This window comes from Haliotis rufescens, unplaced genomic scaffold (assembly GCF_023055435.1).
Source record: "Haliotis rufescens isolate VD_foot unplaced genomic scaffold, xgHalRufe1.0.p SCAF_21, whole genome shotgun sequence".
Classification (NCBI taxonomy): domain Eukaryota; kingdom Metazoa; phylum Mollusca; class Gastropoda; order Lepetellida; family Haliotidae; genus Haliotis; species Haliotis rufescens.
Window position 1 is genome coordinate 2,763,758 of NW_025963902.1, and position 72,089 is coordinate 2,835,846.

Consider the following 72,089-nt stretch of genomic DNA (forward strand, 5'->3'; position numbering starts at 1 on the left):
CGAATAATATCTTGATGATCTAACAGCGTTAATCTGTAAACAAACCATAAAAGAAATACATCTGCAGATATAAAATAACTGTTATCGCATTTTCTAAGATTACGTTATGGTTGATAGGTTTTGCACTTGACAATACATGGCGACTGAAGCGAATGACATAAATCCTGATGTTGAGATTCACAACCGAAAACCCAGTGTTGTTCCCCGTAACGCTGAAGAGCCTGCAAATCCTGGCATGAAAACCATCATTGCGGGGTCAATGTCAAAGGCATCTGACAGAATCACTACCTGGGGTGTAAAACGTTTCAGAGGTTAGTCTTCTGTGCCGATGTAACATTTTTTTGCAAACAGGAAGTTACAAGGGGGCTGGCCCGCTTTGAAATATACAAACAAAGGTTACTTATAGACGATAAAACGTTGAAAATTAATAGTTATGTCAATGAACTTGACACTTGAGAGCCCAATTCCTTTCGTGCGTGACATCAATATCATGGGTTAGAATAGGTGTTCAGCAACCATTGCCTGCTGTGATCGGGTGGACAGGCTCGCTTACTTGGTTGATGCATGTTATCGATCACAATTGCCAATTGCCAAGCATTTTCCTGAGATCATCAACATTCTCAATCTTTCTGTCTATCAAGGATTTAACAGCTTCCACATCAGCTGGGTCCATTCGATATCCTTCAGATGATACCATGTGTCCAAGCTATCTGACTTCTCAGCGGAAACGTTGACACTTCGATGCTTTAAGCTTGATTACCATTTTCTGTAGGCACCTTAACGCTTTTCTGAGATGGTCTAAATGGGCATCAAAATCATCACTGAAGACAAGGATATCATCTTAATATGGGATGCAGCAATCATCTCTGAGTTCCTCAAGTGTGCTTTGCATGAAAGCTTGGAATGCTCCTGGAGCATTCCTTGAACCAAAGAGAATTCAGGTCCATTCATTAAGTCCCCAAGGTGTTGTAAATGCTGTAAGTGGTTTACTTTCTTCCTTCATAAAACCATCGTGATAAACCTTATCCTGATCCAAACAAGAAAACTAATTTTTTCCTCCCAAATTATTCAATGCCTCTTGAATCCTTGGAATGGGCGTTCAGCTTGGAACTGTCCTCTTATTCAGCTCTCTATAGTCAATCAATAGGTGTAAACTTCCATCACGTTTCCGGACACATATCACGGAGTAAGATGAATTGCTTCTCTGAACCCACCATCTCTTGATCAGGTCTGCTAAGTAATCTTTGACTTCATCATACAAGGGCCGTGGAACTAATAGATAATTCTTCTGGACTGGTGTAGTGTCATGGAGGTTAATTTCCATCTGCAGGTCAGAACTGAACCAATCTCCTCATCTTTTGCAAAGACGTCGGATTCTAAGAAGATCAACAGGAGGCAGCCAATGTTCCCTGGTTTCAATACGTTCCTTTGTGCTCAAGCTATCAGTCATCCTCGAATGAGTTTCCTTGACTGTTACAGGAAATGAGATAACTGAATTCACTTGTTCTAGCATTCTGAGCTGAGAATGTTTTGGAAGAGTTAAGTCATGTCCACTCTGATTCTCAATGACTACATCCACCTTGCAAAATGAGCGTTTCTTCAGTAGTACTAAAGTGTCTTTTACTAATAAGTCGTCAGGCCACCCATGTTCCACATCAGGTATGTTGCTGTTTTCTAACTCCTGCCTTAGACTGACATCTCACTGTCAGTTGTTCTCCTTTGGGCACTTTGATTGCTCGTCCACCAGTCACTACTTGACTAATCTCACAGTCTCTGGTTTTCAAGAGATTCACTTCTGCCCTGACATTCTTGTTTGAGACACCCTTCATGCATGATTTAGTGCTATTGGGGCTGTTTAAGGACCAATTTCAGACTGATAATGTTCAATTACCTTGTAACCGACAAGAGAACATAGGAACTCATCATAATTACGAACTAGGAATGGTACTGTCAATTTCAATTCCTTTGTTTCCTGTCTGGAGCTGGAAGTCTATGTCAACCCACCCTTCATAAGGAATTTCACCGAGAGTTCATTGAACTGACAATCCATAATTCAGATGTTTACTCAGTGGTCTCACTGTACATGTCTTGCCTGGTAGATTTTTCTCTATCCACAGGGGTTGAATGATTGAAACTTTGGCTCCGGTTTCCCATAAGATCTCAGTTGCAATTCCTTCTAATTTGCTGGAAATTCTGCATTTCTTTTCCACCGGCTTGATCAGTTTTCTTCTCCAACTTGGAGGTCGTGCTGATGCTTCTCCAGTGATCAGATTTACTGATGCTGTAGAGACTTTACCATTGTCCTCTGTCTATGACTGATTTGGTAGAGACGATGGACGGTTATCCTGTCGCTTTCCAACCTTGCATTGTGCCTTGAAATGGTCATTACTTCTGCATCGCCAACAATGTGTACAGTTCTGTCCAGTTCGTGTTGCCCTGCAATTTGGGCAACCTGGTTCAAACTGAAGATTGTTATTCTTTCTCACACTGTAAGATAATTATTGAGGTGGTAACACATTCCTCAACTCAGCAACTTCCCTTTTCAGTTTTTATTAGATCCAGCTTCCATCATGCTTACTTTTGTTTTCTGTTTGTCCTTGTTAAGCTGCTCAATTTCTTCCATTGTTGTTTTATTCATGGCCTCAATAACAATAAGTTCTTCATCTGGAGTTTCGGTCTGTCCTAACAACACTTAAAGTTCTTGATGAATATAGTCACTCAGGAGACCTGTTGAAGTGCTTCGTCTAAACATGGAATGTATTTACACTGAATTAGAGCCAAGGTTGTTCTTATCTTCTTTGGATTCAAATATTAACCTCTGCTTCGAGTAAAAAGCTCTCATTAGAAATCCTGGTGCATCTTCTTTAGAGTTCTGTACTAGATTACATAACTCTGTATACAGTTCTTTAGGTGTCTTTGGTGATAATGAGATCGAAGGATTCCACGCAGTTTTGGAAGAGTTATCTCAGGCCGCCCCTCTAAATATCCTCTTAGATTTGACGTGGGCGTAATCACACGGATTCACCCTTCTGTGACGTCTTTCTACTGAAGGACAGACTTCCTCTTTCTACTCCAATCTGTCCTGAAATCTTGAAGTGTTTTCTCCATACGGAGCACCGATCACCTCTCCAACCAGTTGCAGCTTCCTGAGTAGGCACTGTGTCTTAAAAGCCATCTGATCCCTTTCATCCAACTTTTCACTATCTTTATCGGACTGTGTAGTTTCACATGACTTTTGACCCGTGAAGATCAGGGGTAGAATAGGTATTCGGCAAACCATGCTTGCCATAAAAGGCGACTTTGCTTGTCAAAAGAGGCGACTAACAGGATCAGATGGTCAGGCTCGCTGACTTGGTTGATGCATGTCATCGATCCCAATTGCGTGGATGGATGTTTATGATATTAATCACTGGATTGTCTGGTCCAGACTCGGTTATTTACAGACCGCCATCATATAGCTGGAATATTGCTTAGTGCGGCGTTAAACAACAAATCATCCCACCAATCACATAACTTTTGCATAGCGAACTTATTCAGGGTGTCATTTACATACAGTAGTGTTTTTTATTTCACAAGAGTTCACAAAACTGAAGTAACTGTTTATAACTTGACGCACATCATCAATGTACAGCACATTAAGATGACAACATCTAAATTTTCTGTGCATTCTTGCCACTTGTTGAACCAATGTCGTAGAAACTGTTATAATGTTAATGTTCAGTATACATTATAACGACGTGACAAACTTTAGCTGCATACATTAACACCTGAAATTAATGAATACTCAAAACTGTTCATTATCACTTATTGACATTTGTAACAGACTGCAAGAAATCCAACAACTTCAGCTTGGATCTCAAAGTCAGAAATTCATGATTCTATCATATTGTTCGTTATAGAACACACAAAATCTGTTACATGACTGTCAAACCTCTGTCAACTGACAGTCAAACACATTAAAGACAGAGTTCACTTTTCTCTGATGTAACACTGACAAGAATCACAGGTGACAGTTACTGTGCCATTGTCAGCATGAAAGTCAACACAACTACCACCTCACAGGTGCTTAAGTCTTCAGCAAACAACATTACAGTTAAGTAAGGATAAGAATTTATGGATGAACAACTTCTTTATTACAATTAAGAGCGACGTTTCGGTGTAGGCTCTAACACCGTTATCAAGCAAGTGAACCTACACCGAAACGTCGCTCTTAACAGTAATTAAAGAAGTTGTTCATCCATAAATTCTTATCCTTACTTAGTACTCCAACTTCCAAATGCCTATCAAAGAAGTAACAGTACAGTTACTCGTAATCACTTTTCAATCAGTCTAGACTTCATGACAGTCACAAATAAACAGTTTCCGTTAATGAGAATCGTTAGCAGTCTAAAAGTCATGACACACATTTCCACAGTCTTATCATGAATCAGAAGCAGTCCTTGCCATGGCAGAGAAGTAGAACCGATGATGACGTCCCGGGCGAGCCCCCATGATTTGTAACAGGTTTGATTCCATTAGGTGCTGAAATCCCATGAAACTGAAGCCAATGAAATGGAATAGATTAGATGAAATAATATGTTCACGTTCTTGATTTAGTACAAACAGTCTGCGCATGCGTTAAATAATCAAACGCCTTACATCAACAATTTCTACAAACAGTAGAACAGGACTGCCATCTGACATAATCAAAGATTGGTATGCTGGAATCATGTGAAGTGTTATGTGTAACTTTAGACCTTAACACATGAGATTTTTTAACACATAATACTTCTGAACACATTCACAATACTTCTCGTGAGCACATGATACAGTACTTAATACATCATAGTGTTGTTACTAGTACCTATCAGAACTGGCATCATAGTGTTGTGACTAGTACCTATCAGAACTGGCATCATAGTGTTGTGACTAGTACCTATCAGAACTGGCATCATAGTGTTGTGACTAGTACCTATCAGAACTGGCATCATAGTGTTGTGACTAGTACCTATCAGAACTGGCATCATAGTGTTGTTACTAGTACCTATCAGAACTGGCATCATAGTGTTGTGACTAGTACCTATCAGAACTGGCATCATAGTGTTGTGACTAGTACCTATCAGAACTGGCATCATAGTGTTGTTACTAGTACCTATCAGAACTGGCATCATAGTGTTGTGACTAGTACCTATCAGAACTGGCATCATAGTGTTGTTACTAGTACCTATCAGAACTGGCATCATAGTGTTGTGACTAGTACCTATCAGAACTGGCATCATAGTGTTGTGACTAGTACCTGTCAGAACTGGCATCATAGTGTTGTGACTAGTACCTGTCAGAACTGGCATCATAGTGTTGTGACTAGTACCTATCAGAACTGGCATCATAGTGTTGTGACTAGTACCTGTCAGAACTGGCATCATAGTGTTGTGACTAGTACCTGTCAGACCTGGCATCATAGTGTTGTGACTAGTACCTATCAGAACTGGCATCATAGTGTTGTGACTAGTACCTATCAGAACTGGCATCATAGTGTTGTGACTAGTACCTATCAGAACTGGCATCATAGTGTTGTGACTAGTACCTATCAGAACTGGCATCATAGTGTTGTGACTAGTACCTATCAGAACTGGCATCATAGTGTTGTTACTAGTACCTATCAGAACTGGCATCATAGTGTTGTGACTAGTACCTATCAGAACTGGCATCATAGTGTTGTGACTAGTACCTATCAGAACTGGCATCATAGTGTTGTGACTAGTACCTATCAGAACTGGCATCATAGTGTTGTGACTAGTACCTATCAGAACTGGCATCATAGTGTTGTGACTAGTACCTATCAGAACTGGCATCATAGTGTTGTGACTAGTACCTATCAGAACTGGCATCATAGTGTTGTGACTAGTACCTATCAGAACTGGCATCATAGTGTTGTGACTAGTACCTATCAGAACTGGCATCATAGTGTTGTGACTAGTACCTATCAGAACTGGCATCATAGTGTTGTGACTAGTACCTGTCAGAACTGGCATCATAGTGTTGTTACTAGTACCTGTCAGAACTGGCATCATAGTGTTGTGACTAGTACCTATCAGAACTGGCATCATAGTGTTGTGACTAGTACCTATCAGAACTGGCATCATAGTGTTGTTACTAGTACCTATCAGAACTGGCATCATAGTGTTGTGACTAGTACCTATCAGAACTGGCATCATAGTGTTGTTACTAGTACCTATCAGAACTGGCATCATAGTGTTGTTACTAGTACCTATCAGAACTGGCATCATAGTGTTGTGACTAGTACCTATCAGAACTGGCATCATAGTGTTGTGACTAGTACCTGTCAGAACTGGCATCATAGTGTTGTGACTAGTACCTATCAGAACTGGCATCATAGTGTTGTGACTAGTACCTATCAGAACTGGCATCATAGTGTTGTGACTAGTACCTGTCAGAACTGGCATCATAGTGTTGTGACTAGTACCTGTCAGAACTGGCATCATAGTGTTGTTACTAGTACCTATCAGAACTGGCATCATAGTGTTGTGACTAGTACCTGTCAGAACTGGCATCATAGTGTTGTGACTAGTACCTGTCAGAACTGGCATCATAGTGTTGTGACTAGTACCTGTCAGAACTGGCATCATAGTGTTGTTACTAGTACCTGTCAGAACTGGCATCATAGTGTTGTGACTAGTACCTGTCAGAACTGGCATCATAGTGTTGTGACTAGTACCTGTCAGAACTGGCATCATAGTGTTGTTACTAGTACCTATCAGAACTGGCATCATAGTGTTGTGACTAGTACCTATCGGAACTGGCATCATAGTGTTGTTACTAGTACGTATCAGAACTGGCATCATAGTGTTGTGACTAGTACCTATCAGAACTGGCATCATAGTGTTGTGACTAGTACCTATCAGAACTGGCATCATAGTGTTGTGACTAGTACCTATCAGAACTGGCATCATAGTGTTGTGACTAGTACCTATCAGAACTGGCATCATAGTGTTGTGACTAGTACCTATCAGAACTGGCATCATAGTGTTGTTACTAGTACCTATCAGAACTGGCATCATAGTGTTGTGACTAGTACCTATCAGAACTGGCATCATAGTGTTGTGACTAGTACCTATCAGAACTGGCATCATAGTGTTGTGACTAGTACCTATCAGAACTGGCATCATAGTGTTGTGACTAGTACCTATCAGAACTGGCATCATAGTGTTGTGACTAGTACCTATCAGAACTGGCATCATAGTGTTGTGACCAGTACCTATCAGAACTGGCATCATAGTGTTGTGACTAGTACCTATCAGAACTGGCATCATAGTGTTGTGACTAGTACCTGTCAGAACTGGCATCATAGTGTTTTGACTAGTACCTATCAGAACTGGCATCATAGTGTTGTGACTAGTACCTATCAGAACTGGCATCATAGTGTTGTGACTAGTACCTATCAGAACTGGCATCATAGTGTTGTGACTAGTACCTATCAGAACTGGCATCATAGTGTTGTGACTAGTACCTGTCAGAACTGGCATCATAGTGTTGTGACTAGTACCTGTCAGAACTGGCATCATAGTGTTGTTACTAGTACCTGTCAGAACTGGCATCATAGTGTTGTGACTAGTACCTATCAGAACTGGCATCATAGTGTTGTGACTAGTACCTATCAGAACTGGCATCATAGTGTTGTTACTAGTACCTATCAGAACTGGCATCATAGTGTTGTTACTAGTACCTATCAGAACTGGCATCATAGTGTTGTGACTAGTACCTATCAGAACTGGCATCATAGTGTTGTTACTAGTACCTATCAGAACTGGCATCATAGTGTTGTGACTAGGACCTATCAGAACTGGCATCATAGTGTTGTGACTAGTACCTATCAGAACTGGCATCATAGTGTTGTGACTAGTACCTATCAGAACTGGCATCATAGTGTTGTGACTAGTACCTATCAGAACTGGCATCATAGTGTTGTGACTAGTACCTATCAGAACTGGCATCATAGTGTTGTGACTAGTACCTATCAGAACTGGCATCATAGTGTTGTGACTAGTACCTATCAGAACTGGCATCATAGTGTTGTGACTAGTACCTATCAGAACTGGCATCATAGTGTTGTGACTAGTACCTGTCAGAACTGGCATCATAGTGTTGTGACTAGTACCTGTCAGAACTGGCATCATAGTGTTGTGACTAGTACCTGTCAGAACTGGCATCATATTGTTGTGACTAGTACCTGTCAGAACTGGCATCATAGTGTTGTGACTAGTACCTGTCAGAACTGGCATCATAGTGTTGTGACTAGTACCTATCAGAACTGGCAAGGTCATCTAAATAATAATTCACAACTGGAATGAAGAACTAATTTCCTGGAAATATCAACCAAGATGAACAATTTCAACATAGGAATAATAAAGAGAATTGTTATCAACATTAACTGTTTCCAATATGACCTTTCAGGTAACTGTCTGTAAACTATGCTGACTTAAGCATAATTAACAGGAAGATATTTCTTTAACATTTATACACATTGAAACAGACGTATTTTCCACATTAATGACATTATGAATAAACTCATCGATGATAATTTCTATGACACATAATACTCTGAAGTTTCAGAATCATCTCTCCTTAATTGGAATGCAACTGTTATTCCTGTGCAAAGATAATTATTTCTTAACCTCACAATTATTCTGTAACAATGCTGTAACCCTTATACATGTATCAACAAAGAGACTACTGCTCAAACATATTTATCAACATTAGACAAATGAATACTTTCATGTGCGAAAAGCGTGGGAAAACTTTCTAATTCACTTAACAATGCAAAACGCACTTATCTACGAGAATATCCTGATCAAACCCCTTTAGGACCACAGTTAGGAATAAACTGAAGTGATTCTACACTTAGTAGTAACTATTGATCAAGGCTCAAGCTTTAGTTAACTTACATTGGCGGTTGTTTACTTCCGCTGTGGCCAAGGGACGTTACTCCCTACATAGACTCACTCTGCGTTACCTTACCCGCTAAAATACCATTCTGACAAAATTACTTTGTACTAAGGCATCAACGACACCGTATTCAATGCGAAAACTATCAAACAACTAGTTCTCCTCCATCTCATGTCTAAACTAGCACGATATAACAATTACTATTTTCAGAAACATCGATCTGCGACTGAAAACTATGGCGGCAACGAACAGACGTTTTGCCGATGACGGGCTTGCTGACTTCTAAAACTTAATTTCCAGACTTACTGTGGTATGATACATACATAAAAAACATACAACATGATCCATGGGGGACAAGGGGAATGTGTTTCTGTGCATCGATTCCTCACCTGAAGGCAATGAAATCGAATAGATAAGATGAACAAATATCTTCACGTTCATGATTTAGAACAAACAGTCTGCGCATGCGTAATACGCACATGTCATTCAGGTACTGTTTACCGAAACAAATTATGCAATCATATTAAGCTTCTGGTGAATAAACATTTCCTTAAAACCTGATAATAATCAAATCTGTTCTGAGAAAAGCATAAATCAACTGTAGGGGTTTCAATCTCAGTATACGTAATAACTGATGATCTGCCATGATAGTTATCCTACTATCATAAGACAACTTAGTCTGTATTTACAATAGCCACATGATTATACCTGTAGAAAATATTCAAACTAATTCAAATCAGTAGAAATTATCCATATTCATCCATATAAGTAGGAAATATCTGCATAAGTATCCACATACGCCATGTAGACATGGAAAGTGCTTGAGGGCATGAAACTGGAAACCACTTATTTGATTGTTTCTAATGACGTTTCAGACCTACTTCTTGCCCTTTCATGAGTGACATAATATGTATATTACCAGTTTAATTTCATACTGAATCGAGGTCATCGTCCTATGTCGACATAATATTAATTCTAAATCCGGAAGCTGAGGGACGACCATTTGATATTCTTGAGGGGAGGACTGTGATTTTGTATCGAGATTAGATATGTTTCAGCTGCAGCCACAATATCAGACATTGTACATGTTTTAACTAAAACCACGAGCCTGATTTTTTACAAGAAAAACACCTTGCAAAGGTGTAATTTTTGTGGCAGGCAATCTTTTTTTAACAGAAGCATAATTACTTTGTTTAAGACTTTTCGGGGACAATGTATGTTACTTCACAGAACATCCAATAATCGGTCAATAATATACGTGCTAGTAGTGTTAGGTGTGGTGGTGTTAGTGATGGACGTGCTAGTAGTGTTTGATGTGGTGTGAGTGATATTACTATCGATTCAGCACAAGTCACTGCGTCCAAGGTTGGGAAAGACCTTGGTGTGTGGACTGAATCAGACCTCTCCATGGAGGCACAAGTAGACATAACACACATAACAACCAAGTCGCATTTCAAATTCTAAATATGGACGGAATGTTGAAATTTTCTCACTATCTACTTAAATATAACAGTACAGACATATGTGCTTTTATAACAATCCACGTATTTCTGCTTGATTTATGGCCCTGATTAGCTATTGGATCCCCCGCCCCCAGGCCATGTTATCGAAACAAATAGCAAATAACACCGCTCAATAGCGCTGAGTAGTACGTACTTCCTAAAAGGCAATAGTGTTTTCCTAAAAACAACGCTTATATCAATGCTTATTCTGTTTGCGGAGTAGATGTCATCAAAGTGGAAGTCCTCACCCAAGCAATGGTAATACTACCGGATGTCAATTATGTAATTTCTAGTTCTTGGATGACATATTGTTCTCAGTAACCGTAATGTGGAAATAGATAGTTGATTGGTTTTATATTCAAGTTGGCATTTCCGCTATTCAAAGTGTTCAGTGAGGCCGTCTTATCAACAGTCATTTCTAAGACATAAATGCAAAGTATAATTGCCGTATTCGACGTATGTAAGCGCCCCGCTCTAATAAACGCCCACGGCAATATTTGCTAATATATTGGCTAGTAAACAATCCGTATAAGCATCCCTTCCGATTGATTAATGTACACAAGACTTATTTATTCGTGTATAATAAGCACTCGCTATATGCACACTTAATTATGGGCAATTAAATTCGGGAAAAATATATCTGTCGTACATAAACATTTACGGCTGTCAGCATAAACCACGAAATTCATCTTTCAACTCAACTTTTTTTACACCAAAATAATATTCTAATTTTGACAGCGCCCTGGGCGCTTATTACGTCGAATGCGGTAATTAAGTCTACGCCTATTTGTTTGCATTTATTATTAACTCTAACGTTAACTTCAAGATTTACAGTACATACTATTCAAAAGAAGTTAAAGAACACTCGATTCCTTCATATGACTATGGTTAGTCATTAGAAGAAGCGATAGAGCAAGAAAGCGATAAAGCGAGAAAGCGATAGAGCGAGAAAGCGATAGAGCGAGAAAGCGATATTTCCCATAATGCCGTACATTAAAACGGTTTTTGCTGACATTTAGTTATCCATTCCTGTAATTCTCACCGCTATTTTGCCTCTTATGATTAGATTTTTTAAACATCTTGTAGTAGATAAATATGTTACAAAATGCACACGTAATTTTTTCTCGTTTAGCTTGTATATTTTCTTGTAGTGTAATAAATAAGCAAGATTCACATAATACAGATGGTCACTGTTCATATTTTCATTTTGTTCATAGTATCCTCCCCTCATTCCTCCATCAATCTTAAAACTGATAAAAAGAAGATCATATATTGACAAATAATTGTCAGTTTTATTAGCCAGTTTGTATTGTTTACAACGTCCAAAGAATTATTTTTTTCGGTCATTAGATTTGGAATTGAAGCCGAATATGTGCTCGTCCGATTTCGGGATCATAATTATGTTCATTAAGTTGCATGCACATTATGCAAACAAAAGATGTATATGTACACAGTTATGTTTCCCTTACAAAATACAGATGAATTAGATATATGTCTCTACCTTAAGTCACATATACGACTTTCGAGAGCGTCATTAACCCGTAACCCCATTTTCGAGAGCGTCATTAACCCGTAACCCAATTCCTTGGACAACAGAAAAGAAATGCGTCATAAATAAAAAAATTAAACAACTCGTTTCTTATAATGACTTTCGATCAAACTGTCTTCGGGAATTAAATTTAATGCTAAAGTGCTTGTAAAATATAGTTTAACTTTCCCGCCAGAAGAGACTAGATATCCAATTGTAGTATAGGCTCAGACAGGAATATACATATTTATGAAGCAATTCTCTATCCATTTAAACTGTATGGTTAACAATTGTGCGTTCTGATGTGAGTTCTGTAGTTATCTACTACCTTTTTACACAGACAATGAGTCGGACACACACACAAACACACACACACACACACACACACACACACACACACACACACACACACACACACACACACACACACACACACACACACACACACACACACACATACATAATTTTGACAAAACTATACTTAAGATATACATAACATATTATAATGATAGCTGATTCAATATATGTTATAGATAATAATAGTAATGCATTTCATATTGTTATCAACCTTAACTATGTGGCCACACTAATTATGTCTCTCCATATGTGTAGTTAACACAAGTACACATATCAACTGTGGTAACGCCATAGCGACTGGGGCAGTGGGGTAGCCTAGTGGTTAAAGCGTTCGATCGTCAAGCCGAAGACCCAGTTCGATTCCCCACATGGGTACAATGTGTGAAGGCCATTTCTGGAGTTCCCCGTGATATTACTGGATTATTGTTAAAAGCGACGTGAAACCATTCTCACTCACTCACTCACAGCGGTGTTGATCAAATTACTATATGCAAGTACATATATTTGCAGATTTGCACAAGACAAGAAACACAATTCAAGTTAAACATACATCAAATGTCAAAAAGAACATTTACGGACAACCTTATGACACACTGTAACATCATATACTACCGAAAACTAGTTATAGAACATCCAAAATTAAAAGATTGTATTTTTGCAAAACAATCAGCCATGACTAATTAACCATAGTCTTCTTAACTTATATATATTGTATATATTTAGATTTTAACCTGATTTATTTAGAGCGTATTGCCATGATCTGCCACGCGCTTTCGGCGAGATGGTCACATACAACTGGAAAGGGCCATAAATAAATCAATTACATTTTACGCAAAAATCGGTGGATTGTTTTAAAATCATCTACGTCTCTACAGTTAAATTATGTTTTAATTAAATAGTGAGAAAAGTTCAACATTACCTCCCAATTGCAGCAGATTTCACATGCGGCCCTTTAGTGGTCAAGAGGGGATATTGCTTAACCGCGAGAAAGCGATAGAGCGATAAAGCGATAAAGCGAGAAAGCGAGAAAGTGATAAAGCGAGAAAGCGATAGAGCGAGAAAGCAATAAAGCGAGAAAGCGATAGAGCGAGAAAGCGAGAAAGCGATGTCCCCTCTCGGCCAACATACTTTGCATAACCTTTAAGTGCTTTCAAAATCAAGCTACCGGATCTCTTACTGAAGTCGTTACAGCATACATCCCTGCAAGATCACTCCGTTCTCACAACCAGCTCTTACTACAAGTCCCAAAGTTCAAACTGTCTTCGTGTGGACAAATGTCTCACATCTTCAAATTACACTCTGCGAGACTTTCAAGTCACAACTAAAAACGTATCTCTTTCGAAGTGTCTACAACTTGCTATCATTTCTCTCTTATTTCAGTGCAGTGTATTGGAGTGTGTGGACAATTGCGCTTTACAAGTGGCATTAATATATGATTATTTTTCAATATGATACTGTATCCATGTCATATCCATTTATACAGTAGTACACATTATTACAAATATTGCAATAGTTACGACATGAAAATAAATAATGTCTGCGATCGTCATAATGATATACACAAGGCCACGTAGAAGACTCATGAATATGTCTGTGATGTGTGTGTGTGTGTCTCTGTGTGTCTGTGTGTGTGTGTGTCTGTGTGTGCGTGTCTGTGATGTGTGTGTGTGTCTGTGTGTATGTCTCTGTCTGTGTGTGTGTGTCTGTGTGTGCGTGTGTGTTTGTTTGTGTGTGTGTGCGTGTCTGTGATGTGTGTGTGTCTGTGTGTGCGTGTCTGTGATGTGTGTGTGTGTGTGTGTGTGTGTGTGTGTGTGTGTGTGTGTGTGTGTGTGTGTGTGTGTGTGTGTGTGTGTGTGTGTGTGTGTGTGTGTGTGTGTGTGTGTGTGTGTGTGTGTGTGTGTCTGTGTCTGTGTGTGTGCATTTACATCACTGCATCCTATACTGAGGCGGGGGTGGATAATTTGACAGAAACGGATACTATAGTCTATTGAGCCTATACTTCATAGTAAGATTACAGTTCAAAAATACGAAGGGGGCACGGGTGACCTAGTCGTCTTGGGCGCCTCGATTCGCTGTGCGGAGTTGCGTCCCTTGGGCATGCCAGAAACCTATGATTGTGGGTTCGAATCCCGTTTCGCCCCGATTATGTTTCTAGGTTTGTCAGCACCATACCCGTGCTCGTGGTTTTCACCGAAGTGGTAAACGTCTGGGACCTGCATCACTTCGGTCTCTTCCACACTAAGCTGACACGCCACGATATAACTGGAACAATGTTAAAAGCGGCGTAAAACCCAACTCACTCCAAAATCTGTGTACCTTTTCATTAAATGTTCCTGGTATAATCTAAGCTCTGTCAACGTGGTAAATAAATGTATTCGTTTTGGTGACAGAAACGTCTCCGACTGACCTACTTTGGGTTTTCCTCTGACAGTATGACATGCCATGATGTAATATTGTTACAAAAACAATAATCACTATTTTTTCGTATCTGGGAACAATGGAACACGTTAACCCCCACGTGACAAACATGCACGTGTCTCAAGCCCATAACTCAATTGATAACTAGATTATACAGTGTTCTTTCTGCCCAACACAACGTCTGGGTAACCCATCAATCACGTGAAGTAGAATTGTCCCGTTCATCAAACAGAGTTTTCTTTATGTGTTTAAGTTGCAATGACATAAACTATTAAATTGATATAATGAGGCCTAACAAATTGTGCATATTTAGTGAGTGAGTGAGTGAGTGAGTGAGTGAGTGAGTTGTGTTTAACGCCGCTTTTAACATTATTCCAGTTATATCGTGGCGTGTCAGCTTAATGTGGGAGGAAAGTGATGCAGGTCGCAGACGTTAACCACTTCGGTGAAACCCACGAGCACGGGTATGGTGCTGACAAACCTAGAAACATAATTGGGGCGAACCGGGATTCGAACCCACAATCATAGGTGTCTGGCGTGTCCAAGGGACGCAACTCTGCACAGCGAATCGCGGCGCCTTAGACGACTGGGCCACCCGTGCCCCCTGTGCATATTTAGACATTGAAAATGAAAGAATCATAACATTGACGGGAGGGATGATAAAATAATAACAAATGGTCTGAATATTTAAATGAAAATGTTTTCAATAAAGCGACAAAACCCTTTCCGTATTCATACGTAATCCATGCCAAAACAGAATCCATTGTACGATTCTGACTTTGTCATGAGCATGTGTTTATGAATCACTATCCAATAGTGATGATACCAGGTGTTCGCGAAAAGGTGAGCGTATCCTGTCCCACCTGAGGCATCCGTCACAAAACACATGCAAAGGCGAAGCTTGGAGTATAAATGGCGTGAAACAGATCCAGGTTCCCTTTCCTAAAAATAGGCCTTGGTATGTCACCGTTTTACCTGATAGTTCAACGCTCATAACTTGCGTCAAGTTGGGCTTTTTCATTCCACGACATGCTGACATACCGTCAGACAAGATACAGCCATCATGAATACAATAATAGAGTTGCTGAAATCTGTATAATTACCACCACAACTCTTTCCAACATTCGATATGAGTTTTCAGGCATTATACAATGGTTCATTTATACCAGGTGTTGACTAATTATTTTTGCGAACACCTGCTCATCACTGATTTTCAGCGATCAATTTTGCCTTTTACTCCAAATGGAGTGAGTGAGTGACTGAGTTTGGTTTTACGCCGCTTTTAGCAATATTCCAGCAATATCACGGCGGGGGACACCAGAAATGGGCTTCACACATTATACCCATGTCGGGATTCGAACCCGGGTCTTCGGCGTGACGAGCGAACGCTTTAACCACTAGGCCACCCGACCGCCCCTACTCCAAATGGAAACTGTTTCGGGAGATAATCGAGACTGATTTTTCTCTGGCGTTGTTGTTTTATATTAACTTGACAATAATTCTTAACCATCCACAAGCTTCTTGATAAGAGGTGACATTGATCTGTCGGCATAGAAGGGTAACACAAAGCAATTCAGCTTTAGTCTTTATTTGCATCTCACAATCTACAGTGTAAGTATCAACATGTAAAATGTACATGAAAATAGTTTTTATAAGAGTGATTTGACCTGCTTAGTTTAAGAAATGGATGTGAAATCTTTCATAGGTGTTCAGTCGAATGTGAATTACTACGTTTTTTGCAATATTTACATCGTTTGGAACAATTGCACAGATGAGGCAAATATACTCAACAACAAAAGTTCCTGTGACACCAATATTTTAGTGTATTTTTCAAACAAGTAAAGTTTGGTTTTCAATATTGTAGTACATGTATGGAATCAAGTCACAAAAACGCAACTGCTACAGAAAAGCATGCATTCCATGCATAAGTTGACTTTAATGCAAGTCCCTTGCATTTCACTACCCAAGAATGGGTATAAAAACATGTACGTTAACGGGATTCCATATGCGGTGTTTAGCATCGTGCTGACAACAACCACTCAGAAATATAACAAAATTACGCAATTATTCAACATTACGAAATGCCACGCCTGTCCGAAAATGAGCGTCTGCGAGCGTCTGAGGTATGCTTGAAGCAGGATCGAGTCAACGTGATGTTGCAAGACAATTTAACGTTTACAGAAACACCATTTGGTGTTTATGGCAACGTTGACAACAGACGAATGCAGTCACAGACCATCCTCGGAGTGGCAGGCCACGCGTAACCAATAATCGACAAGACAACTGGATTCGAACAACACGAAATCAATTCCAGCCAGCAACAGTGACTGCAAGAAGCATCCCTGGCCTTCGACGAATATCTTCCCAAACCGTACGTCGTCGCCTCAGATGTGCAGGGATTGTCGCCAGAAGACCCGCCAGACGTCCCATTTTGACAGGAACCACCGTCAAGCACGTCTACAGTGGTGCAGATAGCGTCTACGCTGGACGGCCATGCCGTGGGGACAAGTTCTATTCACTGACGAGTCACGTTTTCACCTCAGCCACAGAAATGGACGGATTCGAGTGTACCGACGTCGAGGTGAACGTTAAGTCAATCATTGTGTCATGGAAGAAGATCGGTTCGGGGGCGGCAGCGTTATGGTATGGGGTGGCATAACAGCAAGACAGAGGACCCGTTTGATAGTGGTAGAGGGAAATCTCAATGGACAGCGCTACCGCGACGAGATCATCGGCCCTGTTGTTCTACCGTTTTTGCGTCGTCATGGTCCAGGCATTACCTTTCAACGTGACAACGCCCGACCTCATATGGCTCGACTTGTTCAGGATTCTCTTTAACAAAACAACGTGAATGTCATCCCCTGGCCGGCTCGCTCCCCTGATCTCTCACCAATCGAGCACATGTGGGATGAGATGGATCGGCGCCTTCGACGTCAACCACGTATTCCACAGACACTCCAGGAAATTCGAAACATGCTGCAGCAGATATGGACAGATATCCCACTTTATGCGACGCCTGGTCCATTCCATGAGACGAAGATGTGTTTCTTGCGTTGCAACCAGAGGATGACACACACGCTATTGATTTGTAAATTGACATTTTGGCATGTTCATGTTTGTAATGAAATCACGCATTTTCTGAAGCCAGTATGGCAAATTAAACCATTTGAACACTTACGGGAGTCTTTTATCTATTGCAAACCCAATTTGTTACAGAAAAAAAACATAACTTTGCATCAAATCTTATTCAATGTCACAGGAACTATTGTTGTCCAGTAAATGTGTCGGCAAGTCTCTTGTTAGTCATTGAGTAAGTGTTTTGGCTTTTTTTCAACACGAACAAGTTTTTTACCCCTGGAGTGTGTGTGTGTGTGTGTGTGTGTGTGTGTGTGTGTGTGTGTGTGTGTGTGTGTGTGTGTGTGTGTGTGTGTGTGTGTGTGTGTGTGTGTGTGTGTGTGTGAGTATGTTTTTACGCCGCTTTTAGCAATATTCCAGCAATATCACGGCGGGGGACACCAGAAATGGGCTTCACACATTGTACCAATGTCTGGAATCGAACCCAGGTCTTCGGCGTGACGAGCGAACGCTTTAACCACTAGGCTACCCGACCGCCCTTAACCCGTGGAAATTTGGTCAGGAGATGACCGTATCGATATGTGGTGAATAGGTCTCCTTTGTTCAAGTACTTGTCCATAGCTATATTTAGCTTTAAGGTGCATTGCAATCGGCATATACTATTTTATGTCACACAACTGCTCATGGCCATGAGTTAAAACTCGGCGCGGAAATGGAAAGAAGGATTCCTGGTTCAGTCCTATTAGCATACCAAATTACTTTCAAACTTTTCAGTGTAATTATCATACCTGGTTCAGTCCTATTAGCACACCCGGTTACTTTTAAACTTTCGAATTGGACATTTCAGTGTTATTATCATACAGTGCCCTTTACATTTCAAAGAACACACTGTTTCAAACAAAGAAGAGACAAACAACCGTGATAGGGAGTAGGTCAATATTTAATTGACAATAAATTCTTCATATGTTAAAACAATGTAGAAAAACCTCCCTAACTAAAAATGTACAACATCACATCATAACTTAAAAAACTAACAAACCCTTTCTCGCCTGCAGGTAGAAGACTGAGCGTCATGGGCGAGGCGGTGAGGCCTTAAGCTTACGGTAGCAAAAGCACGTACGGATCGTGACCCGAGCAGCGGATCGGCTGCGCTGTAGTGCTTACCGAGGTAAACCTAAAGAAAGCTTTACTTATTATTTACCACAAAACACTATCGGCAACTGACGCTGTGTCTCGTGAAGGTAGATATTACACCTTCTCTGGGTTCTGTACATTTACATCTTAATGCATATATCTCGAAAACCCGATTGCCTCAATGCTTCACAAGACCTGTCGCTGTTATGTGTACCAAGAACATTCTATCGCATAAATATAAATTACCACCGAAAGACCACCAACTTCATCGACACCGCAAACGTGATCATAAACTGTATAACTTTGCACGACTTTTGGTTCTTTTTGCAAATATGGTCACGTTCGTCTCTATTATAACGTAAACACAATCTTTAAACGCTGCTCATCCTTTGTAACTGAAACATCGCTCATAAGGTCAAATTTTATAACTGGGCCTGTTTTAACAGTATTACCACACACCCACAACGCATCAGATATCATTCACACACAGTTCACAGGTGAATGTGACCCTCTGTCATCTTCATGACAAGGCATTTAACGTGGAACTGACGTAGATGGTGACGCGTCCTCCGACAGCTAGTAAAGTTAATGGAAACTTATCTAGGGTGTCTGTCATATCTGAAACGCAAAAACATGTCGTGTTGTACTCGGGCAGAGAAATGAACGATGTCACGATTATAGTGTTTATACATCCATTGTATGTTTTGAATAACAATATTTTGTCTTTCGATCTTAGAGTATTGAATGTTTGGAGTACATTTACTGTACAAAATATAGAAAATTAAGTAACGTTTTCCTTTGCAACATATGCTTAGTACGGTTGTGGCAGGTGTTAATTGTTTTTACAAATATCTGAATAAAGGAAAACGCTGTATAGAGATTGCGTTTTATAACATAAAACACTCACTTGTCGCAGGTGCTGTTGCATTGAGGATATCCATGTTGAGGCATTTCCTGGCAAGATAAGGGCTGGCAGTCTGAAAGGCTTCTCTCTCTACAGGGGTCATGGCAATGTCTGACGTCATCGCAAACTGGCCAATTTCAACTGTCTCATTCAACCTCTGTTTCTGAGCAAAAAAAGGTGAAATAAGTGCCTGTGAGATTAAGAAGACGTTCAAGACACCAATGGCGTAGGAATACGTAGAGTAAAACATGTCTGTAAGGAAATGCACCAATGTCTAAGCTAATTGTATCGGATTCAGTCGTCAAGTGTACACTTTCTCAACAGACAGACAGTGGCTGTGAGATTAAGAAGACGTTCAAGATACCAATGGGGCAGTAAAAAATGTCTGCAATGAAATGCACCAATGTCTAAGTTAATTGTATCGGATTCAGTCGTCAAGTGTTCACTTTCTGAAAAGACAGAGTGGCTGTGAGATTAAGAATACGTTCAAGATACCAATGGGGAAGTAAAAAATGTCTGCAATGAAATGCACCAATGTCTAAGCTAATTGTATCGGATTCAGTCGTCAAGTGTACACTTTCTCAACAGACAGACAGTGGCTGTGAGATTAAGAATACGTTCAAGATACCAATGGGGAAGTAAAAAATGTCTGCAATGAAATGCACCAATGTCTAAGCTAATTGTATCGGATTCAGTCGTCAAGTGTACACTTTCTCAAACGACAGACAGTGGCTGTGAGATTAATAATACGTTCAAGATACCAATGGGGAAGTAAAAAAATGTCTGCAATGAAATGCATCCATGTTTACAGTTAATTTTATAAGATTCAGTCATCAAGTGTACATCGTAACATCGTTGTGTTTCATCGTAACTCGAGGACATAATGTCTTCTAATTTTTTCAGACACAGGTTTGTCTTGCCAGGACTGAGGTATATACAGACTGACGCGACTATACTTTTAACGAATGCGTGGGTCTTTTTAACGACCCGCAAAGGTTCTTATAGTGATCTGTTTTCCAGGAGCGGCATTTATATAAACAATTGTTTGCTTACCGATCCGAATTTGAAATAATAATAATTAAAAACAATATATTTAAAGCATGTGATGGCAGACAACAGGAATAGCACGGACAAAGATGTCCCTACATCTGCAACCTCAGTCCTATCTCTACAACTGCCCGACTCCAAACATCAACCACCACCACCCACCTCCCAGACACCCCCCCACCCCCCACCCCCAGACACACAACCCCATCCCTCACCCCGCCCCTCAACACACAACTCACCTTCCTGGCCAGTATGTCAGTCATGGTGGTATTGAAGTCCTCGGTGATATTTCCTGGGAGGACGATGCACTTCCGGCTCCCTGACACGTAGGCTTTAGTCACCACCATGTCCTGTAGCAAACAGAATTGTCATTTCCATGTTACCAACGTTTTAGGTGAAACACAAGCAACATTTGGGTACAATCAGCGTTTCTGCCAAAAGGGGGACCACGCCATCCTGTAGCCGTGGACCCAAGGATGTGGGACTTAACAGGTAGATATTCCCTTGTTCTGTCCTTATGGGTATTGCCAGGACCTTTGTAGGAACGAGCAAATGAAACATAAATAAACAGTCGTGATAGAGGGAAGTAAATACATGTAGAGAATACTTAGCTGCAGTTAATATCATGTTACTGAAATGAATTCAGTGTTATGACTTGGAAATAGAAAGAGATGTTTGTTTTAGCTTTATATAATGTTACTGGTTAAAATTTGGCTAGGAGACACGGGTGGTTCACTCGTGGTTGATATTTTAGCCCCTTGAATTACCCAGATGATAATTATATCGAGTTATTCATCGTCCGGAACAAGCGTTGTGCTGACTTGGATACTGTCGGTACAATATCCATTTATGTATGTATCCAACTTTGTACAGACCAAATAGAGGTCGAGATTTCACAGTTAATGGACTTTCATCCAACATCAAGCTGACGAGCCGTGATATAAATGAAATGCTGTTCACATCACACGTCAAACTGACGCGCCGCGATGTAACTGATATACTGTTCACATCAAGCTGACGTGCCGTGATATAACTAGTGATAAATCAGAGTATGATCAGTTATTTCCAAATGAGGATGTGTATATACTCACGCTGCTGTAGTCGATGTAGGAGTAGGATCGTGTGATGTTCAAAGCTGTCAGCCGTCTGTCAGAGGATCGGAAAAATATTCTCTCTTTGGACTTCAAAATGGCTGCGACTTCCTTTACGGTTACGTTTGTATCGATGTCACGTGACCATCTACTTCTTAAAACCTTTTCTCGGCGACGCTGCAAATAAACAAGCAACTCAAGTGTGAATGTTGTATGTTAAAACTTAAATGTTTATCGACAACGTTTACATTAGCATCAATGCAACGGATGGATTTGCAGTGATACATAGAAATGTCGAGGCATCGTGTCAATAATTACATTAGACGAGATGATTGTACCTGTTTCTCCTATAGTTGTTTGTCGCCTCAGTCAGCAGCAGTGAAGCGATATCGCGGCAATGTACTGATGGTGTATTATTCCTCCCCGTAATCGCTGCATGTTTGTGTGCAGAGATTTACGATTACTATATTTAGCGCAAAATTATCTCCTGGAAACATCCCCATTCCAAGGTTTTAAAAAATGAGAAATCAGATGGTTATGTCCAAAGAGTTATTACCGAGATAAAGGATTGGAAAATCATAAGAAGAATTATTGAAAACATAAAGATCTTTACCTGTTGCCGAGTTTGACCTTGAACCATACAGCTGCATAACACAAGCCCCAACATGACTGCCAGTGTTGCCGTCACCCTCATGGTTGTGTGAGATGAAGTCACGACTGAACCTGCCTTGAACATTTATAGCGCCCCGACTTGACAATGGCGTTTGTTGCGATGACCAGAGGGCAGTTATGTCATTAAGTCTGGCCGGAACTGACACAGATATTTCAAAGGCACTCTTGACGTCACAATGTGTGTTTGTCAACTGCGTTTTCTCCATGAATGATTATTACGAGGCTATGCTGTGACGCAGGCGCAGTTAAATCTGTCATCATGTCTCACATAAGTTGTCCCATATCCTTTGAGCAATGGCAATGATTATTTCTTCTCACTTGTTAAATTAATTCATAATGCTACAAGTTTACAAGTGGGTTTTTTTCCAAAGCGATAAAATGGGGGATATTTGTTTAATAAATAAAAGACATTATCTTTTCAAACTGATGTTTCAACAATATACTTATTGTCTCTATATAGTTATATAAAGTAAGTGAGTGAAACATTCAACGTCGCAACGTCAGGAAGCGGAGAGAGCTAGTTATTAAACAATAGAAGTTTCTCAGCAAAGAACAACAGTTAGAAAGTAGGTGAAATATCACATATTTAAAATACAACAAACTAGATCAGGCGTAAAATGCATTTTAATAATTACACTAATAATCACATACAAATAGACGTGCTTGAATGATGTACCAGCAGGCTTGTGTTCCGGGAAGTTCTTTTGTTTCAAACATAACAGCCTCATGACTAATTCACCTCACACTTTAAGTTCAAATGTAAAATATTTTAATACACTTTTGAGATTTGGATAAGGTAAGTTAAAAAAGATACATTTTGTTGTAGTTTAAGGTACTTCTCTCACATAGACCAAATCATTTTGTCAGGCGTTGGCAGAAAAAAATCTTCAATATAAATATTGTATATTAAAAAAAAATCTCTTCTAAAAGCAAAGTCCATTGTATGATTTGACTATACCATAAGCATTTGTTAATAAATCATTATCAAATAGTGATGATACCAGGTGTTCGCGAAAACTGTTTATAATTCATTGGAGTAATAACACTGTACACTTATAGAAGTTAATATGCCAACATGTGTAATATGCATATACTTTTAATGGCGAGCTGCTGAAAGCAACTTCAGTTATTCTGACCACGGAATGCCTGGGAAATCCAACATTAGTTATTTTTGTCGCCCTAATACAGCACGTCGCTGCTTCCATTCAGTAGTATCAGTAGTACTTGTTTTCGCACCTGACTGACAAGTACAAACATTGTCATGCTCAACATCAATCACGAACAGAACATGTAGCTCGAGGCTCTACGAACTGTGCAGTGCGTCAAAGCACATGACCCACTCGCCTGTGACATGTCACGTACTGGCATAAGGGGCCGCACGTTTCAGAATAGGGATTAACACGTCAAACCTACTTTAGAGAACACTATAAGTGTATCATGACAGTGTGGGTACACGGAGGTCTAAAAGTATTAATATGTATAATTAAAAGTGATATCATAAGCAAATGGTCTAGTAGATGGAGCGTTTTCCTGGAGAGTGTAAGGTCCTGGTTCGATCCCGACTTCGTCATACCAAAACAACGTGAATGATGCTTGTTAGTACCCTGCCTGGCGCTCGGTATTAAGGGGATAAAACAAGGACTTGTCGGCTCGGAATGAGTACATGTGTCTGAATATTGGATCCATGTTAAATTGCGGCATGGTATTTCAGTGCGCTAGCACTATAAAACCTTCATCAATCCGTACAAGTACAAGAATACACATACACGTGCATGCTCGTCGCTTTATAAGTGCAATAATCATAAATGCAATATTAATCGTCATTTCACCTCACCTCACGTAACTGTGTGAACCAATGAGTGCATTTGCAAAATAAGAGACCTGTCACCCAATCATTGTTATAAATATAAATTTGCTGGTTGGTTGGTTAACGCCGCACTCAGTATCATTCCATTTATATGATGGCAGTCTGTAAATGTAGTGATTGACATCATGAGCATCGATCTATGCAAATGACATATGATAACACACACCAACCAAGTCCGCGAGCCTGTAGTCGCTTCTTACGACAAGTTGAACACCAATCCCAACCTGGATATTCACGCGGCACTAACTGTTTTGATATAGTGGGATATATACAAACACATTATCGGTTCAGAGCATGCATTGTGTATGCATGTACTGTAACTCTCCAGGCCGGAAGGCGTGTTTCTCGGTATATAGGTATCCACTGCATCTAGGAGCATCTGCCAGACATTGTCAAAACAAAACAACATGAAACAACGAAACACTGAAGAACTCATAAGCTACTAAAATATAATAAGGAAATAAAAACAAAATGTATGATGAAAAGAACATCCCGGTACTAACAAGGCCATTCAGCAACATGTTACAGTGACATTACACGGAGCTTAAAAAGGGGAGGATTTAAACAATTGGTATTTACAAATAAAAGCATTGTTTATATTCCGGTTCCATATTTGCAGTGACAGGGAAGTTACAGCAGTAATGAAAAAGTACTGATAACCTGTAAAAATACTACAATCATTACAATTCCGTGATAAACGTCTGATTGGTGTATTAAAGTAATCATATTCAAGCAACTGTATCACCGCTCAGGAATAACAGCACCCTTCAACCAGACAACCACAGTCAATCTTTGCGAAAAATGCATCAGATTCATAAATATGTATCCTGTATATATATTCTAACATATATTACTAATGCTTCATTCACTATTAAGCTGACAAAATATACACTTCTTGGTGTCTTATCGGCGTCCTATTGGTGTGTTATCGGTGTTTTAGTGGTGTAGTATCGGCGTCCTATTGGTGTGTTATCGGTGTTTTAGTGGTGTAGTATCGGCGTCCTATTTGTGTGTTATCGGTGTTTTAGTGGTTTAGTATCGGCGTCCTATTGGTGTGTTATCGGTGTTTTAGTGGTTTAGTATCGGCGTCCTATTGGTGTGTTATCGGTGTTTTAGTGGTGTAGTATCGGCGTCCTATTGGTGTGTTATCGGTGTTTTAGTGGTTTAGTATCGGCGTCCTATTGGTGTGTTATCGGTGTTTTAGTGGTGTAGTATCGGCGTCCTATTTGTGTGTTATCGGTGTTTTAGTGGTGTAGTATCGGCGTCCTATTGGTGTGTTATCGGTGTTTTAGTGGTGTAGTATCGGCGTCCTATTTGTGTGTTATCGGTGTTTTAGTGGTTTAGTATCGGCGTCCTATTGGTGTGTTATCGGTGTTTTAGTGGTTTAGTATCGGCGTCCTATTGGTGTGTTATCGGTGTTTTAGTGGTGTAGTATCGGCGTCCTATTTGTGTGTTATCGGTGTTTTAGTGGTTTAGTATCGGCGTCCTATTGGTGTGTTATCGGTGTTTTAGTGGTTTAGTATCGGCGTCCTATTGGTGTGTTATCGGTGTTTTAGTGGTTTAGTATCGGCGTCCTATTGGTGTGTTATCGGTGTTTTAGTGGTGTAGTATCGGCGTCCTATTGGTGTGTTATCGGTGTTTTAGTGGTGTAGTATCGGCGTCCTATTGGTGTGTTATCGGTGTTTTAGTGGTTTAGTATCGGCGTCCTATTGGTGTGTTATCGGTGTTTTAGTGGTGTAGTATCGGTGTCTTAATGGTGTCAAATTTGTGTCAGAAGACAGAACCTCGCTGTTCCGAACGTCACAATTCAGGTTCGAAACAAGTAGCTTGTCGATAATTGACATGAAATGAATGTTTCTAGTATGAAGCAATGTGATGCGATTGTGAAGTACAAAACAAGTATGGATTATAATGCATCTAATACTTAATGATGATGCAAGTCATTATATTGTAAATCATATTGTTGATTTAACAATACCCTGGTAAAATAACAGCATTGGTAACTGGCTTGACACATAGTACCTGTGTGGGGAATCGAACACAGGTTTTCGGCGTGACGCTTTAACCACTTGGCTATCCCTCCACCAATACTGTATTATAGATACGATCTTATAGTACACATTCTTGGAATGTCTCAAAACAAGAAATAGTTTCAAAGCAGACAGGGACGGTGTGAACAATGTATACAACAAAAGTTCCTGTGACATTGAATACGATTTAATGCAAAGCTATGATTTTTACCAAATCTGAAACTATTTCGGTTTGCAACAGATAAAAGACTCCTGTCAGTGTTCAAATGGTTTAATTTGCTATGCTGACTTCAGAAAATGCGTGATTTCATAAAAAAGCTGAACATGCCAAAATGTCAATTTACAAATCAATAGCGTGTGTGTCCACCTCTGGTTGCGACGCAAGCAACACATCTTTGTCTCATGGAATTGACCAGGCGTCGCACAAAGTCGACAAAGTTTCGAAGTTCCTGGAGTCTCTGAGGAACACGTGGTTGACGTCGAAGGCGCCGATCCATCTCATCCCACATGAGCTCGATTGGTGAGAGATCAGGGGAGCGAGCCGGCCAGAGGATGACATTCACGTTGTTTTGTTGAAGAGAATCCTGAACAAGTCGAGCAATATGAGGTCGGGCGTTGTCATGTTGAAAGGTAATGCATGGGCCATGACGACGCAAAAACGGTAGAACAAGAGGGCCGATGATCTCGTCTCGGTTTCGCTGTCCATTGAGATTTCTCTCTACCACTATCAAACGGGTCCTCTGTCTTGCTGTAATCACACCCCATACCATAACGCTGCCGCCCCCGAACCGATCTTCTTCCATGACACAATGATTGACGTAACGTTCACCTCAAAGTCGGTTCACTCGAATCCGTCCATCGCTGTGGCTGAGGTGAAAACGAGACTCGTCAGTGAACATAATTTGTCCACACTGCATGGCCGTCCAGCGTAGACGCTGTCTGCACAAGTGTAGACGTGATTGACGGTGGTTTCCTGTCAAAATGGGACGTCTTGCGGGTCTTCTGGCGACAATCACTGCACATCTGAGGCGACGACGTACGGTTTGTGAAGATATTCGTCTAAGGCCAGGGATGCTTCTTGCAGTCACTGTTGCTGGCTGGAATAGATTTTGTAGGTGTGTTGTTCGAATGCAGTTGTCTTGTCGATTATTGGTTACGCATGGCCTGCCACTCCGAGGATGGTCTTTGACTGCATTCGTCTGTTGCCAACGTCTCTCACGTTGACTCGATCCTGCTTCAAGCATACCAATGGCTCGCAGACGCTCATTTTTGGACAGGCGTGTCATTTCGTAATGTTGAATAATTGCGTAATTTTGTTGTTTTTCTGAGTGGCTGTTGTCAGCACGATGCTAAACAATGCATATGGAATCCCGTTAACGTACATGTTTCTATACCCATTCTTGTGTAGTGAAATGCAGGGGGCTTGCATAAAAGTCAACTTTTGCATGGAATGCATGCTTTTCCGTCGCAGTTGCGTTTCTGTGACTTGATTCCATACATGTACTACAATATTGAAAACCAAACTTTACTTGTTTGAAAAATACACTAAAATATTGGTGTCACAGGAACTTTTGTTGTTATGTCATAGTTTCATCTGCAACATTGATCTGTTATCGATCCCTTTTAGAGTATGCATAAGAAGTATATACCCTTCTTCTTCTTCTCTCTTCTCTTCTGCATATGCAGTATGTTGTTATAAAGTGATATGTGCACAGCAGTTTTGGAAAAGATAAATCTCTGTTCATTGCTAACGTTGTCAATCGCGCGGAGACATACAGAAATACTTCAGGGGAATTCCTCAATGTCTAAAAATAACATTAACAATAATTAGGGGAAACTGAGGGCGACATCGATTTATGCTATGAATGATGCAGGCTTTGAAGTCAGACAGATCAAGCATATGTCGGGTCACCGAAAGGAAGCGTCCATTTGAAGCTATAACAGAGAAAGCTCGACTTACCAAAAGAAATCACCGAGCTCCACACTATCGTGCCTCAGTAAATCCAACCGCGCCGCCTCAAGCGGTAATCCCCGTCATCAGCAGCCGTAGTATGACTCAAACACACACCACAAGTTCACAGAACGTTAATATATATGTATCCATTTTCAGCATGAGTCGGGTCTGGATTTCTTTCTAATTCTAACGCTACTTTACTGGGTGCAACTTGTATTTCAAGCGAATGACATTGCGGTAGCCGCCATTTTCTGCCGTTTGTAAAACCAAGGGATGTCACTCCAATTGGAATCTTTGAATGAATGACCCTCCGCTTTTGACTTTTGTTATGATTTATGTATCTGTCAATATATGGATTGAAGTTGTATTTGTTGACGTTCATCAGCTGATGAACGTCAACAAATACAACTTCAATCCTTAAATAAAATAGCATTCACAAACTCATTATGGTCGATAAAGAAAATGGCTGCGGTTTGTTTATTTGTGTTGCTATTCGCAATCGCAACATGTATTACTAATGAAACCTGCTTCAATAATGAAGCCTGCTTTGGTATTGGAACCATAATTGTCGTCAACTTTGATTTTTTCTCTGTCTATGATCGTCAGTCATTTTGCCGACTTACTCCATAGAATGCAGGAAAAGCAAGTGTAGAATTGAGAATGACCTGAAACACTGCTGGTTCTGACCTTTACAGTTCATAACCCTTACTCTGATTTGAGTTCAAATGAGATTAAGATCTATTTAGCGAAAACAAACTTCAACTAAGTCCTTCTTTTCATGTCCTTATACAAACAATGACATCACCGTTGGAAATCCTGAATAAAGCATCCAGCTGAAGTACCGCATGAGGATCGGCCGTGTGTGATTTGGCTTGTGTCACCCGACGGCAAAGGATCGGTGCTCATGCCATCATTATAGGTTTTCTTGGTCCAGACTCGACCATTTGCAGACAGTCGTGATATTCTAGAAACGTTATTACTGCGGCTTGAAAAAACATTCACTCATTCAATCCTTTGATAGACATTTGATAGAAGTTGTTACCTATATAATGTTGCACACGTTGTCCATGGGGGATTTAATAAACCGGGTATACAGTTGTTCAGTCTGAGCAGGTTTGCTATATCAATCGTATTAATAAATCAGCTACATCTTATCATTCATAGACCTAAGTCCAAAGGAAATTCATGCTAGTATATCCTTTCTATAAAAGGATTACAAAGAAACCAGGCAAAGCAAGAATCGTATGCAACATCCAATGCATAGATGTGGATACTGTTGAGTATAACGTCTTTCCGTGTTATTGCCCTTGGTGGTGGACTGTGTGCCACTGAAGGGATGTGAACATATACTAGTATTTTACCCGAATGACCCGAGTATCATTAGTCTCCTCTACGAGTTATTATTGTATATCACCTTTCAGTTATCCAATGTCCAGAGATAGATCTGGTGAAGGTGTACCTCGCCGTGGTGCTGCTCCTGGTGGTGGACTGTGTGTGTGAACCCGGGCTTCAGGCCTGTGAGTGGGAGTCCTGGGGTGTGTGGAGCTCCTGTTCCAGAACATGTGCTGGGCTGAGAACCAGAACACGGAAGATGTGTTGTGGAGTTCATGTTCCAGACTGTATTGGTAAATGTCACCGACCAAACACGTCCGTGGAGACGGAATATTGTGAGACACACTGCCCTAATGGTGGAAGCTTCATCGATGGCTACTGTCACTGTCCCCCTCACAGATTTGGAATTTGTTGTGAAGATGGTGGGTATACAGTTTTCGTCTCACTATTACACCGGGAAAATGTGGCGTTTAACAAAAGGTCAGGTTGTACGTCAGGAAGCTGTTGTTTATTTCACTAAGGTCATGGATATTTCTCCAATAATGGTTTGAGTAGGTATAACGCAACTTGAAGCCCATTTTGTGCCATATCAGTACCAGGAATGGCCCTAAAACACTGTAACAATGTGGCAATCCAACCCTGGGTCCTGTGCATTGTAAGCCATTGCTTTAGACATATTCGCAGTTCTGAAATCTGGAGCAAATAAAGAATATCTCTCTTTTGTCCACACTCATTGACAAACAAGATGTTGAAAGTAATGTTCAAATTGAACTTATGGAAGAGAAAGACCCCTTTGAACTATTTTCAGATTAAATGACATGCAATATGGAATTGTGCACCAGTGATCTCGGGAAAGCACCAAAATGATGTTCTGTGGGTATACAAATGTAAATACTAAATTCATGCATTTGCTCTTAGCAATATCAGAGATATTGTAAATTTTCGGAGGAAATATTGAAATCCATCCATTCTCATGGTAAACCGTAGATTGAAACAGAAACATTTATGGATTTGTAACTGTATCTTATCAAGAGACACATTACTTATTGTGATAATTTCCACGCTGTAAATGATAAAATTCAGGTCAGCAGCATTCATGTTGAGTAACAAAAACTGTAAATCAGTTGAACAGTATTACGCTAGGTACAATGTTGACAAAGATCTTGTGTTTAACAGACGAAAGCAAAGCTGCTGAATGTGCCCGACACTGCACGTGGATCAACTGGTTGTCATGGAGAGGCTGTAGCACAAACTGTTGCTGTGGAACACGAACCAGGAAAAGATGGTGCTGTTGTCGAAAAGGGTTGAGCAATTCTGAGTGTACAGAGGATTGCAACTTCCGGGGCAACAGTACTGAGTCGACAGCCTGTACTCGACAGTGCACGAGCCACGGTAAGTGGTTGGACGGGATGTGTGGGAAATAGTGTTGCATAGTGAAACCAACAATCCTCGACCTGATTGTGGCACCATACCCGTGCTCGTGGGTTCCACCAAAGTGGTAAACGTCTGAGACCTGCATCACTTCAGACTTTCCTCACACATTAAGCTGGCACGCCGTCATATAACCGAAATACTGTTAAAAGCGGCCTTAAACCCAAATCACTCACTCACTTCTCAATATTCACCTGATAAAGGGGCAAAAGGTAGCTCTGAACGTCATGACAAAGAAGAAAAGTAGTTGTTATCCACACAAAAAAGTGTCATGCATTCATGTTTTTCAACTTCAATGACTTCATTAAACGTTATCGAAATAATTCCTACAGCTGAGCTTCGAGTCGAAACGTGTGTCGCCCGCAGGATTGGAACACATGCCGAAAGCTAACGAATGTATTCATCTTATGAATGTTATTCTATAAATTAAACGTCCCTGTTATTTGAAAGCCTTTTCTTGATAAGAGCTTTGTTTTCTCATAATAGGCCCATCATATAATATGCATATATAATATTCAGGTGATTTATAAATTGTCCTATAGGAATGTTATACTTGCTCCAGGACATACATTTCATATCCCGAGTCATCAAAGAGCAAGTTGCATATGCAAAGGCTCAACACATTGGACGTGCATCACGCAGGGGTATATCGTTTTTTTAATATCTTGTTTTAATTACTGCCAGTAAAACAATATTTTGTTTTACCATTTTGATGCCAGTGTTTGTTTAATGTTACATCGTTGAAATGTTTAGATGAGTTCAACTGAACATTTGACAGACCATTTAAACGATTTAACATCGGATCCGAGTAGTCTAACCTCGTTACTCGGGAGAGCAATGTCCTATCGAAGCCAGCCGCTTTTCAATAAACTATTGCTGACTTCTTGAACAGAGCGTGTGCCACTGCATGGGATACCTAGACCATGATTAACTCCATGCAGACGCCATTCTATATGTGTTGAAATAGCAAATTCACCACACATATGTTCATATGCCCGCTGATTGTATTGATTATTTGATGGGTTCCATCCTGTGGTTGACTTATATCTGCAAGGATAAGTCTAATCTGATAGTATATATGAAAAAAGAAACAAACACACACACACACACACACACACACACACACACACACACACACACACACACACACACAGATACACACACACACACACACAGAATATAAAATTGTCGGTCCTATATGGTCTGAAAGGCCTTTATGGAGGCTCCCTGATCCACACATAATACATGTAGTTATTGTACGGATATTGCGATCAGATCATCTCTGTGTCAGAGATTTCGGTATAGTCTGTTAAGGTATTAAAAATCAAAGATGCATTCGCGCATTTACTCTAAAGATATTTCTGTCATGTTTCCCGTTCAAGTAATTAGTGTTTACAGGAGTTCAATACACAAACTCAGCTTTGTAACTATTTGGGTCTGACAGTACCAGTATCAGATAATAAGGATTTTTAAACCGATTCAACATATTGTTGATGTGAAATTCGTCATTATCAATAAACAGGACAAACTGAATAGGTTATTACAGACAGGTGTTCAAAAGTCCCAATGGCCATGGATACCCGTTATGTGTTTTATGTCATGTTCATGTCGTCATTTATGTCAATTAGGCAGGCACATTCTTGGTATTAATAATCGCGTTTATGCTCAAACAGTTTTTGTTTTCACATTGTCAATTCAAATTGAAGGAACATTATCACGGCCCCAAACGCAAACGTTCACTTCTATCTCCTAAGTCTGTAGACACATTCTGGTTCCACTAGACGGTTACTGTAAAATAACTTGGTTTATCAGGGTTGCGTTATGTACTCCAAGTTGTGGGGAAAACTGATGAAACATATGGCTGACATAATAAAAGCTTGCTGATCCTTTGTTTGTCGTTGTACTAATGACTATGTTTCACTGATTGTGGCCAAATGGTAACAGTAGCCTCTGTCCCGCTCAGAGACAAACATCAACATATGGAGGTCAGGAAGTTATGTAACCGTCAAGGCAATGAGAGTGAGTGAGTGAGTTGGGTTTAACGCCGCTTTTAACAGTATTCCAGTTATATCACGCGTGTCAGTTTAATGTGGGAGGAAAGCCCGAAGTGATGCAGGTCTCAGACGTTTACCACTTCGGTGAAACCCACGAGCACGGGTATGGTGCTGACAAACCTAGAAATATAATCGGGGCGAAACGGGATTCGAACCCACAATCATAGGTTTCTGGCGTGACCAAGGGACGCAACTCTGCACAGCGAATCGCGGCGCCTCAGACGACTGGGCCACCCGTGCCCCCCAAGGCAATGAGAGACATGTGGTGGAAGGAATAGCCTTGCTGTGGACCTACTGACCTCATGATCAGTCTGACCAGAATAATCGGAGTGCCATTTTATCTCATTTTGCTGTTAACATTCTGTTTAAATATGTTTGTCCTATGAAGTAGGACGACTACGTCACTATAATTAACAAGCTCCGGGTACTCGAGCCACGATAGATAGATCTCATGTGTTAACGATGAAGACCATACACAAGGAGACAGTCCTTGGTTAAAGAATAACACCCGCTGTCCCTGTAAAGACCTTGACGTGCAACTTGTGTGCAGATGTTTCTACCACTACATATTCGGGTAACACGCATTTAAGAAATAAAATCATATCTGGAAGATTATTTCGGTATGAACTGCATGTCACAATAATACATGTCAACTTATGCAAAAAACGTCAAATTATGTGTGTGCATAAAGTTAAACTGAAGCAATTTGAATAATACCACATGAATGTAGGACACTGAAATATATATGATCAGTCAGGCGTTGTGAAGGGTAAAGTAATTTGGAACAAGAGGTATTTTACTAGATTTTGTTTCCAAGATAATTAATATGATACATCACAGTTATTGTCATAAGGACAAACAAACATTTTAGCCAAATATAGGAAGAGTAATGCATGTCAGCATCTGTGCTGTCGGTGTTTATGTAAGTTGTTACAGTGGATTTGTATCACAGCATGGGTGAGTGAGTTTGATCTTACGCCGCTTTTAGCAATATTCCAGCAATATCACGGCGGGGGACACCAGAAATGGGCTTCACACGTTGTACCCATGTCGGTAATCGAACCCGGGTCTTCGGCGTGACGAGCGAACGCTTTAACCACTAGGCTACCCGACCGCCCCTATCACATCATGAACTCAACAGATCATTATTATATCCCAGTGGGTTTTTTTTACAGTTATTCAATCTCGTGTTCCTTTTTAAAACTTACAAGGTTCTTGTCAACTTACACACACAAACAAACAAACACACATACACGCGCGCACATACACACCAAAATTTGAACATAGCACAGCACCCTTGGTAGATCCCGATTGCAATTTTAACTATATCCATATATTAAGTGAGCACAGGTCGTTCACCTGAAATTCCCATGGACGACTACAATTACATTGTAGAGAAGTGTTAGGTTGCTAAAGTTTGATATAATTCCTTTTATAGTGATGCATATTCGTATCAGACAGACATGTATTTTATCCGTAGAAAGACGGTCAAGCCTACCGTACAATTCACAGTTACAATTAATTTATAAACTACCTCAGAACAAAATGAAATGTTTCATCCTTTATCCTTTCAAAATTGAGGAGCCCCCATGACGTAAATATTTTTAAAATAGTTCTCTTGTCTCTGTCCAATAACTAAATTGTCTTATTTATCATTACTTAAATTGAGACAATGTTATCACAAGGCCCATCTGCTTACTGGGATAGATTACAGCCTCGGATGAAACAAACCATGACCGTTATTTTCAAAATTGTAGTTCTTTGTTTGTATGGCCTCAAAGCAGTGGCGTGGGGGGGAATTCGAAGCCTGTAATAAAAGAACATGATATATCAATAATACGTGTCTTGGAGTCAGATATGGATCTATGACAACGTGTTATTGTATTATCGTATGGTAATATAAGGTATAATGCTTTTCATATCGAAACTAGAATGATTTTGTTGCTATATAAGTATCCAAATAATTTAGATATTAGTATCAAAAATAATTTCAATGTAATGAAGACTTATTTAATCACAAATCTCTTGGTGTTTATAAATATAAGATAACTAACATAGGAAATGCTAAATGTGTCATATATACATTAAAGAATGTCCCCAATTGTAAAATCATGATTAAAGTAAGCATCAGTTCTGAAAAATTGAAATAATATACATTCGAGCATAAAAAGTTTAGTATCTTCAAATGGGTCTCTACATGGACAAGAAGGATCGGGGAACATTTGCCATTAGTATCGCCGTACCTTATTTCACAATTGCAAGTTGTCTGTTAAGATACTTAAATTATATGAACTATATGATCGCTTATGATACTGTGTTGTAGACTACATGAAGACACAACAAATATTAAGTAATTATATGAAAGAGATATCATAAACATCATTTTATCCATAGCTTATTCTGTTCAGTTAGTTTAATTCCAACGGAAATGTTCATGCATCAATGTTTTATGAAGTTATGTACAAACGTAGATTTGTACCCTTGGTAAATGCATATAGCTGTACATCTTCCGTTTGTCAAACAGACAAAACGATTACTTGTTACACTGAAGAAGATGGCATCTTTACTACCTTTGCGTTACAAAAGAAACTGAGCATATTCTATTCCAGTAGATGGAGAAGAGGATAATCCCATTGTTGTTTGTTCAATTAAGAGGACTGTTACATGAGAATCATTTGCCAGACATTCTCATTCACAACAAACCAAACACGAATTTAAATAAACTGACGTCCAAAAGAAACTCTACTAGAGTTTGAAATCACTCTTGCTCAAAAACAACAAAACATACATGCATGAAGTAAAGTGTATTGAGAAGATCAATATATCAACATAATCAACACTGAAAATGACAATCACACCGCGACCGAGAATGACGTCAGAGCCCCCCAACGTTGGGTGTGGTACAAAACTCGAGCTTTCAGAATCATGGACAATAGGCAGAGTACATAAACAATCGCTCACGTTTAATAACAAGTCATTAGTAGCGTGAGTGACCACCAAATGCCTCAATACACGCACAAACTCTTCGACGCACAGAAAAAGTCAGTCGTCTGATGAGGTCACGTGGGATTTGACGCCATTCTTCTTGGAGGGCCAAGATCAGTTCTTGCCGGGTTTGCTGGAGAGTGTGGTCGTTGTCGAACACGACGATCCATCAAGTCCCAGAGGTGTTCTATGGGGGACATGTCGGGTGAGCGTGCAGGCCAAGTCAGGGCGTTGACGTTGTTGGCTGCGAGGAGGTTAGTGACAATTCTGGTTGTATGGGCTCTAGCGTTGCCATGCTGATAAATGACACCACGTGGCTGCTGTTGGAGAAATGGTAGGACAACTGGACGAAGAATGTTATTCATGTAACGCTGAGCTATCAAGTTTCCGTCAACGATGACCAGCGGTGTCCTCTCCTGCCCACAGATCCCTCCCCACACCATGACACTCCCTCCACCATATGGTACGACTTCCTGCACGCAACACACCGCCGTTCGTACACCCCTTCGGCGGTAAACACGTCGTCTTCAATCAGCCCTAAACATACAGAATCGACTTTCGTCAGTGAAGACAACCTTCTGCCAGTCACGTCGTTGCCAACGTCGTACAGTCCGGGCCCATCTCAATCGCAGACGACGATGTTGCGCTGTCAATAGCTGTCCTCTGTATGGTCTAAAAGCCCTGATTCCATGAGCCCTGAGTCTCCTGGCCACTGTCTGTCGACTAACCCTGTGACCTAAGGCAATTGTCGCCGATGACGTCACTGTCAGGAAGCGATTTCGGAGGTGCAAGGTACGCAAGTACCAGTCATCATGGGGCGTGGTCACCCAGGGTCTGCCTGTTCTTGGCCTGTCAGCGGTCCGCCCTGTCTGTCTGTAACGTTGCATCAAGTTGGTAACGGCAACACGGGAGCAAGCGAAGGTTCGTGCAATATGGGCGTGGGTGGCTCCCATCTGTACCATACCCAAGGCTCGTTCACGTTGTTCGACTGTGAGTCGTGGCATTTCTTTTGTGTTTTTTTATCACTGTGGATGTCTGACTTGCCGTTGCAATCGTTTTATACCCTTACCCGCACGTGCATTTGCAGTTGTCCGTGGTGCACGTGTTTTTCACTTTTTCGCGTAATATCTCGCAAACATGTAACAGACGATTAACATTTTCTGCATACACTATTGTTGTATTTAGGCTATGTGTTTTAGATAAACTTCATCGAAACAAAATTTATACTTTGTCTGAAATTTATATTTTCAGTTGGTAAAGTTTCTTTTGGACGTCAGTTTATTATATTTACTAAATAATGCAGCCATTATATATGTTAAATACGTCAATTAGAAGTGAGGCGCTCTAACGTGCAGAACAGAACTTTTGTTAATGAAGACATGAGTCAACAATCTACGTCTTGTTTTATTAAATGCAGAACCCAAAAACACAAATATTGGTATTCGTCACCGTTGTCCACATAAAGTGCATATTATTTTATTAAGTAGGATACATTGCCACCAACCTACTCTAAATGGCATATAAAAGTCAGCCAAGCATCATCTACGTAGATTATAGTTTCATCGATCGCGACGTCGATGTTACTTTCATCTACGTAGATGCTACATTTTCTTAGACCGTGGCCCTTATACGCTTCCTCAAGGTAGCAAACATGTATGAGATACATATATCAAATTAATACATTACATACTTGATATGCGTGTTTAGTGCTGACATTGATTTAATTTTGTTGATATGACTCATGTCATTTGAATTGTTAGTGCTGTAAATAAACATGAGTAAGAGTTTGTGGTGTTCTTTCCTTTCTCCTTACTGTCTGACAAATGGGTGAAGCAAGGGCTGAGTCCACTTAAACCCTTAGGTAACAGGCATGGGATTAGTAATGAATCAACCATTACTAAAAGTGTCTAACAAGTGGGATGTCTGACAGATGGGAGAACACCAAATGTACGGGTCACCAATTCTCTAACAATGAATGTAAAGACACTGGATAACGATGACCTCCGGACTTTGCCGGATGGTGACGGAAGCCAGACAATTAAGCGAGAGGGAAACGGTACGGTCACTAGAATGTTACTGTACTGTTTTTCTCCTTTTTTCCAACATTTGAAATATTGGGTTCACGTTTCTTTGTTCTCACATATGTTGATACCTTTGCCATCAAGGCTCATATGACCCCATCCCCGTCATAAAGTTGTCCTTTGTAGTGAATTCAATATGAAATCGGCTATTAACTCAAGATGTAAAAGTCTTTCATGTTTTATTTCCTGATAGATGAGGATAAATTTTCCCGTTTTTGATTTATAGCAGTTGGATCAGTTTAGGTCAACATTTTGAATACAGCAAATGATAGTTTTCGATCGAACTGCCACCAAAACTACATCATAGAATTCTAAGTCGACAGTCTTGGTTTTTTCGTTTGCTGGTTAGCTTTTACAGGTCAAAAGCAAAGTTAATCGCATTACTTTCGTGACGTATTTAAGGCCTGTCATACAGTTCCTGAAACAACTATATCCAATACAGCCGATGCAAGTCAATCATATTTGTCAAGACTCGATTATTGCAGTTATATATTTTTTATTAACAATTGTTTTTATTTTTTTTAAATATGTTCATTTCAGAAACTAGATATTAGTCTAGCCAGTCTAGTCTAAACTCGCATTAATTTGGTTACACGTTTCATGATTTACAGTATTTGTGGAGAATATTTAACAATTAGCCACAATTAGAGCCTTTGGTAGGAGTAGAGGGAATGATTCGCATAGACTTGCTAAGTATTTTATGATATTCATGCTAGCTCAAAAGAAACTTTGATTTATGTTTGTAGTACACCCCAAAAAGAGGGATTACACAAGTGATATTAAGATGAAATACAACTTGATCATACTTATAAACTACTATCAAACAGTGAGGATAACAGGTGTTTGCAAAAAGGTGAGCGTATCCTGCACCACCGGTGGAACAAACACATGCAAAGGCAAGTTAGTTGTTAAACCCGAAAAAAACGGAAACGTATGGCACAAGTCAAAACAGAGAATTTCATCGGACATAACTCCATTTGCTACTTCTATGGTAGTCACTAATCAACCCATTTATACTTCCAAAAATAGCTTTTACCCTTTTAAAAGCTTTTGAGAAATTCAAAAGAAAGGGTAAGGTCTGACAAAGCAAGAAGCACATATGGGGCATGTTTCGGCCAATGATTAGAGTATTCTTGCAAGCCTAATGGTCCAAAAAGAGTTATTTCTGCGACATGCTATTTCAAAACCCAAAATTCAGAGTGATATTTATGAAAAGAAAAATTGAAATAATACAAATGTAAATTCCTGCCAGGTGAAGGCTATCACTTGAAATCAAAATAACAAAGCAGATTTTAGTCAAAGGCACATCTCTTGGGGAAGAAGTTCATCTCTGTCACCATTCTAGTGTATTACTTGAAAGGAAAGTTAACTTACAAAGTTGTTATACGTGAAAGGCTTAATGTTGCTGATTAAGCGCAAATATATAAACTCTCACTGACTGCTCAGTAACATTCATGTAATATTAGTAATATTCAAAAAGTGCACTTGTTCTTGGTGTGAGTGACGTGGAAACATATATATAAGCAACCAATGTATTATGATCAGGGCCCATTGGTATCCCTACAGCAAGTGCGAATCAGGCCCTAAGACATCTGTTTTGTCATGTATCACGCGCTATACAGTCGAACCTTGCTTATCCGGACGATTGCTTTTTTTCTAAAATGGTGTCCGGATAAACGGGTTTCTGGATATCTAAATACCTTGTTAACTGACCAGAAGTCCTTCCCCTTCCTCAATTCTACCGAGGCATATGTGAAAAGAATGGCAAAAAAATGTGATTTATGGAGGATCGACCAATTACTAATAAAATACATTGTGCTGTACAGACCTACACAGCATGCTGTGACAGCCCACTGCATTATTGAAACGGCTGAAGCAATGCATATGTAGCCTAGTTTTGACAATGCACTTGTTTTGTGTACAGATGTGACGGCGAGGTTAGGGCAACCTGACACATATGAGCTTCAATAGCCATGTTTTCCTGTACTAGTTGCCTACCAAGGTTGAACTCATTCATGTGTGAAAAATGTTGTCGAGGCATATGTAAACCTTTTTTTGTCGAATTGCATTATTAAAGCACATCAAGATGAGGCATCATATACATTCATATATATTTGTTGAGCACGAAACCATGAAGTGTAGCCAGGACATTTCCTCGAAACTATGGGCGGCCATGTAGCTTCAATATCTTAATAAGTTATATCACTGAACATAGGTCAAGGTGTATTCAGTAAACAAAGATCTGAGGGGCTGTATTTCTTTCATCGAACACACGCTGCGTTAATCACAGTTTGAGACTTTCTAATCTAATTGGGAATCATGCAGTTGTTAGGCATATAACTTGTCCCGACGGCATGGTCGTCCAGCGTAGAAGCTGTCTGCACCACTGTAGACGCGCTTGACGGTGGTTTCCTGTCAAAATGGGACGTCTGGTGGGTTTTCTGGCGACAAGCCCTGCACATCTGAGGTGACGACGTACGGTTTGTGAAGATATTCATCGAAGGCCACTGTTGCTGGCTGGAATCGATTTCGTAGGTGTGTTGTTCGAATCCAGTTGTCTTGTCTATTATTGGTTACGCGTGGCCTGCCACTCCGAGGATGGTCTCTGACTTTATTCGTCTGTTGCCAACGTTGCCATCAACACCAAATGGTGTTTCTGTGGACGTTAAATTGTCTTGCAATATCACGTTGACTCGATCCTGCTTAAGCACACCAGTGGCTCGCAGACGCTCATTTTCGGACTGGCGTGGCATTTCGTAATGTTGAATAATTGCGTAATTTTGTTGTTTTTCTGAGTTGTTGTTGTCAGCACGATACTAAACAATGCATATGGAATCCCGTTAACGCACATGTTTTTATACCCATTCATGGGTAGTGAAATGCATGGGGCTTGCATAAAAGTCAACTTATGCATGAAATGCATGCTTTTCTGTAGCAGTTGCGTTTTTGTGACTTGATTCCATACATGTACAACAATACTGAAAACCAAACTTTACTCGTTTGAAAAATACACTAAAATATTGGTGTCACAGGAACTTTTGTTGTTGAGTATATATGAATTTATTCTTTGTCTCTTTACCGTTTATCGGCTAACATATAACCCATGTTGTACTGTCTTATCACGCGTACTTTTTATATTCATGAATTATTTTGTTCTTACTATTGTTTACGTTGTTGCTATTCTGGTCTCCTACTTACCACCTCAAACCAAGTAAGAGACCAACCATTTACTAATCTGAAGGAGACGTCTTTTTACACATAAGAGAGTTATTTGTAGGCACAAATAGCAAATGTGGTCAAATTGTAACTGATCAGTAATAGTTTCAGTCACTGTTTACAAACATACATTGTTTTTCTTAATGATTCAAGGACATCCAGCATGTTGAATCGCAAAAGGTTAATAACAATATCTGCAATTCTTTAGAAGGTATGTAAAGTAGTGAACAGGTGAGTAAATAAGACTTTGTGTGTGTTGGGGTTTAACGCCACTTTGATCCCTGTCCAGTTGTTTGATCTCTGTTATCCAGTTGTTTTATCAGGAATCAGGAATGAGAAAAAATGACTCTTTTGTGTTTAAATGCACATGTAACCTAAACAAAATACAAAACAAACATATCATGAACACAAACTAGTAATTTGTTAACACAATAACAGTGGTATACATGATAAATGTTTAAAGAATGTAACCGAATGGAATGGCATTAAACTCTTTTGTTGGCACATTATATGTTAGCAACATATGCTGCATTGTTGAGACATGATCCAACAGTTAGGGCAGTGACCCAATGGCTGGACGGGATGGCATAAAATGTTCTATATATCTACAGTGGTGATGTTAATATCTTTTCATAATTAATCTTGATTGCGTTTCAATCTGATGTCCTCGGAGATTTCGTAACAAACCTAACCACTATGGGTTACAAAGAAATCCACGAACAAGGTGAAGATCATTTATCATAATCGGGTCAAATTACGAGCCTATCAGAACAGGTAAGGACGCAAATTTGAGAAGTCTTAACCACTCGTCCAGCTGTGCCTTAAGTATGTTGGTTCACGAAATACAAGATAATGCCTGCAAACACCTGTTCTCCCAGCGTGTGTATGTCGCTCCACGTCAGGCAGCCTGGGAGGCGTGATGCTGTTCCAAATCTTCATCTTGTAATTTTCAGTTCGAACCTGGACGGGACTATTAAAAAAAGGTAAAGAAAACATACCCCGATACTTCATACGATATCGCAGCTCTAAATGTTATACAATAAGCCTCTTGAATTTTAACGTGTGAAATTGAAAAAGAAAGTGGGAATGACGTATGTCTCATACATGCATCGACTATTGAGTTGGCCTGCAAGCAAGTCTGGTTGAGGTTGTTAGGCTTCTCAGTTCTCAGTAATATCTGAAGGTACTGTCCCCATTAACATCCTCATTACAAATAGTGTGAACAGAAATGTAACTTAATATAATTCCCCGAATCTACATCACTGCCGCATGAAAACACTCATGATTGAAAGCATGAACAACTACCCATGCCATCGGGTTACGTTAACACACAGTTAGCAAAGGATGTCCATAGCAACCACCCGATCGTCAACAATCGGATCTAACAATCAGTTTGGAAATGTCAGAGGGAAGTTAGACGTGACATAAAACGTTGCCACACTTGTTATAAATACCTGCAATGCTACATTAGAAAGGAGGAAAAGATTTCATATTGCTTTGTTTATACAATACAATGTCAACAATTTAAATATTTACATATTTAAGTTTATCGCATCCTATTCTCAATAAGAGATAACACACATTATTTCATGACATGCAGTCCTTCCCTGTTTCGACAGATATGGGTATTTTCCTTGTCGCTGTGAAGTTATTAACATCCTGGTTACAAAACAGCGAAGAGTAAGTCATATATAGGATGTCGACAACAATCGCATACACTTGATACATAGAGTTGGGTACAATGTATTAAACAGGTTGACTTTCGAGGTTTTGGGAATACTGTCTATATTTGAGCACAAGCAAGCCTTTGACTAAAACTGATTTTCTTTGATGTAGATAAGTAAACATTACAAACAATGATAAAACAGACTTGCTCATATTTACATTTTCTCTGTGATTTGACGTCAGCCATTCGAACGTGCATGATACTTTTTCTACCAGTATTTTACTTAGTGAGATCACTGTTACATCGTGAATAATTGACGTGTCTGTCTACAGGATGAAACATACAGTACGCTAAGGATTTGTTGGGAGGTAGAGAATTATGATTCATTGTTATATCAAAACTACGCATTCACAACGTTGTGGGTTTCAATTTTAACAATATCTCCATGTCGCCACTGATATAGCTCACAATAAAATAATATTACAGCAATGTAACTATTACTTTGAAAAGATTAATTGTGAAAGGATAGTAACATCACCACTGTAGACATTTAAAACATTTTATGCCATCCCGTCCAGCCATTGGGTCACTGCCCTAATTGTTGGTCAAGTCTGGAAGTTAATTTAAGGTACCGACGTTTACTACAATATCTGAAAAACTATTGGACCTACTCCAGTCAAAGTTGGTATGAGTTCATTAAACAGTCATACATAACTGGATGTTACATTTAAAGACAATCGGTGCATGAATAAAAAATCTGTCTATTTAGCTATCACGATATTTCATCAACAACCAGACCTGTTCGTCACGGGTGGAACGAGCATTCATTGTAACAGCCATCTGCATAATGCTACCCCTGCGTCACAGGGCCATATGACACAGTTGAACCAATCAACTCAACTCGAAAGGTTGCACGGGAATCACGCACGCACGAATACGGCGTTAGCATTAGATTTCATGATGTATCAGCACAAGCATCTTTCCGCTGACGCGAAAGGTTTCGTTGTTAAAACATCTGAATACTTTAAAGCTGAAAGTGAAAGACGTTCGCCCTTCTTTGACATTTCAAAGTACACGAAAAGAACAATTCATGCGTTACAGCTTCCCAAATAAACCGTAGTTAAGATTTTGAACTCTCATAAAAACACATGCTCCCCTGCACATCCCTTAGGGGGCATCTCAAAACAGGATAGGAAATCAAAGTTAGATTCCTTTGATAAGAAAGTTGTCAGGGACGTGGTTCGGCGGTTAACACGAGAAAATGAATTTATTTCAACACGAAAACTAAAACAAATTCTCCTTACAGAGCATGACCTAGATATTTCCAAATGGACCATTTGTAAACTCCTTTCCAAATTTGGATATCAGTACAAAAAGACGAAAGGGTCGAAACTAGCAATGTGTGAACGACCAGATATCATTCGTTTGCGTATCAATTATTTGCGCACTATTAAAAAGAAACGAGAAGAAGGCTATGAGCCTGTCTATTTGGACGAAACCTGGGTTAATGCCTGCCACACAGCGGCTTACCAATGGTCTCACCCAGATACCAGAGAGCCACAGCGCAAGATCCCCCCTGGTAAAGGGGGGCGCCTGATTGTCCTCCATGCAGGCTCCCACAGAGGTTTCCTCCCTGGGTGTGATCTAGTGTTCAGATCCAGATCTACAGATGGCAGAGACTACCATACCGAGATGAATAGTCAGGTTTTCACTGCGTATGTTGAGGAGCAGCTCCTCTTAGCACTGCCTGATAAATCCTTGGTGGTTATGGACAGTGCTCCCTATCACAGTTGTCGAGATCCTATTGACCGTTGTCCAACCTCAAATTCCACCAAAGGTGAGATATGTCAGTGGTTGGACAACAACCGCATTGCTCGGCCCACGAAAGCCAAAAAACTGACTACTACCAACTGGTTCTTCAGAACAAACCCCCGCCCTCTTATTTGATTGACAACATTTTGAGAGAACACGGTCACGAAGTGCTTAGACTTCCTCCTTACCATTGTGACTTGAATCCCATCGAACTAATCTGGGGTGATTTGAAAAATATGGTCCTACGGCAAAATAAGACCTTCAAGCTTGCCGACGTCATGCAGATTGTCTTGAAAGGGAGAAATTACAGATGTACCTTGGGCAAGCTGTGTCCAACATGTTATGAAAGTTGAGGAAGAGTATTGGAAACAAGACTGTATCCGACCAGATACTGTCCAGCCTGTTGTTGTTCATTTAGGTGACAGCACAGACTCCGAATCTGACGTCGAGGGCATTTCGTGGGACCAAGAATAGTGCAATACAGATACACCTGTTTCACTACGACATGTAATAGCCCGAATTACCACGGATATGAATTCTTACATATTCATACATATTCTTAATCATTTCTTAAGAATCTTAAATATATCTTATTTGATTCCCAAACATTATTGTAGTTCATGGGATTCGTGATAAAAAAATTGTTTATCAAAGAATTTCTAGGAATCGCCTTCGAATTTCAGGTTCGTGCTTTGTAGTAATTGTCGTAATCGGATCGTGTCCACTTTGTGCAATTCTTGGCTCAGAATTTGATTCTCTTTCACCCGAAACAGCCCCGAAAGTCTCGAATCATCTACGAAAATATGAAAATTGTCTTTAAATGTAACTCCCAGTTATGTATGACTGTTTAATAATCTCATACCAACTTTGACTGGAGTAGGTCCAATAGTTTTTCAGATATTGTAGTAAACGTCGGTACCTTAAATTAACTTCCAGACTATATGTTGCTAACATATTATGTGCCAACAAAAGAGTTTTATGCCATTCCATTCGGTTACATTCTTTAAACATTTATAATGTGTACCACTATTATTGTGTCAACAAATTACTAGTTTGTGTTCATAATATGTTTGTTTTGTATTTTGTTTAGGTTACATGTGCATTTAAACACAAACATGTCATTTTCTCATTCCTGATTCGGAAGGTACAACATGCACAATTTGTTCCACCTTCTGGGTTACATGGGTGCAGAAAAGGTACTTGCATCAAAAGGTAGGTACACTTCAAAATGTCTTCGCGCCGTGCTTATCCCCTGAGAAAACTTATCGTGTACTTCTATGACATGTACAAAAAAGCATGCATTGGTGATCAAAGTTTTAAGGGAAGACAAATATATTTATCACATAACTTGTACCGTTTTAACTGATAATTTAAATATGTTTTAGGAACCTGGGAATTTTGTTGTAGAAAGAATATTTTTTCAGTCACCGTTTACACTTTCTCTGTGATAAGTTGTCAGCCATTTGAACGTGCATGCTACTTTTCATACGAGTGTCTCACGGTTTTCTGGAACTGAGTGAGGTCACGGTTTTCGCATGAAAACGAATGAACTGAGGTCAACTTCGTATGACACACATGTAAGTACAGAGTTAATATCTCACCGCCTGTCGCATCACCCCATAGCTAATATCCCCCCCCCCCCAAAAAAAAAAAAAAAAGAGGATCGGTCAAAACCCTGAACTGTCTTGGATAGAATGATACCACAAGGAAAGGATGCTGGCTAAAGGTACGGTTTCGACCAACATATGAAGAGCACTCCTGCTATAGTGAGTCTTGTCACAAAATTGGGTTCAGAGGCACGTTCATGCAGTCAGTTACGAATGTGTCCCCTTTTGAGAATTTAAGTGACACCTACGCCTCACTGAAAACACTAAACTTTGATGATGGGCCTTGGTAATGGCATTAAATATCCGAGGAAAGATAAGAATGCAACGTTATTGGAGGATGTGGAAGGATGAGTGAGTGAGTTGGGTTTAACGCCGCTTTTAACAGTATTACAGTTTTATCACGGCGTGTCAGCTAGGTTAAGTGATTAACACATATCTCGTATCTCGCACCGTTCAAATTCTCTTCAATTATAACCATTTGAGTCTTTGCTGTAGCTGTTATACCACCCCGGGTCATAGGGCCGATCTCCTTTACGAAGATATGATGCAACGATCACCTCGAAGTATGTAGTCAGATCGGTGCCAGCAGATCGGTGACGAAGGAAACGTGACTCATCAGTGAAACAGACCCTTCTCCATTGACGTTCTGTCCACCGCAAAGAGACATCGACGTTGAGGTTCTGCCGTCAGGACTGGCCTTCTGGCTTGGCTGCTCTCGGGGATACCGTAGATCATATACGCCTCAGTTGACAGGGACGTACAGACTGTGACCGCTACTATCTGTACTATGTGTTGATGATGCGTCGTTCGAATCCATATGTCTCGGCGAGGGATTGTCACGGTTGGTTTCCACAACTGGAAACGGTCTCTGATAGGCTTGCCCTCATCTGGCCTCCACCCTATATCGCCTACACCTCATTTGGCTTTCACTAAATACAAATGGTTACTTCCACACCCCTGTTGTGTAGAATGGTACTGTCCATTAACCCATTAATGATTTCATTCATTAATATGAATTAATGACCTGAGTACATGAGCCTTTGAACTTATCCGATGTTTTCATAGTGGTATCTGATGCTTGAGTTTGTTTTGACTGTTTATACAGGATAACTGGTACCAATCTCATTAAAATCAGATCTTAGTTCACGCTGCAGCTAAACAAAGATCTGAGGACATCCCATTACGGGTCACGTCAGACCAACCTTTCGCAAACTCTGACCGACCAATGGAATTACTGACAAGAAGTCGACATTAGCCAATCAGAAGGCAGCTTTCTCGTGCTTTACGGCACTACTTTCAAATTGGCGACTACGCTTCGAAACATATTTTGACAAATTCTCGCTTAAAAATTTGAAACCTGAACAAAAGAACATTCTCGGATGGCTAATATATGGTCTAGGTTGTATAGATTCAGTCGTTAAGCCCGTAACTATCGTTCGGAATACCCCGTTTTAAATGTTTTCGAGGCTTCATGATTAGAAATCACATTCCGACTGTCACTTTCACGATCTGGTAAGCGACGCTCTGATTGGTCGGATGAAAGGTCGGTCTGACGTGACCCCTAATGGGATGTCCTCAGATCTTTGTTTAGCGGTAGCTAGATTTAAGATCTGATTTTAATGAGATTGTACTGGTACAGGCTGAATGTCAAGCGGTAACTTGCTGTTCACTGCAAGTGTATCACCACTGGCTGCAATGGCAGATGCAGCACCATTGTCGACCATATTACATCAACCAAGCCTCACAGTCATCCACCTACCGAGAATGTAGAACACATCCGCATCATCGCCAGAATGAAGGAGCAAGTGAAGACAGACATCATCCCTGTTCAGCAGATCTACAACGCCGAACTCGACCGAGCTGACAAAAATGTTGCTGCCACGATGCCGTCCTTAGCCAGTGTCCATGCTGCTCTCTACCGACACCGCTCCAAGTCCATCCCACCTCTCCCAGAACTTCAAGCACATGGGTGGACTTCAATGCCACGCTCCCTCGAGCCCTGTGGAATCAACACGAGAACTGCGGGCCACGCTCCAACAACCATCTTGAAGGTTTCCACAACGGCCTGAAGAAGAGAATGCCGAGAGCCCATCCCAACATCTTCCAGTTTGTCAAAGAACTCAAGAAGATCGAGACAGCAGATAGGTGGTCAAGAAGGCAGATTGGATGGGTGGTGCCATGAGACCTCGTGCTCGTGTTGAGAGAGACCGAGATGCAAGGATCGAGAGACTGAAGCAGCAGCAGAGACTGGCAGAAGATCAGTGATCAAGTTTCTTGATGTAGTTGGACATTTCATCAAATTACAGTAATGTTGTTTGCAATGATGTAGTGTTGATGTTATAAAACATGAAGATGATGGATATATATGTACAGTGTTATGATAATACATGTGTATTTATGATATTTGATGTTGTGAAAACATTTGAGTTGTGATCTCATATACAAAATGAAATTACAGTATCAAAAGTCATTACATTCTTTGTTATCTTGTTGGAAGAGTTCATTTTACTTAAGGTATAATGGTACAAGTGTGATGTGCACTCATCCATAAATTTGTTTTGATAGTAGTGAAGGCGATATGAGGTGTAGGCCAGGTGAGGACATTGTGTACAGCGACGCCAGTCGCATTTGAATAAACAATGAGATAACACTGTTTTCCTATTTTTCAGGAAAGTGTTGCCATCGCAGGATACTGGGTTCAGTCACACTGCTGACATGACTCTCCTGAAGGTGTACCTCGCCGTGGTGCTGCCCCTGGTGGTGGACTGTGTGTGTGAACCCGGGCTTCAGGCCTGTGAGTGGGAGTCCTGGGGTGTGTGGAGCTCCTGTACCATTACTTGTGCTGGGGTGAGAACCAGAACACGGAAGATGTGCTGTGGAGTTCATGTTCCAGACTGTATCGGTAAATGTGACCGACCAAACACGTCCGTGGAGACGGAATATTGTGAGACACACTGCCCTAATGGTGGAAGCTTCATCGATGGCTACTGTCAGTGTCCTCCTCTCAGATACGGAGTTTGTTGTGAACGAGGTATGTTTATCGTTTGTTTTCAGTCATTAGGTTTGCCAAGCATCTCATTCGCCTGCTGGTTTTAGATGAAATGCCAATTTCACATAAACAGCATTAATGTTGTATATGTAATTAATTTCTTAATGTGAATATAGGGGAACAGGTGTCCTAGTTTCTTGAGACTACGTTTTTGAGGCAATAGACACGCATTATAATAATTTTGATGTATTATCGATTGCTATGTTCTGCAAGTTCTGTAAGTAAAATAGGTGTCTGTTTCTTGTAATTGAAAATAATTTTTTCGACTTTGCAAACAGACGATATATAACAAATACAGTAACATATCTTGATGGTGCAGCGTCAGCTGTTATTCCAGCTCTGTTCGGAAACCATTAGTAACGTCATATTCAATAAAGACATACAAAAAGAGCTAGCTAATATAAGTATAATTGAGTTTGATTTTGCACATTTGCTCTTTTGTATAATTAATCTTATTCATAACTTTATACTGGAATTTATACAGGCTCTGTTAGTTGCCTTTGCTCTTTAAAGCATACATGGGGTACATTACCAATATCAAAAAATATGTCATAAAATTGTTTACCTCCTTTACTTTGATTTGATCTTAATGATAGTGCCAGACACCTAAATTATAGACTCGGGAGTGTTGTTGGTTTAGATGTTGTAGAGCAGGATCAGGTCTTGGTCGTGTTTTGGGATGTCAAACCTATCTACTGGTACAGAAAGTGAGACGAAACCTATAAATAAGGTGGCGCCGACTTTTCTGCACCAGCAGATGGGTTGGATGGGTCATGTGGTTTGGTGTTGAAAGAAGGTCATGCAGATCTCAGTTAGGATTGGCGAAAGTGGGAACTCCGTGGTTGGGCCGCGAATCTGATCGAAGTAATACCTCCAGGTGATGTAGGTAGAAAGGATGCAGGCGGTGGTCAGGTCAACAAAATATACAGCAAAGCAAAAAAACCAGTTCGATAGTCATAAGAAATCTCTGCTAAGGCTGAAAAAACCGAATTGGTTCTCAGGCTATAGCGTTTGAAAATATCGTGCAAGTGGGCGGCTGCTTTTTTTTTGCTTTTTTTTTTCTTGGTTGTGTACAAACTAGTAAGAATCCGAATCCGCATATCGCTGCGTATAAGGCGAGTTTTTCATATTAACTAGAATTAGGATGTTTTTTTCCCCAACGCAAACACATTACTGTGAGCATGTAACACCGGAAATACCATGTCAGCAAATCCGTGCCGAAGTATGCAAATTAATCATGTAATTACACTGTCTGGTTGTAAAAAGAGTTCATAATATTTCTGGATTTATATTTGTAATCTTTTTTATTAATTTTATTCAACATTTCATTCAATATTGTTTCACTTCATTTCGGCGAAATCGCAAGTGAAGTGATAGGAAGATCGTACAAGTCACCGTTTTTTTACAGCAACCACGGTCATATTACCGCTATTATCATCAATGCCATGCACTGAATCGCTGAAAGTCCTGTTTGTTGTAGTTTGGCTATTATATGTCAACATTAAGTTTTCGCAATCGCAGCCGCGGAAGCATCAACGGTGATTGGTCAAATTCTTCCATACGAAAACATATCCGGCAGTAACGATCAATTGAACCAAAGTGCTACGCTGATGGTTATTAATTTATTTCACATATATTAAGTAAAGCTGCAACTAACATGATATTGGAATAAATTTTTCCTGACCAACTAATAGTTTCAGATACAATTCTTCCGCTCATTGTATCAAAAAAAATAAAGTTATGTTATTGTTATCAAGAAAAGCGTGCACAGCTGATTGCTACTTCCGGCTCAGTTCACGAGATAACACACACGGTAATCTTAATCTCGGCATATAAAACAATGCCAATCAGAACAAGAAATACAATGTAATCTGTAAATCATCATGTCTAGTGATGTTTTATCTCAAATTTCAAATTTGTATTGGCCAAGTTTAATTGGTATGATCTGTTCGTTTTCCTAAATTCGCTAATGTAATTTTATACTGCGGAATACAAACACGTTTTTATTGCAAATGTGGTGACTTTGTATGCACTTGTCATGTGCTTCATTCCGATTCGCTTTATAGACGGGGTATATAAATTAGCATTCCCCGCTTATTTTACGAGACAAATACACATGTAATTGTAAATATTAACCTCTGCGTATGAAACATTGTCCCGCATACAGTTCACAAATACTATAGAATTTGTAAATCATCATGTCTGGTGATGTTTTATCGCAAATTTAATGTTTTCATTGACCAAACAGCAAGACAAGCACACTAAAGTACTCACGGAAATTTTTAAAAAACAGTTTTTTCGACCTCAGATCATAAATAAATGCAGTTAATATACAAAATATGTTAATATTCAAACAACTAAATTAGTACTAATTGGGTCGTGGCACAAACACAGCGTATCAAAAAAAGTGTGTAAAAATGTGAATAAAACAGACTATTGTGAAACAGGGCATAACCAGGTGTAAGTAGATCAAGGTGACCTATGACACCTTGACGACAGGTGAGAACAGGTGCATAATGCCTATAGTCTGTTCCTGCTATGTCAATATGGACTTAGTTTTATTTTTGAATGTTGAAAGTGCCGACAAATTACCTCCTGTAAAGTACATTTTGTATTGTTCACTGAGATCAAACAAGCAAATCCAGACTAGTACTTTTCGAGTTGTTTTGTTATTTCGTATTTTTAGAGCTACGTAACACTTTGTGTCGATTTTTAAATAAGAAAAACAGGGTTTTTTTCATTTCCGTGAGTACTTTAACTACTATTGTCGTCTTAACCATAACCCTGATAACACACGAGATACGCAGTAAAGCAGTGCGTATGAAAAGGGAAGTAACTGCACGCTGAATCGCATTGTTTTTAAGTATTGTTGCATTTCACTTTTGGGGTCGGGTGTTGAGACGCGGAGTATTTAAGGATTTTTTTTAACATGGAAATAAAAACGAAAAATGTGGTGGACTTTGTGATGAAGCGGCGCAGCCTGAGAACCAAGAATATTTTTTTAGCCTTAAAGCTGAGCCCTGTGTACGATTCCGAATGTATCATGAGCACTTCATGTCGAGCAGTATTCCAGCCCTTGGTGTTTACATTCCGCAACGTTTACATTTGTACTGCCACTCTATTCTATACTGTCATTGTCATTACTTTGTATTGATTTGTAAACCTAGTTAATATTATGATATAACGTTAATTTATAACATGTCTTTGATATTTGTTAATAAAATAGTATCACACTGAAACCTTTTGCTTATAGATACCTTGGAATCAATTTCAATTTCGAAGTCGACACGTAACAGTATCTTAAATATAATAAATGTGGAAATTATTAAGGCAAACATTCCTCGAACAAATTATGTCGATGATATCTTTTATGTGACTTGGCCGTTTCAATTCAGATATTTGCATTTATGCTTCAGTTTCCTTGAGGCGAGTCAGAGAAGTCATTGGTTGCAGACGTCGTTCCTGTATTTATGTTTGTGTGGTTAAAAACTGATCAAATGATCGGTGAAATCGTTATTTTGTGTTAAAAGTCAAAATGGTAAAGAATTGCAGGATATCTAAAAATGGCGCGACAACAGTACGGACGCAGTATGCGAAAGTGCCAAGGTTTCGTCGTTATAACAAAGACAACGGTTATTTCATTTTCTTTGATGGTCATGTTTTATTATCCTTATAACAACCGGGATACGCACCGCTCAACACGGAAGAAACAGAGGATTAACCACTGTGTTCGGTTGTTACCGAAAAATCTACACACTCGTGATTAATCTGTCACAATTAGAACTCGGCAAAGCCTCGTTAATCCCTTTTCTCCCTTAACAATATGCCATAAAAAGTCGAGCTCGTAGTTGAAGATTTCCCGTGTTTAGTAACCACTCGGGATTCAGCCTCGTTTTCGAATATGCTCAGTAAGACAACTGTCAGCAGGATTGATCAGGCAAGATTTTATAATTACCAACTCAGGCAACTGGTCAGCGATTACATCTTCTCAAATCCTTCAATGGATTGTAATATTTTTGGACGAATTTACCTCTTTAAAACTAGTTTTACAGTGAATAATTTAATGTGTAAAATGATGAATAATTCATGTCATCTTTTTTACAATTTCTTTTGTTCCTGAACATTGTGAGCCCATGTGTTTTTATGATATAAAAAAAACCTTTTTCAGTGGACAGTTTTTCTTTTGAACATAATATTTAACATCATACACCAAATGTTACTAAATGAGTCATCTAATTTCCCCATATTTGTGAATGACAAGAAACAATGTGAATTTGACAAGCACAATAATTTTTTGTGTGTGAAACATAAATACATAGGATAGTATGTAAACAATAAATTATCATTTCAGTAGTTCTACAAGTATTTGCACTTTAATACCCTTGTAATTTTACATTGTAATTTTACTGCAACACTTACCTCCAAACTTTATTCTTTTGTTATTTTATCAGATTAGAAGTAAGACTTACTGATAAGGTAATTTAAAATTAACATGTTCTTAAAAATTCTTTTTATCTTCATGAAAACAAGACATAATAATAAATATATATTTGAGTGACCTGTTCATATGTGATTTTTTTTGGCAAAAAGTATTAAAATTAAAATTAGACATTGCTAATGTAAAGAAATGAGGTTTATGGTAAAATGTTATAAGAGGACCTCTTGTTGGTCATTTCTTCGTCACCCATAAATTTCAGTTTTTCTTTACTTACCATGTTCTGAAAATTTACACATTAGAATAATTTAAGGTCTCTGATTAAAATAGCGACACAACTTTCCACTCCCTGCAGGCAGCCAATTAGACTATGTGAAAAAAATAAACCACTGTAAACCTTGTAATAGGAGAATAATAAATATAAATACATTTCTTATTTTGCCATATGACCAGTTGATCATCCCAAGAAATGCTAAATAATTATCATTAAAATTAAGCTAGCTTTGCATATTGGGACTCTTTATCTGCTATGATAATATAACAATTGCATTTCTAAAGAAGTTTTTTTTTCAGTAATCATGGTAAATAATAAATCTTTGGTTTAAAGAATATACTTGAGACAAACCTAATTCTACATGTCTTAATACTCTGTATTGTCTGTAAATTCTGAAAATAATTAACTGTGATATTGAGTTTCTACCTAAAACTAATAATAAGAAATTAATTTTGAGATTATTTCATCCTATCTAAAATGCACTATATATTTTAAGATGCATAAATGTACATCATTGTTGAAAAAAAAGAATATTGCTTTTGAAAAAAATACCTAAAAAGGTTGATTGGTGCCCACCATCTTTATCTTCATCATTTTGTCTGCTCCCTATAATAAATCAAAATAGTTAAGAAAAAATATAAATACATATATTACTTTCTGGAGTTTTTTTAGATTTAGGTATGACTTAATATATTCAAGTTTTAACGGGGTAATGTTGTTTTTTCATAATGAGTTTCTTAATTGTCCTGAGATAGTATGTTTAAATAACTGAAGTCTTCATGCTTATAAAATATCAAATAATTATAGGCCAAAATACATTAATTATATTGATCTGGGTAAACTCCACCTGTTGAAAGGGGAAACAACTGCTGTGGTTGCAAAACATCTTGGTCGTGAGATGTATGGTCCGTCCGGCAAAGATTGATCGTTTCCTGCATTAAAATTGAGTATTGCTCTAGGACCAAATTATCTGAGTGTTTATTTTCTTTATATTTAAGTCTCGATTAATTTAATAGATCTATGAAATATGTTTTTGATCGATCGGCTCTAGATCAAAACTTTGTTGTAACGTGACATTTCTTATGTGGTTGACAGTTGTTGTTTCTAAAAAATACCAAACAATATGGTTTGTTTCACTATTTCATCGGTATTTTTACATGAATTAATTAACTGTTTCATGAGCTTTGTTATTAGCCTTGAAAACGCCCAGTAAAGAATGTACCGGAGTTGCTCCCCTGGTCCCGTAATATCGATGCGGTATCTCGCTTCGGTTACCGTCTTCTCATTCTGCAACTGAATCTGGTACATTGGGAAGCCGAAATTCTCTGATATATCTCCATATATCACACCCCTTCTTCCCCCACAAACTTTCTCTCGGTCATCAACTTTCGGCAATGGAAACATTGTCACTACGGTAATGTTTTGCCAGCTGGGGATTTCCTGTACTAGACGACCTCGGGTATCCCCGATCCGAAAATAGTGCCGTCAATTATTTTAGCCAGCCAATCAAAACACGATGACACAACTCTCCACTCTCAGGCAGCCAATCAGATTGGGTGAAAAAAAATAAACCACTGCGAATAAACCACTGCTGGCGATTGAAGATCAAGCCCTGTTACGGGAGAATAGTCAGTAACCAATGACGCTCTTCCGGCTGACGTCACCATTCAAAACAAACAAACGATAAGGCCAATCAAGCCAGAAATGAACATACAAGTGCTACAATGCAAATAATTAATGATTAATGGGTTAATTTTAATGTTGTATTACATTTACACTATTATACTAGTACTCAATTCCTAATAAAATTTACCAAAAACATTTCTGAATTTTTAGCAATATCCCATTGATAGATATATTGGTCATCACACACTGATATCGTTTCCACTTGTAACATACAATGGAAAAAGAAAGATAAGATTAACATTATCATTGTAGATCAGGTCGACATAACAAACCTCGCATTCATATGTTTACCAGGCGAGACAACTGCATCTGGTGACTGTGCCCGGCACTGCACGTGGATTAACTGGTTCTCCTGGGGAGGCTGCAGCACAGGCTGTGGCTGTGGAACACGAACCAGGAAAAGATGGCGCTGCTGTCTAACGTCGGTGGGGAATAACTGCACTGAGGACTGCAACTCCCGGGGGAACAGTATTGACACGAGGGTCTGCACCCAAGAGTGCATCACGAAAAGTAAGGGGCAAGGGTCTATCTGTACAGAAGATTGAATCATTTCGGGTTGATTCTCCAGAGAAAACGTGCAACACAGTGAGAAAGAAATGACAAGACAAATACAAAGGTCCATTGCATGAACAGCCAAAGCAGACAGCAAATTAGCCCTCTCAGACCACCGGCAACAATTCCCATGCTATCAAATTTATCTAATCCTCTCGACGAAACATCAGAATTTCAGGATTTCACTAATAATAAGATCCGTGAAGATCCGGGGTAGAATAGGTCTTCAGCAACCACGCTTGGCGTAAAAGGCGACAATGCGTGTCGTAAAAGGCGACTAACGGGATCGGGTGGCCAGGCTCGCTGACTTGGTTGATGCATGTCATCGATCCCAATTGTATGGATCGATGCTCATGATATCAATCACTGGATTGTCAGGTCCAGACTCATTTATTTACAGACCGCCGTCTCTTAGCTGAAATATTTCTGAGTGCGGCGTTAAACAACAAACCAACCAACCAACCAACTAAAAGAAAACACCCTGAAGCTATAGAAATCCGCCTTCACCAACGTCTAATCACCAGAGATAAAGGGAATTATATCTCGCCTGCCTATGAAGATCTACTTCAGCACCCACTCGTCTTTGCACAACTTCCCTATCCCCTTAACCCTTATCCTTACTGTACAACTGTTGTCATTACCTGTTCGCTATTTGTTATTCCTTCTGTACATCCGGCCTCAGTCAATTATCTGTGTGAGATTTGGTATCTTGTACCTGTTGTGCTTAATGGTCATCTGCTGCTCATCACAACATGTCATGCATATATGTCACTCTTCACTTGGTCGTAGTCACTCAAGCTCAAAACGGCGTAAGAATCTACATCGAAACGTCGCTGTATGCAATAAACCAGAAGTTGTTAGCTATAAAGTTGTACGTTTTCATATTTACCCATTAATTTCTATTATACAAATCAAACGGATACAAATGGTATATGACTAGCCTTCTTCACTTTCATCAACTCCCACCCTGCTTCAATTTGTGAATTCGTTTATAGTGTTCGCCTTCCCGATAAAGCCCTTCACTAACATGTCAGGGGCATGTGTTCACCATTTATTGGACCAACACATATCTAACATCGTGTTACAAGGTATCCGTCCTTTACAAAATGCCGATATTATTGTTAACCAGTAGAAAGAAACAAGAAATATCATGAAACGTCTGAAGTCACACTGTAAATATTATCATCTAAAATTGTGATGTTTTCAAAAACCAAATGATTGAAAGAAAATTGATTGTCAACGGACAATAAGTATTTAACACGCACAACGACTTGGTGAAATTCTTTGGCATGCTAATTGAATCACATTCAAAAGTTCGTAGTTGTCTGTACGTATGTGGGGCGGTCGGGTGGTCTAGTGGTTAAAGCGTTCGCTCGTCACGCCGAAGACCCGGGTTCGATTCCCGACATGGGTACAAAGTGTGAAGCCCATTTCCTGTGTCCCCCGCCGTGATATTGCTGGAATATTGCTAAAAGCAGCGTAAAAACATACTCACTCACTGTACGTATGTATACTCAAGTCTTTGAAAGGCATTTAGAAGTGATACACATAAGGAAGAGAATTTATGGATGTCAACTTCTTTATGATGAGGAACACAACATTTCGGAGTGTACACACTTTTTCATCTTGTGTGAATGCTATGAGGCAGAGAACATGTATATGTACATGTACCTGTTAATTCAACATAGAGGTTTAAGTGCAAAACGTAATAATGACATAACCACTTGTATACGAAGATGGATCAACATTCTTGTGATGAACAGATGAAACATACACTTCACCTGAGCAGGTTTTGAATAATTTCTTCATGTAGACAGGAATCGGACTTGCCCCCTTTGTTCCTGGAACGCGTGGCAGCCATGGAGCAGCTGTAGCCAGCGATGTGGAGGAGGTAAAAGGACAAGGTCACGGTCACCTTGCTGCTGTGAAGGGCAAACCGTTAAGGACTGCCTGTACGACTGCCGCCTGTCTGAGAATGACACAGTTGAGTCCGAGAGCTGCAATGAAGTTTGTTTCAACGACGGCAGTTTCTCAAGCAGCATCTGTGACTGTGGACGAGGCTACTCTGGATCCTGCTGCTCTGATGGTGGGGATGCTTCTTTATCTGTTCCTATGTATATGGTGATACACACAAATATTTGGATACACAATAGGCTTGGTGAAGCAAAAGCTTGTATCTCTGTAAGGATAATTGCAGTGGCGTATTTTAGGTATATCTGACTGTGATTAACTGTATAATGTATTTTGCTTCAACAGGAAGAAGTGACATTAATTCCATTTTGATCATGTCATCATAACTATATTTAATAAATCAAATCTAATTTCATTTCAGAGGTAACACATGACAATTGTTCCAAATGCACCTGGGCGATGTGGGAACCATGGGGGCTTTGTAATGGTTCCGAGAACGGAGAAGTAACGAGACAACGATCCCTCTGTTGTCGTGTGGGGCAGAAGGAAGACGAGTGTTACGCCCAGTGTAATCGAGAGAGACGCGAAACTGTAGACGTGAAACAATGTGACCTATTTGTAGTGAAAGGTGGGTTGAATGAGAAACAGTTATTTGCTGTTAATCTGGAAATTAATGAGTCTCGAAATTAATACGACTGCAGACCCCTAGCAAAGCTAGTATCATAATGTCAGAATACTGTCAAAAAAAATCATCTGTAAAAGCATATGGACTGCTGTGAAAAAATAAATCTTGGTTTGAATGATTACACAGAAGTCGTAATCAAGCTATTCAGATACTGAAAAACATAAACTTCAGGAACGTAATGACATATTCACTAATTTTATTTAGAATATTTAACATTTTCAGATTCAAACCAAATTCACTTCATGTACACAATCATCGCCTCTGTCGCCTCCGTCGTCCTTACGTCGCTTGTCTGGTAGGTATTCGTCTATAAACCATCCTTGGGCCTAACAGCTTAAGGAGTGAGTGAGTGACTTTGAGTTTAACGCTAATTTGAACTGTTGATATGACTTCTGCTAGTTACAAGGGTTAGCCTACGCCTACTTAACACAGCGTACCCATGAGGAAAAGGCGACAGAAAGGATATCGTAAGGTAAAGTAACATGCCAGTTCAGAAAGCATGCATTAGAGATGCAGTTGTACGTAATGTCAATATTTACTTTTAGGATCGTCTGTCATTGCATAAAGTATGGGCAGCGAAAAACACCCCCAAATCAGGAACTGTCTGGCGTGGCCAACCATGCTACTGAAATGGACAACTATACCAATTTGTCTGCTGCGCGAAGAGACGTGGTTCACAACGACTACCAGAAGACATCTGAGGAAGATGATGGATGTGGGCACGTGTATGAAACACCAGCAAACCTTCATATGTAATGCCGACCAGTGATACTGTGTCGTGTTAAACGTTTATGAGTTCACAACAGTGAGTAAGTTGGGTTTTACGCCGCTGTTAGCGTTCTTCCAGACATAGGGGGCACGGGTGGCCCAGTGGTCTAAGGCGCCGCGATTCGCTGTGCAGAGTTGCGTCCCTTGGGCACGCCAGAAACCTATGATTGTGGGTTCAAATCCCGGTTCGCCTCGATTATGTTTCTAGGTTTGTCAGCACCATACCCGTGCTAAACGTCTGGGACTCGCATCACTTTGGGATTTCCTCCCACATTAAGCTGACACGCCGTGATATAACTGTAATACTGTTAAAAGCGGTGTTTAACCCAACTCACTCACTCACTCTTCCAGACATATTACGGTATTGGGCAGCAAGAATGAGTTTCACAGATAGTACCCTCGTAGGAAGTCTTCGCAGTAAGGGCTCCCCTTACACATGACACATTATGTCAATATGTTTGCAAAATTTGTTGTTTGAAGATGGTATTACCAAAAGATAATAGTTTGAGTGGTTACATAGATTATCATTAATAATAATTACGTAGATGGAGGTTATCACTCAAGAGTGTTTGGGGAAGAGATGTGTCCTGTATTAGGAATAAACCTTGTAGTTTGGGAGTGTTGGCGAGCTAAATAGATACTGTTATCAAAGGGAAGCTACTCTAGGGAAGCGACGTCACGTTTCTGTAGAGTCTGCCTAGCCTGTCATGACGTTTCGCAGCAGGACTACACAATGAAGTCAGACATCCCACACAGCGACTAATGAAACAAATGTCATCAAGCCACTAAGGTCTACAAGCACAGATATTGAAACTGATCATGCCATAGCGTCCTCGCTAGGTTTCTTCGCAATTTATATCTAAAAGCTGCCTATACTCCCATGGAAAGTTGCTTCCCTTTTACACACGGGCGATAGTTATAACAATTATTTCAGTAATTTCTCAGGGTTCCAGATCGTCAATTCTAAAGCGAACGCCAAGAGACAAAGGCGACGCCATTAAACACTGAAAGTTTATCGACCTAACCTTTTATATTTGCATATTTAGCCGTAAATGACTCCAGCGGATACCGTTTATATCCGTTGCCTTAATCCTGCCGAGAAACCTACCCATTATATGATAAAACCATTTACTAATACTAACGAAAATTAACCACAACAAGTAGTAGAAATTCTAAATAAAAACAAATCATTGGATTTTAGTTACACACAAACAAAGAACACATCTGTGAGTACATGAAGACCATTTGTCCCGCGGACACTTCCTGCAATGCCAGGGTGAAGGTCACCGGTTGGTTGTATAACTACTTATTTCATATTCATTCAGTGATATACCTCTTGTTTGATTCCGTTATTCCGATAGACTCAAGACTAAACACAATCGTCATCTTGGGCAAACATCTTTATGTGGAACTCAATGGAAATATATCAAAGATAAAACACCAGTCGTGATAATATTAAAGTTACGCTGAACCTAAATGGGAAGTCAACCAAAATACGGTGCATCCCATTCGACTAAACAGAAGCGAAACAAGTGTGTGTGTGTGTGGGGGGGGGGGGGGGGGGGGTAGTTTACTTCAGCAACCCATGCTTGCCGTAAAAGGCGACTAACAGGATCGGGTGGTCAGGCTCGCTGACTTGGTTGATGCATGTCATCGATCCCAATTGCGAGGATCGATGCTCATGATATTAATCACTGGCTTGTCTGGTCCAGACTCGATTATTTACAGACCGCCGTCATATCAGTGGAATATTGCTGAGTGCGGCGTTAAACAACAAACCAAACAACAACTAACTACTCTTTGCGCATGAAGCATGACTGCAGGGCTACAGAAGTGATTACTAATTCACTGTAGCCATTGGAACATCACCGCCAATTAGTAATAATGCTCAGGCGTTCAGGGCGACGTCTGTGTTAAGATATAGGCGTTACCATATTCGCAATGCTACGACCACTTTGTCAAACGGGGCCAAGGTATCTTATTAATCTTCTTTTTTGATTAATTTTGTATATTTATCGTTTATCGGCTTACATATACCACCGTTGTTTTACTGCTAAGCTTGATTAAGTTTTATATTCATGAATTATTTTGTTCTTAATTTTTTTTACATTGTTGCTGTTGTTGCCACCTACTGTTGTTATAAACAGCCCACATCAAATACCCCATGTTAAAACTAAGTAACAGACCAACCATTTCATACCCTGAAGGATATTCAGAGTGACAAAACACTCTCCACAAGACTGTATGACAAGAAGGATGGCTTCAATTGTCCAACTGTCAACCTTCCCTTCATGCCGAGCAATATTCCAGCAGCTGCAGCCTTTGGTGTTCACATTTCACAACTTTTTAGATCAATCGAGCATGCTCTTTCCACTAAGGTTTCAAGGAAAGCACACGACTCTTGCTCAGAAGTTGTTTAATCAAGGTTACAACATTCAAAGCTTCAGTGAAGCTTTCAAAAAGTGTTATTGCAGACATGTGTAGGTCATTTCCAGCTTTGACGCATCATAGAGAAAAATAATGCAATGATATCCGATGCAATTCCCTGTTTTGACGTGTTCCACATATTCCCGTGTTTCTTCAGGTGAACAATTGGCTTGCCTTTGCATGTGTTTGTGACGGGTTCATGGAAAATGTCGGAAGATGAAACTTGTATGACGAATGAACGTCTTGTGGGGCCATAGGCTATGCTGAAGACATGAACCTTTTTACGGATAAGAATTCCTTTATTGTTTCTTACGACGCTTCAAGGCTAATTCTTATCATTCAAGAATTCCCCTGATGAAGGGGAAGAAGAACCCGTGATACGTCACTACAAACAATAAACAAGTTATTATCCATAAAATAGAATTATGTCTTCATGTTGAAACTCTTCACAAATTCATTTAAAAACTTGAAAGGATGACCTGTTAGAGGCTTACACGAAAATCAGAGAGTTCCGAAAAAGGCATTTTCAGTTTGTCTAATTGAAATTCCATTCAACATCCTTATATTGAGAGTGTCCTGTCAACACTCACCATGTTACCGATTCTTTCTTACATTATTGCATATAATCTCTTTGTTGTATTTGTAGGTTCTGTTGATTAGTGTTTACTTATTATTATTAGTAGTAGTATTGTTGTTGTTGTTGTTATCTCTCCATCACTGATGTTTGTGTGTCAACACCGTTTGGAAAGTACATTTGCAATATTACCCATGATTTCAGCATATGTTTCACATGTTTCGTATGCTTGATAATATTCACCACACATATCAGTGTCTGTTAAGTGTGTCAAAACATCAACACGTATCCTATATTATCAAATTTTAAGTTGTTTCCGTTTAAGCAGATTAGAACAACATCTATCTGGCATTGTTACCCGTGTCAACAGCTTTGTCATTTGTCTTTCTTATTTTACCTTATATTTCTTGGGCACATATCACGCATCATTAAACTATTTTGCATTCAATAATTAAGTGTATTTTTTTGTGTTTTTTTGTTGCGAAAATCAGAACTGTATTAACAGAGTGTGCACTCATGTAGCGACGTGCATGCACGTGTGTGTGGCTGCTTGTACTAGTCCAGACCAATGTCGATTTTATAGTGCTTGCCCACTGAGATACCATGCGGCAGTTGAAGATGAATACTCCACTCAGACCAAGTGTACTGATTACGAGTCGACCAGTCCTTGTTTTAGCTCACTAATGTTGAGCGCGAGGCAGTGTAACAAGTACAATATTTTAACGTCTTTTGGTATGACGCGGCCTGGGATCGAACCCACTACCTTTCGCTCTCTGGGCAGACGCTCTGTCGACAAGACCATGGAGGCGGTCTACGTAGGAAAGAACGATAGACACTTAACATCAGTCGTCGTGTCTGTGAGGTGCATTGACATCAGAATTCTCATACACACAACTATAGGTATAATATGTGGGCTTGTTTTACAGTACACAGGCGGTTCAAAACATACGATATACTGCCACTGTAACAGGAGAGGACGTGAGTGCACACGTTAAAGCATGGGTTGGGAGAGTTTTAATTAAAGTAGGCAGAGGGGGCACGGGTGGCCCAGTCGTCTGAGGCGCCGCGATTCGCTGTGCAGAGTTTCGTCCCTTGGGCACGCCAGAAACCTATGATTGTGGGTTCGAATCCCGGTTCGCCCCGATTACGTTTCTAGGTTTGTCAGCACCATACCCGTGCTCTTGGGTTTCACCGAAGTGGTAAACGTCTGAGACCTGCATCACTTCGGGCTTTCCTCCCACATTAAGCTGACACGCCGCGATATAACTGGAATATTGTTAAAAGCGGCGTAAAACCCAACTCACTCACTCACTCACTAAAGTAGGCAGATAATTAATACATTTATATGATTATCTGTATTTCAATATTTCATTATTTCCTTTTAATTTCATTTGCCAGAGATATGTGATTTCGTACTGTCGTGTACATAAAGCTGCTTTTTACTTGAGGAAGTCAATTTCCATTCCACGCCAGTGTGATGTTCTAATTGATATGGTTTAAGAAATATATAAGTTAACGCAGACAACAACCAGTCTCGATTATCCGCCGAAACAGATTCAATTCAGTTTGAACGACAACATAGCAGTAGTTGTACTACATAATGCACAGAACACGCGGTGTTTTAGAACATGCATAGACATAATGCCTTGTGCTTTCAGTATATTATCTTGAAGCGCCATAACGTGTCACATACATTGCAGAATCTGTTCATCACAATCAACAGTCGTTAACATCAGTTCCCTGTGGTGCAGACCACATTGCGACGTCATCGAAGAGTGCTGACCCTTGTTTGATGTTTCGGTACAAGAGGTAGCAGTGAGCTTGAGAGATTCCCTGAAACAGAGTTGTGTCAATCACCACTTGAGATCCGGCCATGTATATGGCGTTTGATTGATATCAGAGTCTCAGATTCAGCTTTTACTTACAAGAACACATATTCCCAAACCACATGACTGAAGTTAAACTGGTATTTTCCATCGTCTCCAAATTCGTATTTACAAAACTGTTGTATATGTTATGTTTATGTCGTTATGTTTCGAGTGCATTCCAATTCCGGTTTAAAATCATCGCCATTTGTCTCCAGTTAGGCGCTAAGAAAGAACATCTCTGACTTGTGGTCATGGGTATTCTTGTCTGAAGAAGTGAGGCTTTAGCAGATCATTATAGGAAGATAAATTCCTGACATGTTCCAAATTCTTTTTACAGCAGGCTTCAATACAAACACATTCATTTGTATTCTTGTAGGCTGCTAAACGTATTCAAAACTGTGACATATTGCAAGACATAAAGTCACAAACAAGAAAGAACAAATAACCACTGCAGTTCCTACCTCTGACACGTGCACCCTGAGGTCCACTCTCTGCCAGGTTGTCACGCCGTTATGGAAGGGGGCGTACTTGCCCCACACCCTCTGACCATCAGGCCTCTACAACGCCAAGAAGTAGACTATACCTCATGCAGAGGAATACAAAATGTCAATATTCAGACTATAATTCGTAATGGGCCATGGTAACAGTTTCATAATAAATCCAAGTTATATGTTGGTAGATGTGCTGACGTTCACACTGAATCATTTTAGTTTTACGCGTTCGTATAGACATGTGACCATTTGGCATCTGCAAAGCATTACAAACTGAAAATATCAAGCATATTTCGTTTTATTCCAATACTGCCTTTACATAACACGACAGAAATATATAACTCAAGCTCCTCTTAAAATAACTCTCACAGGATTGGTCGTATTCATAAACATGAAAAGTTTCGATGTTTTCCCTTGGTGATCATTGATGATGCTCAGATACAACCGAAGTATTGAAATAAGTTACAGACTTCAAATTAAAGTCACTTTCAGAAATATGTTTATCGATAGGGAGCACTGTATGTAAAGTCAAACTTAAACTGACGCCGTCCCAGTTTCCAATATGAATTTAAAATGAGTGAGTGAGTGAGTTGGGTTTAACGCCGCTTTTAACAGTATTCCAGTTATATCGCGGCTTAAAATGATAACAAACAACCCAAGTCACAATTAGTCCTCTTTCCTGGTGTGTTCCGAAAATATATAACCTCTGAAACAATGCTTGTTTTTTGCTTGTTTAAGGTCATTGAGTGATTGAGTGAGTGTGTTGGGTTTAACGCCGCTTTTAACAGTATTCCAGTTATATGACGGCGTGTCAGCTTAAGGTGTGTAAAGTGATGCAGGTATCAGACTTCGGCGAAACCCACGAACACGGGTATGGTGCTGACAAACCTAGAAACATCGAACCCACAATCTGGCGTGCCCAAGGGACGCAACTCTGCACAGCGAATCGCGGCGCCTTAGACGACTGGGCCACCCGTGTCCCCCTTTAGCCTCACAACCTCATCCAGGCATGTCTTAAATGCCATTTCCTTTTTTATCGTTCCAAAATACAGGGGATACCATGACATAAAAGTATATAAGACGATATCATTCTTTCTTTTTATTTCAAATATAACATTATATCCATGTAGCTTATTGTATGACAGTTACAGTTGCTAAATCGTATGCCTTATTGTGATATGTTTTCAATACCGTTTTTAATAGTCCCGTCCAGGTTCGAACTCCGAATTACAAGATGAAGATTTGGAACATCCCCCACCCCGAAGGTTATTGAGACCTTATTGACGTGATAATAAATTTATAATACAACGGAGACTGGTTCAGTCTAAGTCAAGTTAGGTTCTCTTCTAATGTTGTTAGTAAGAGACATAACAACGGAAACAACCTGAGGCGACAATATACGGTCATACGTGATAAAGACATCTTACTTCACTTCCAGGGAAAGCTAGGGGGAAAGAAATCCATGCTTCAATGGTACGTAACTGTGTATCATTCCATCTGTCAGAATGTGCCACCCATCCCACGTACCGTGATGTCGCAGTACACGCTGTAATCACTGGGATCATTGGACAGTGAAGTCCCGCTGTGTTTACTGTAGGCAGTCAGAAGGAAGCTGTGTATCCTTGTATGTGGAACAAAACGTGAAGCATTATTACAATTTACTTTGTATGTAACCTACAAAATAATGCCCATATGCAGCGAGAAAATACGTCACTTTATGTTTTCCTTTCTATAAATCACCATGATATCTGGGAGTCATTCTGAACCCATTTCGTTTGACTTATGGTGTATGTTGATCTTGCAGTGATGCTACACCAAGACCGAAAATGGGTGCCACATTGTCGAGCCTAGTCTCTCCTTACACTATTTAATAATGCAAAATGTATATGTTCTTTGGAGGTGAAGTAGTAATGGTAACAGGATTGACTTCATACAAATGGCAAGACTGTATTTCTGGGTGCATATACTAGTATTGGTCAACTCACGGAGGACTAAAGGTAAACAAATGTGATGCACCGCCATTTGTTACGCTTATAGCATGTGAGCCGCTATGAGCACCGGAAGTTGTCACAGTAAATCCTCCATGGTATGGCAGCCATGTTTTGTCTGATGCGCCGTTTTCGAAGGAGTTGTTCGGAACCGTTATTTTCTGACACGACTGGTGTGAGGTTACAGAGTCTATAAAGAAATCTTTGAATTAGCTATCGACGTCAAATGGTAAAACACGGAATAAAATCGTCTTCAATGAAACATATTGAACGGCTGTGATCAGTAGTACTTTTATTCATCCTTAAAGAATATCAACCTTTCCCAAACACCCTGCTGTATTTGCTCCTTGAGGGCGGCGTCCATGGCGACAGGGTGGGGCAGCCAGTGGGGGCGTGGGTACCGGAACCAGTTACCTGCGTCAAGAGGTATGTTGATTAGATCACATAATAGCTATTATAGTTCAGATTAATACAAAGAAAGTGAAAACATGTATTAATAACCTTCTAATGCTTTCTCGGTGTGATGTGAGATTTGATTAATCTAGTTACTTTTCGAAACGTCAACGCCAGAGAATAATCAGTCTCGAATATATTCCGAAACAGATTCCACAGGGCGAAAAAGGCAAAGTAGTGTCGACGATTATATGAATGGATCACTGAAAATGAGTGGTGACACCAGGTGTTTGTGAAGAGGTGGTGAGGTGAAATTGGGTTTAACGTCGCGTCCAAGATTATTGCTGTTATATAGAGACGTGCATGCACGTGTGTGTGTGTGTGTGGCTGCTTGTACTAGTCCGGACTGATGCCGATTTATAGTGCTAGCTCACTGAGATACCATGCCGCAGTTTAACATGAATACCCCACTCAGACACAGTATACTGACTCCGAGCCGACCAGTCCTTGTTTTAGCCCCTCAATGCCGAGCGCCAGACAGGAAACAACAAGTACCATCTTTTAACGTCTTTTAGTATGACGCGGCCGCGGATCGAACCCCGGACCTTCCGCTCTCCGGGCGGACGCTCTACCACTAGACCACGGAGGCGGTCCGTGTTTGCGAAGAGGCCAAGTCAGTCTCACTCTCCAGGTAGCACCGCGTTTCAGTAAAACGTAAGTGTTTGTTTATTGCTTGACACCGCACTGAACAGCACCCTAGGCCTGTATACAATCGAGTCCTGACCAGACAATCCAGTGATTGATATTATGAAGAATGTTCCACGCTGTTAGTATTACCAACGACATTAAAGCTACAAAACTCGTTCCATACACACAGTCCTCAAATTATTAATTCATCGGTTTGTATGTACATTTTTACAAACCTTTCGGTTCCGTCAACACAAACAACAATGGAATATTTATGTTTAAATACATGTACTTTAACGTCGATCATGGCAACTGAATTGTACCCATGCAAATGGATCTTCTGTATTGTATTCAATACATTTCTCACTATGTAAAGCAGTAAACACGCACCTGCACGGTAGCCTTGAGTTCTCACTATGTAAAGCAGTAAACACGCACCTGCACGGTAGCCTTGAGTTCTCACTATGTAAAGCAGTAAACACACACCTGCACGGTAGCCTTGAGTTCTCAATATGTAAAGCAGTAAACACGCACCTGCACGGTAGCCTTGAGTTCTCACTACGTAAAGCAGTAAACACGCACCTGCACGGTAGCCTTGAGTTCTCACTATGTAAAGCAGTAAACACACACCTGCACGGTAGCCTTGAGTTCTCACTATGTAAAGCAGTAAACACACACCTGCACGGTAGCCTTGAGTTCTCACTATGTAAAGCAGTAAACACGCACCTGCACAGTAGCCTTGAGGTCGTTGATACCAGCAGCAAAGTCGGGGACATCTGTATTTGCCAGCAACACGTAATAGTCAGCATGGGTCTTCATCTTCTCGTCATATATAGCCAGATAAGCCTGTCATGGAAGTGAACCAGATAGTTGCAACACACCAACAATCCCGTTATATATAGCCAAGACCTATCATGGAAGTAAACCAGATAGTTGTAACACACCAACAATCTCGTCATATATAGCCAGGTAAGCCTATCAAGGAACTGCACCAGATAGTTGCAACACTCCAACAATCTCATCATATATAGCCAGGTAAGCCTATTATGGATGTGAACCAGATAGTTGCAACACACAAACAATCTCGTGATATATAGCCAGGAAAGCCTACCATGGAAGTGATCCAGATAGTTGCAACACTCCAACAATCTCATCATATATAGTCAGGAAAGCCTACCATGGAGGTGATCTAGATAGTTGCAACACTCCAACAAACTCATCATATATAGTCAGGAAAGCCTATCATGGAAGTGACCCAGATAGTTGCAACACAGCAACAATCTCATCATATTTAAACAGGAAAGCCTATCATGGAAGTGAACCAGATAGTTGCAACACACCAACAATCTCGTTATATATAGCCAGGTAAGCCTATCAAGGAACTGCACCAGATCGGTTCAACACACGAACAATCAACGTGAGTGAATGTTGTTTACCGCCGCAGTTATTACGGCGACCTGTAAATGATCAAGTCTGGACCAAGTAAACCAATATCCCCATGTCCGTCGACTCGTATTCCAAGCATTGGTACTGTTGGTCTATTCGAACCCGAAATCCTTGTAGAGGTAGATGTAAGATATTGACGTGTATGCTGTAAAAAAACGATTTCTAGACACATGATATCACAACACAGTTGACCTTCAGTCCTTCCAGGTTTGGAAAGACATTGTACTGAGCAACGTTAAAGCGTAAAGGGGCGCTCTGTACTGCTGATAATACATCTGGATTTGTGTTCATACTGTTGGGTGTATAAAGATTTAAGAGCAAAATATGTAAATAACTATTTCTACCGCAACCCAAACGGTAACAAATTGTGTACATTAATGACTTGTGATTGTACAGAAACTATTAGAAATGTATCAATGTTTGTTTATCAAGCTATGAAACTAAGAACATGTATGAATTTGTAACACGCCCCCGACAAAGTACTATAGGCCGTTTGCCTCATGCGTACCATGAATAAAGATTGTTTGATTGTCACTACCACTGAGGATAACTTGAAATGGAGGGATACATGTACTCTCATATCTTGATCTAAGATCTACCTTATACGACCCCCCATGTACAGATGGTGGTACGCCGATGCTCCCATCTACAGCATGGTCATGTCCAGCGGTCCATTCTCTCACGTCAACATTTGGCAGTGAAGCCGAGTAGAATCCGCCACTGCAACATACATCCTATGTGTAGAAATGAAAGTTCAAACATTTTGATTATTGCTGGCATCCTTCATGTGAAAACACAATTTCAGAATATCAGATGAAATTTTCCCTGTAAATAAAATAAATCATGTACGGACTAAATCTATATATTTCATTTGTAATTGAGTTATAAACATGTCCCTTTGAAAACAAGCCTCACATTCTATGGTTTATTGGGGTTGTGTGATACGTCCTCACGACTTCCATTGAAGCTGAATAAAATCCTGGTCTAGAACCCGTTGACGGGATGAACGGGGCCCGGACCCGTACATTTTCACTGAATTTCGATCAAACATACCCAGAGTTAGCTTTGAGAATGAGCTTGACGGTCCAGGGTTTGTAGGGCGCTGCGTAACCTGTGTTACTGAGGACCAGGTGGAAACACAGGGTACCTCCATGCTCGGCCTTTGTTGGAAACACTGCCTGGAACACCAACGCACTTTGTCAGCACCAGAGAAGCATCAACATTGACAGCAATGAAGCATTGAATATTAATATTAAATTAGTTGTGTAAATTATATCTCCTTCGGGTAATGTGTTTATGACAAGATGTAATATGCACAAATGTACTGCTAAATAATTGAGGAAAAAATGAATGTCTATCATTGGTCGATTCATCCTCTTCTACCCTGAATGTAACCTGCTTGGTACTCTTCGCCTTATTGATCAGTGTTATGTACTAAACACGACATGCCAATCAGGGTGCACCACTGACTATATCTAAAATATTATGACAATAGTTTATCCATACAGAATAGAATGAAAAGTTCCAAATATGTCAAATTCGCAACCGCAATATTTAAACAACTGGTCTCAAAGAGCCATTGTGTACGCAGTTTGATGATTTTTTTCACCATGTCAAAACGGAAACCAGTTTATAAATTGAGCACGGATCGCCTTTCGGTTATTTCGGAATGACACGAGTGGTCACGAATGTTTTTGGTCTCTTGTCTCACACACCTGTTTCAGAGATAACCTGTAACCAAGGTCCCTGTGTATCTGCACAAAACAGCCTTGAGATTTCCAGTCCCCCGTCACCTCAGGGGAATAACCCTTATTGATGAAGGACCAGTGAAATTGTTTCAATTCCTTCAGCGCAGTTGGGCAATCACTTCGGTGACTACCATGCCTGGAAAACAATGACATCATATGGATTTAAACACTCATCAGCTTAAAAAAGTACGGGATATAAAAAATACGAACAACTTGAAACAATTGTCTTAAATCCCTTGAAGAACCCATATAGAATAGCTCTTCAGCAACCGATGCTTACCGTAAAAGGCGACTATGCTTGTCGTAAGAGGCGAATAACGGGATCGGGTGGTCAGGCTCGCTGAATTGGTTGATGCACGTCATCGCATCCCAAATGCGTGGATCGATGCTCATGATATCAA

The 72,089-nt window shown here is 39.9% G+C and overlaps 3 protein-coding genes across 4 annotated transcripts in view; 1 reads left to right on the top strand and 2 right to left on the bottom strand.

Moving 5' to 3' along the window:
- Positions 1-18,745: 18,745 nt before the first annotated feature.
- LOC124128149 lies at positions 18,746-22,860 on the bottom strand. Of its 2 annotated transcripts, none has more exons than XM_046491547.2 (5): positions 22,613-22,860; positions 22,000-22,176; positions 21,148-21,258; positions 19,865-20,018; positions 18,746-19,575 (listed from the first exon to the last, which is right to left on the bottom strand). In XM_046491547.2, exons 1-5 carry the CDS (start codon positions 22,733-22,735, stop codon positions 19,478-19,480), a joined length of 663 nt encoding a protein of 220 aa, XP_046347503.1. In that variant the 5' UTR covers positions 22,736-22,860; the 3' UTR covers positions 18,746-19,477. The 2 variants fall into 2 exon arrangements, with proteins under 2 accessions (XP_046347503.1, XP_046347502.1); XM_046491546.2 differs by having other exon boundaries at positions 19,865-20,024; positions 22,613-22,854.
- LOC124128151 (hemicentin-1-like) lies at positions 21,288-60,221 on the top strand. Its single transcript, XM_046491550.2, has 7 exons — positions 21,288-21,400; positions 49,376-49,737; positions 56,445-56,660; positions 58,516-58,788; positions 59,035-59,241; positions 59,521-59,593; positions 59,844-60,221. The coding sequence occupies exons 2-7, from the start codon at positions 49,422-49,424 to the stop codon at positions 60,052-60,054; spliced, it is 1,296 nt and encodes a 431-aa protein (XP_046347506.2). The 5' UTR covers positions 21,288-21,400; positions 49,376-49,421; the 3' UTR covers positions 60,055-60,221.
- Positions 60,222-64,684: 4,463 nt separating this feature from the next.
- The window catches only part of LOC124133438, a 14,131-nt gene continuing 6,726 nt past the window's right edge, over positions 64,685-72,089 (bottom strand). Inside the window, exons 9-17 of the mRNA XM_048401096.1 lie at positions 71,656-71,824; positions 70,994-71,118; positions 70,540-70,660; positions 69,221-69,340; positions 67,732-67,828; positions 67,412-67,604; positions 66,954-67,047; positions 65,397-65,492; positions 64,685-64,900 (exon numbers count right to left, since the gene is read on the bottom strand). Coding sequence (XP_048257053.1) covers positions 64,784-64,900; positions 65,397-65,492; positions 66,954-67,047; positions 67,412-67,604; positions 67,732-67,828; positions 69,221-69,340; positions 70,540-70,660; positions 70,994-71,118; positions 71,656-71,824 — 1,132 coding nt within the window. The 3' untranslated portion in view covers positions 64,685-64,783. The remainder of the gene's footprint in view (positions 64,901-65,396; positions 65,493-66,953; positions 67,048-67,411; positions 67,605-67,731; positions 67,829-69,220; positions 69,341-70,539; positions 70,661-70,993; positions 71,119-71,655; positions 71,825-72,089) is intronic.

Coding starts and splice junctions, on each gene's coding strand:
- LOC124128149 (XM_046491546.2), bottom strand. CDS start 22,735: ATGTTCAAGGCAGGTTCAGTCGTGACTTCATCTCACACAACCATGAGG. Junction 20,025..21,147: donor CTGACATACTGGCCAGGAAG/GTGAGTTGTGTG, acceptor TTTTTTGCTCAG/AAACAGAGGTTGAATGAGAC. Junction 19,576..19,864: donor TGCAACAGCACCTGCGACAA/GTGAGTGTTTTA, acceptor TTTGCGTTTCAG/ATATGACAGACACCCTAGAT.
- LOC124128151 (XM_046491550.2), top strand. CDS start 49,422: ATGACTCTCCTGAAGGTGTACCTCGCCGTGGTGCTGCCCCTGGTGGTG. Junction 56,661..58,515: donor CCAAGAGTGCATCACGAAAA/GTAAGGGGCAAG, acceptor TTCTTCATGTAG/ACAGGAATCGGACTTGCCCC. Junction 59,242..59,520: donor TGACCTATTTGTAGTGAAAG/GTGGGTTGAATG, acceptor TAACATTTTCAG/ATTCAAACCAAATTCACTTC.